The 65,186-nt window shown below is 50.1% G+C and overlaps 1 protein-coding gene across 1 annotated transcript; it reads left to right on the top strand.

Annotated features, from left to right (window-relative positions):
* Positions 1–46,864: 46,864 nt before the first annotated feature.
* On the top strand, positions 46,865–52,211 carry rpl15 (ribosomal protein L15). The gene is made up of 4 exons (XM_072509309.1): positions 46,865–46,974; positions 47,295–47,477; positions 49,499–49,635; positions 51,848–52,211. Exons 2-4 carry the CDS (start codon positions 47,306–47,308, stop codon positions 52,151–52,153), a joined length of 615 nt encoding a protein of 204 aa, XP_072365410.1. The 5' UTR covers positions 46,865–46,974; positions 47,295–47,305; the 3' UTR covers positions 52,154–52,211.
* The last annotated feature ends 12,975 nt before the right edge of the window (positions 52,212–65,186 follow it).

Here is a 65,186-nt window from a genome sequence, read left to right on the forward strand (position 1 = left end):
AAAGTCGGGCGGGGGTGGTGGTCTCGCGTTATACGGTGGTAGAGGTTGAGGTTATGGTGGTACCCGGTATACATTAGTACAATGCTTTGCCTCGTTACATGTCGCAACTATTTACAGTATTTATTTACATTCAAAAGGAAGCAATTAGTCGGTCGGGGGCCCTGGTCGTCCTCTGCGATCGTCGCAGTTTCGGCGATGATGCAGGTGCCGGCTCGGGCATGCGTGGCTCCGGGAGCGTGGCATTGGCTTCTTCGGCAGCTTCATCACCCCTAGATGGGACCAGTGGGAGAACCGATCCACCTGGGAAGGGGGCGGCTGTGGGGTGCGCCGGTGGGAGGGAGAACAAACAAAGAACAAAGAAATGTACAGCACAGGAACAGGCCCTTCGGCCCTCCAAGCCCGTGCCGACCATACTGCCCGACTAAACTACAATCTTCTACACTTCCTGGGTCCGTATCCTTCTATTCCCATCCTATTCATATATTTGTCAAGATGCCCCTTAAATGTCCCTATCGTCCCTGCTTCCACTACCTCCTCTGGTTGTGAGTTCCAGGCACCCACTACCCTCTGCGTAAAAAACTTGCCTCGTACATCTACTCTAAACCTTGCCCCTCTCACCTTAAACCTATGCCCCCTAGTAATTGACCCCTCTACCCTGGGGAAAAGCCTCTGACTATCCACTCTGTCTATGCCCCTCATAATTTTGTATACCTCTATCAGGTCGCCCCTCAACCTCCTTCGTTCCAGTGAGAACAAACCGAGTTTATTCAATCGCTCCTCATAGCTTATGCCCTCCATACCAGGCAACATTCTGGTAAATCTCTTCTGCACCCTCTCTAAAGCCTCCACATCCTTCTGGTAGTGTGGCGACCAGAATTGAACACTATACTCCAAGTGTGGCCTAACTAAGGTTCTATACAGCTGCAACATGACTTGCCAATTCTTATACTCAATGCCCCGGCCAATGAAGGCAAGCATGCCGTATGCCTTCTTGACTACCTTCTCCACCTGTGTTGCCCCTTTCAATGACCTGTGGACCTGTACTCCTAGATCTCTTTGACTTTCAATACTCTTGAGGGTTCTACCATTCACTGTATATTCCCTACCTGCATTAGCCCTTCCAAAATGCATTACCTCACATTTGTCCGGATTAAACTCCATCTGCCATCTCTCCGCCCAAGTCTCCAGACAATCTAAATCCTGCTGTGTCCTCTGACAGTCCTCATCGCTATCCGCAATTCCACCAACCTTTGTGTCGTCTGCAAACTTACTAATCAGACCAGTTACATTTTCCTCCAAATCATTTATATATACTACAAACAGCAAAGGTCCCAACACTGATCCCTGTGGAACACCACTGGTCACAGCCCTCCAATTAGAAAAGCATCCCTCCATTGCTACCCTCTGCCTTCTATGGCCTAGCCAGTTCTGTATCCACCTTGCCAGTTCACCCCTGATCCCGTGTGACTTCACCTTTTGTACTAGTCTACCATGAGGGACCTTGTCAAAGGCCTTACTGAAGTCCATATAGACAACATCTACTGCCCTACCTGCATCAATCATCTTAGTGACCTCCTCGAAAAACTCTATCAAGTTAGTGAGACACGACCTCCCCTTCACAAAACCGTGCTGCCTCTCACTAATACGTCCATTTGCTTCCAAATGGGAGTAGATCCTGTCTCGAAGAATTCTCTCCAGTAATTTCCCTACCACTGAAGTAAGGCTCACCGGCCTGTAGTTCCCGGGATTATCCTTGCTACCCTTCTTAAACAGAGGAACAACATTGGCTATTCTCCAGTCCTCCGGGACATCCCCTGAAGACAGCGAGGATCCAAAGATTTCTGTCAAGGCCTCAGCAATTTCCTCTCCAGCCTCCTTCAGTATTCTGGGGTAGATCCCATCAGGCCCTGGGGACTTATCTACCTTAATATTTTTTAAGACACCCAACACCTCGTCTTTTTGGATCACAATGTGACCCAGGCTATCTACACCCCCTTCTCCAGACTCAACATCTACCAATTCCTTCTCTTTGGTGAATACTGATGCAAAGTATTCATTTAGTACCTCGCCCATTTCCTCTGGCTCCACACATAGATTCCCTTGCCTATCCTTCATTGGGCCAACCCTTTCCCTGGCTACCCTCTTGCTTTTTATGTACGTGTAAAAAGCCTTGGGATTTTCCTTAACCCTATTTGCCAATGACTTTTCATGACCCCTTCTAGCCCTCCTGACTCCTTGCTTAAGTTCCTTCCTACTTTCCTTATATGCCACACAGGCTTCGTCTGTTCCCAGCCTTTTAGCCCTGACAAATGCCTCCTTTTTCTTTTTGACGAGGCCTACAATATCACTCGTCATCCAAGGTTCCCGAAAATTGCCGTATTTATCTTTCTTCCTCACAGGAACATGCCTGTCCTGTATTCCTTTCAACTGACACTTGAAAGCCTCCCACATGTCAGATGTTGATTTGCCCTCAAACATCCGCCCCCAATCTATGTTCTTCAGTTCCCGCCTAATATTGTTATAATTAGCCTTCCCCCAATTTAGCACATTCATCCTCGGACCACTCTTATCCTTGTCCACCAGTCCTTTAAAACTTACTGAATTGTGGTCACTGTTACCGAAATGCTCCCCTACTGAAACATCTACCACCTGGCCGGGCTCATTCCCCAATACCAGGTCCAGTACCGCCCCTTCCCTAGTTGGACTGTTTACATATTGTTTTAAGAAGCCCTCCTGGATGCTCCTTACAAACTCCGCCCCGTCTAAGCCCCTGGCACTAAGTGAGTCCCAGTCAATATTGGGGAAGTTGAAGTCTCCCATCACCACAACCCTGTTGTTTTTACTCTTTTCCAAAAACTGTCTACCTATCTGCTCCTCTATCTCCCGCTGGCTGTTGGGAGGCCTGTAGTATACCCCCAACATTGTGACTGCACCCTTCTTATTCCTGATCTCTACCCATATAGCCTCACTGCCCTCTGAGGTGTCCCCTCGCAGTATAGCTGTGATATTCTCCCGAACAAGTAGCGCAACTCCGCCTCCCCTTTTACATCCCCCTCTATCCCGCCTGAAACATCTAAATCCTGGAACGTTTAGCTGCCAATCCTGCCCTTCCCTCAACCAGGTCTCTGTAATGGCAACAACATCATAGTTCCAAGTAGTAATCCAAGCTCTAAGTTCATCTGCCTTACCCGTAATGCTCCTTGCATTAAAACATATGCACTTCAGGCCACCAGACCCGCTGTGTTCAGCAACTTCTCCCCGTCTGCTCTGCCTCAGAGCCACACTGTCCCTATTCCCTAGTTCTCCCTCAATGCTCTCACCTTCTGACCTATTGCTCCCGCGCCCACCCCCCTGCCATACTAGTTTAAACCCTCCCGTGTGACACCTACGCAGTAGGAGGGTGGGGTTGGTGGTGGGGGTGTGGGTGGGGACCCAGTGGGTGCCAGGTCCCGTAGGGAGACCATATCCTGTCGGCCGTCGGGGTATGCCACGTAGGCGTATTGAGAATTAGCGTGAAGGAGGTGGACCCTCTCGACCAATGGATCCGACTTGTGCGCCCGCACATGTTTGCGGAGCAGGATGGGTCCAGGAGCTGCCAGCCAGGTTGGGAGCGAGGTCCCAGAGGAGGACATCCTAGTGAAGGTGTCTGGTTGGTCGTGGTACATAGCAGATTTCTGAAGCGTGGAGGGTGCGTGAGAAGAAGGCCACGGGTCTGCCCGCTTGGTTGAGGGTGGCCGCCAGAGCTACGTCGGACGCGTCGCTCTCGACTTGGAAGGGAAGGGATTCATCGATTGCGTGCATCATGGCCTTTGCAATGTCCGCTTTGGTGCGGCTGAAGGCCTGGCGGGTCTCTTGGCCGACAGGGGAAAAACCGTGGATTGAATTAGTGGGCGGGCCTTATCCGCATAGTTGGGGACCCACTGGGCATAATATGAAAAATATCCCGGGCAGCGTTTCAGAGCCTTGGAGCAGTGGGGGAGGGGAAACTCCATGAGGGGGCGCATGCGTTCGGGATCTGGGCCTATAACTCCATCATGCACTATGTAGCCGAGGTTGGCTAGACAGTCGGTGCTGAACACGCATTTGTCCTTGTTGTAGGTTAGATTAAGGATTTTTGCGGTATGGAGGAATTTTCGGAGGTTGGTGTCATGGTCCTGCTGGTCATGGCCGCAGATGGTGATGTTATCGAGGTATGGAAACGTGGCCCGCAAACCGTACCGGTCAACCATTCGGTCCATCTCCCGTTGGAAGACCGAGACTCCATTTGTGACACCGAAGGGAACCCTTAGGAAGTGGTAGAGCCGCCCATCTGCTTCGAATGCAGTGTATTTGCGGTCGCTAGGGCGGATGGGGAGCTGGTGGTCGGCGGATTTTAGATCCACCGTGGAAAATACCTTGTATTGTGCAATCTGATTGACCAGATCAGATATGCGGGGGAGAGGGTACGCGTCGAGCTGCATATACCTGTTGATGGTCTGATAAATAATCGATAACCATCCTATGCTTCTCCTCGGTCTTTACAACCTCTACTTGAGCTCTCCAGAGACTGCTAACCTCAATAATACCTTCCTTCAGTAACCGCTGGACATCCGACCCAATGAAGGTCTGGTCCTGGACACTGTACTGTCTGCCCCTGGTGGCGGCGGGCTTGCAATCCGGGGTGAGGTTCGCAAAAAGGGACGGCGGATCGACCTTGGGGGTCGCAAGGCTGCAGACAGTGAGGGGGGTATAGGGCCGCCGAATTTAAAAGTTAAACTCTGGAGGTTACATTGGAAATCTAACCCTAGGAGCGTGGCAGCGCAGAGGTGAAGGAGGACGTAGAGGTGGAAATTTTTTTATTCCCTTCCCTGGACCGTGAGGTTCACTACGCAGAACCCTTTGATCTCTACAGAGTGATCCCCGGAGGCCAGGGAGATTTTTTGTTGAACTTTGTCGATGGGAAGAGAACAGTGCCTTACCGTGTTGGGGTGTATGAAGCTCTCTGTGCTCCCGGAGTCGACCAGGCAGGATGTTTCGTGCCCATTGATGAGCACGGTCGTTGTCGCGGTTGAGAGCGTTCAGGGCCGAGACAGGGGCACCGAGGCAAGTCGCTGCAGAAGTTGGAGGATTTCCTCGGGCGGTGTGTGGTCATCCGAACAGGGGTCCTGAGACTCCAGCCAAGATGGCGGCACCCACTGGTCGCACATGGCTGGGGATGTGCAAGATGGCGGCGCCCATCCATCGCACGTGGTCCCCGGGGAACAAGATGGTGGCGCCCAGGGCCTGCACGTAGCTCTGAAACAGGAAGATGGCGGCACCCACTGGCCGCACGTGGCTCCTGGAGAGGGTTCGGGTGGCGGTCCCCGTTCACCCCCAGAGACCGCGGCGATCACCCGGGCCTGGCATACCGCCACAAAATGGCCCTTTTTGCCTCACCCTTTGCAGGTGGAGGAGCGGGCTGCACAGCGCTGCTGGGGGTGCTTGACTTGCCCGCAGAAATAGCAGCGGGGCCCCCGGGCTTGCCTGGTAGTCACGCAGCACAAACTTGTGGAGGGATGGGGGATGCATCGGAGCCGGCCGCGGGGGGGGGAGGTCCACGCTGCCAAGGGGCCACGGCGCGGTCGGATACGCAAGCACTGGCGTTTCGGGAGGCCACATCCAGAGAGCTAGCAAGGGCCCGTGCTTCCTTGAGGCCTAGTATCTCTTTTTCTAGCAGCCGCTGGCGGATTTGGGAGGACAGCATACCTGCAACGAATGCGACCCGGATCAAAAGTTTTGTGTGGTCGTTGGTTGAAACTTGCGGGCAGTCACAGTTCCTACCTAACACAAGGAGCGCACGGTAGAATTCCTCCAGCGATTCCCCGGGGATTTGTCGCCTCGTCGCTAGCAGATATCGGGCGTAGACCTGGTTTACTGGGCGAATATAGTGTCCTTTCAGCAGGGTCATTGCGGCCTCAAAATTGTCCGCATCCTCGATGAGGGTGTAGATCTCTGGGCTCACCCTCGAGTGGAGAACTTGCAGTTTCTGGTCCTCCGTAGGTTCAGTCGTGGCAGCCTGAGGTACCCTTTGAAGCACGCCAGCCAGTGTTTGAAGGTTGCCGCTGAGTTTGCCGCGTGGGGGCTGAGTTGCAGACACTCCGGCTTGATTCGGAACTCCTTTCTTTAAAATCTAGCCCAATAAATTGATGCTCTATCAATAACTCCAGAAGCGAGATTGGAAGACAATTGAAGGCTGTATTGGACTAGATGTTTCCCCCAGCAGCGCAGGTACAGAATGCAGCTGCTAGGGAGACACAGGCTCTTATACTCTGCCTTACTGGGCGGAACCAGTAGGCAGGCTTCACCAATGATATTGCTGTCTCAGGTACCTCCCACACCAATGGTCTTACAGCATCAACCTGGGGACCGTAATACCTCTAACTGCCACAGGCCCCAATTCCATTTTGGGAGTGGAAAGCCAGAGTGACTTTCACTGGATAATTGGGTGAGGGGTCAAATCATGCTGTGCCATCAGAGTAAGTGAACCCTCTAATCTCTATATTCATCTCACCATGTTCTAAATCTGTCCTGGGGTGTGGGCATCAATACCAAGGTCAGCATCTGGGCTGCCCATCCCTAAAAGGCGTTGAGAAGATGCTGGTGTGCTGCCTCATTGCGCCACTGCTGTCCATGTGGTTTGCTGAAGAGGCAACTATAGGTTTCTGACCCAGCCACACTGAAGACACAGCCATTGTGGTGGGAGGAGCTTGGAGTAGATTGCAACTTGCAGATGCTGCTAATGCCATGCCTTTATTCCCCTTGACCTTCTAGCTGCTAGAGCTCGTGGGTCTGGAGGAGCTGCCGAAGGAGCCCTGGGAACTAACAGCAGTTCATCTTTCACATGGCACACACAGCTACCAATGCATGGGTGGTGGAGGTACTCGATGTTGATGGTGGCGGATGGAGTGCCAATCAAATGGCCGGCTTCGTCCTGGACGGCCTCCAGCTTCCTGAGTGTTGTTGCAACTACACTTCTCCAGGCAAGCGGGCAGTACTCCCTCAAGCTCCTCACATGTGGCTTGTACATGGTCGACTGGAATTTGGGAGTCACATTGTCACGTATATGCCATAAGACAAGCAGCATGAGACCTGCTCCTGCATCAGAATTGTTCACAATCTGTCTTTATGCAGAAGAAGGTAGTGCTTTACAAGCAGAAGAGGGAGAAGGTGGAAGGAATATGCCCACATCTGGCCCCTCACACAATTTGAGCAACAGGCTGCAGAGCTGGCAGGAGAGAATCATGGCTATGCCTGTGCTGAGGACAAGGTTGGCCTCTCCCAGCCTCCAGTGAGGAAGCGTGCTTAATCTCTGCCAATCGAAACCTGTAGTGGAGAGACTAGGATGTCACTCATTCTCTCCTCTCTCCATTCCAGGGGCCAGCAGGAAGAGGGTGAGGCCGGCTCCTGACCTGAACTCAGCCCCAATCCACAGGAGACCTCGGAAGAGGACAACTTCTCGCCTGTAAAGCCGTCATAGAATTTTTCTCCACATGCCCAGAGAGGCACACATTTCGGTGGCTCAAATATCTAGTTAAGGTTTGGGCTTACGTCTTATGGTCACAGACACATGTCCACAGCAGGAGGAAGCAGTGACAGTCAAGGTCCCCGGCACTCAAACGATTGCTGTGGATGTTGGGGAAGTACCTAGACACTGTGGTAAGATAAGAAAAATTAAGAAGTATTAAGTTCACACCAATGACACAGGTCTACAATAATTTATATATTTGTTGCACCTTCACAGATATGTGAATCATCGCACTTCAAGGAGGTCTCCTGAGTTTTTGAAGTTGTTTGTGTTAGTAGTTGTGTGCACCCCCCACCCCCCATCCCCTACCAGGGGGGAACCAAGGCTGGATCTATGTCTCCCTTAATCATGGAAGCATTACTCTTGGCTAAGGCTCATGCGAGCCATGTGCGAGATGTCTCCCACTCACACTATTCCCCTTCCCTCCACTGCCATCTGGAGTCTATAGAGAGACCTTTGCTTTATTCAGAATGATTATCAGGGTTCTCCTACAGTTGTCCAGTTGAGTTGACCGACCACCCACCCAACATCCCTCCTCTCACCCACCAATTTCTCTGCTGGGCATAAAGGGCATTGAAACCCTGACCTGCCTTTGCCTCAGTGTGATGTGTTTCAGCTTCCAAACCATCTCCAACACCACCTTCTGTAACCCAGCATCTCCATCAAACCTTCTGGTGTTACCTTCACCCTTCCATTAGTCACCCTTGAACCCATGACCATCATCCATCAAATGCCATCCCTCCCCGATGAGACAACTGCCACTGTCTCCATACCCACCCTGATCCTGCCCACTCCCAAGGTCTTTGTTCAACTTCTTATCCCCTCCAACACTTCTCCTGACGAGACTTACTCCCACCACACCTATAACCTCACACCTACCACACCCTACTGCACCTTCTCAGTCACAGTGCCCTCTCATCACCAGTATTGCTTAGCCCCCCAGGTTCCAGCATTGATAGCACTGACCCTTCCTCTGAACATGCCCACCCCTTCAAGGTTTCCTGATCTTCCTCCCTCAAGACCTCTTGGTCCCCCCTCCCCATGTCTTCCACTCCCACCCAAACCCCGACAATGTGTACTAACCCCACCACCACTGTACGTTCTTTGACACCCACCATGCGCGGGGCCATGTTGTCTTCTGGTGCTCCTGGCCACAGTTTCTCCGGTAAGTACTCTCTCATCATGTGAACGCCACATTGGTCTAATTGTGAACCAGACAGGCATAGCTTTCTGCTGGGAAGGTGGGGAATATGCTGGAGGTGGGGGGAGGGAACATTTCAGTCTGTTGCTGATTTAAGTAATACTATTCCTATGCACATTTGGTTCCTGATGACCTTCAGTGCAAATGGTGATCCACCATTATCCCACCATAATAGTTAGGACCGCATCTTCCCACTGCAGTGCATCTTGTAAATGGAACACACTGCATCTATTGCATGTCAGCGGTGCGATAAATGAATTTTTAGGATGGTCTTTTGTATATCAGTGAAAAAATAAGATTGACTTCACAAATTATCAGGGAAATGATGAAAGATGAAGGTAATTCCCCAATGGCCATTGGGTAGCATTTTACGACACCATGAGTAGTGGACAGTCAATTCCAGCCCCACGTGCCCTGGAGTCACAACACAAGTGAATTAAAAACTAATTAAAGCAAAAACCCAAATTACAGCCCAATAATTACAGTCACCAGGTTTGTAAATGTAAACACAATTGCTGTTTATTTATCACAAGAATTATAATGAAATATGCAGCAAATACAACAGGTTAACTATAAACTAATACTTAATTCCTACTTTAACCTGCCCTCCACCTGCATTCTTTGATTGGTGTGACATTTGACATTAAATCCATTGATGTGTGCGTGCCTGTGTGCTAAATTAGTAATCTTTGGAGATTGTAAAATTTAAATTACAGGATGCTCCAATGTTTGTTACATTGCTTCCTGTCTAGTAACAAAGGCAGGACCCACTGGAAGTGTTTTCATAGGTTACCGGAACAATTCAAGCATCAGTGAACAACTCTTCTTGAGATGGTCAGTTCAGCAGTATCAGGAGGAGAGGGAAGAAGTGCCATGCAGCCATGGTGCTGCCATTAGCTCTGAGAGGCTGAAAAGAGGGCTCAGGGGATGCCCTGGTAACTGAAGAGAGCTTAGAGGAAGCCTTGGGAGTGATACAGAGTTGGATACAGCCGGACGTCAGTTTCAGGAAGTCAGCCTCCAAAGGTCATGGAGACAGGGACAGTAACAGGTCCCAGTTAAGTTAAAAAATTAGAGAAAAAGCTGTACAGAGCTGATTTTGAGTAAAGAGGCATTTGTATCGCTCTGGCGCAGTGTATTCTGCTTGACATGGCCATAGACCTGAAAGTGTGCTTATAAGCTAGTGTTATCAGTTGAAATGCTCTCTGTTGCATTGGGAAACTGGAGACCACTGGGAAAAACCCTTAACGTACTGTTTACAGGGTTCTTAATAAGCCCAATTGACTGCCTGCCACCTGGGTGTGGGTGTCTGTCTCATTGGGATGAGCTGCCTTGTAAGGTCCTAACCCACCTCCCAGAAATGGCCGCACCGGTATTGCTGGCAGGCAATTGGCATGCTTGCCAGTGCCAATACTTTTGGGCCCTGATCAATCTTAGCAAACCTGATAATCCTGCCTTAATGCCTTATTTTCGCTGTAAGAGTAATTTGCTTGTGATTTCCCTGCATTCAGCCAGCCCTTTCCCATGATGCTCTGCTCTGTTATGAACTCCTTCCATTTGTTTCTCCTTTGTTGTCTTCCTCAGCATTAGACTGTTAATGGCACCTTTAATTACAGAGGAATCCATCTTAAGCTTTCTAACGGATAAATTATCTGTATCCACAGAAAAACACTCTCTGAGCAAGCATCAACTGAAGAGATTTTTCTGGGGGTGATTCTGTGGCCGCAATGCGCCCAGAGCAGATCCTGCTCTGTCGGGAGAATTGCGTGAGAGCCCCGAAACAGGGGGCTGGATTCTCCGAGACATCGCGCCGAAATTGCGAAACGCGATCGGCTGGAGAATCGTCTCCGATGCCAAAATCGGCTTTGACGCCGGTTTCATGCCGATTCCGAATTCTCCCGGCCCCCAAACCCGACGGAATCGCAGCGCCTGCCGCGCGGCACGGCGAATCGCTTCACGACGGCCGATTCTCCAGGGCCTCAGCAATTCAGCGGCCCGCATGGGCCGCATTCCCGACGGCATGGTTCTAACCACCTATATAAATTCGTGAAGCCGGTGTGTTGACGTCCTTGACGTCCACCAGTAGCACGTGTCCTCCCCCACTCCCATGCGGTGCCTGGTGTGCCATCATGTGGCAGATGTGTCGGACAGTCTCCTAGCTGATGCGTAGTCTCCTACTGCATGCCCAGTCCGGGAGTTCCTCAAAGCACATGCGGTGCCGGTACACGTGGGGCCTCATCAGGCGCCTCCTTGGCACCACCACCACCTCCTCCTCCTCCTCCTCCTCGGCCTGTTTGGCGGCAGCCCTCCAGCCTGAGTGGCTGGCACCTGCCCCTCTGCAGGGGATGAGGGGAGAAAATGTTATCATGGCGCATGGACGTGTGCACAACCAGGTGCCATGGGCTACATGGTTGCCCCGGTTGGCACTACGAGCCCCAGCCACGCATGCCCCCGCCCCGTCGGTGCCCCCGCTCATGGCGCCCGTCCCTGCTGCCAGGACCACCATTTCATGGTACTGCCCTCACTGGGGGCTGCCGACCGTGTGTCTCTGGGTGTTCCCCCCGGTGGGTGTCGCCGGGTGAATGGGGTGGCCGGGGAGGGGGCGCGGCACTCACCTATATGGTCGTTAACCCTACGTTCACCCAGCACCCGGGGTGGGTGGCCAACAAGATGGCCGCCGTAAGGGACACAGTGCGTGGGCACCGCCCTGTCATGGCAGGGGCTCCCCGACTGCTCGGCCTGTCCCCCACCTACCCCTCCCCTCCCCCAACCCGGGCAGGGCCCCCCTCAGAAAGCACGGCCGGTGTCCGTTCCGGGAGCCCGCAAGTTGTGGCCCCAGCACTGATCCTTTTGGCACACCACTTATCACATCCTGCCAATCTGAAAAATATCCATTTATGCCGACTCTGTTTCCTGTTAGTTAGCCAATCTTCTATGTATGCCAAATGTTGTCCCCTGCGCGTGGAAACCCAAGTACAATACATCCACTGATTCTCCTTTATAGCACATGTGACTCCTTCAAAGAACTCAAATAAATTGGATAAACACGATTTCCCTTTCACAAAACTATGTTGACTCTTCCTTCCTGATTGCCTTGAATTTCTTTAAGTGCCCTGCTATAACATTGTAATAATGGCTTCAAATATTTTCTCTGTGACAACTGGCCTGTAGTTTCCTGATTTCTGTCTCCTTCCCTTTTTGATAAAAGAGTTACATTTGCTGTTTTCCAACCTAATGGAACCTTCCCCAAATCTAGGGAATTTTGGAAAATTAAAGTAGTCAATCACGGAAGGATACGGAAGGAGGGACGTCACGAAGAAGGGCCCAGAAATATCAGCAAGGCCCAGCATGCCAGTTACCCGGCACTATTTCCAGTTCTAGCCATTTTGGGAAGTGGGTTAGGGGCTTACAACGACAGCCAGCCCAAGAGGCAGGCACAGACACCCAGGTTGCAGGCAGCCAATTAAGCTTATTAAGAGTCTTGTTAACAGTAAGTTAATGGATTTTCCTAGTGGTCTCCACTTACCAAAGCATCGGAGGGCATTTCAACTTCCTGGAGAAGGGCACCCTGGAGCAAGCACTCCAGGCAGGCATACAGACCCACCCTTCCTGCCTGGATCTGGGTGCTGCCAAATTATTCGGAGATTTGGTGATGTATTTATGAAGGGGAACTGTACCATTTTGAGAAGCTTTATTGTTGTTTTCCCACGCTATTTGCCATTGTGTCACTCTTCCTGCTGTGTCCAGAGCATGGCTTTGAGCCTAAATGAGACTCCGTGAGAGGCTCGCAGGCCCATACCCTTTTTTGCAGCACTGAAGCTAATTATAACAAACAAACTCCTACCTCGCTCTCTCCTGTAAATTCAAATTGAGCATGGCACAGTAAACCATTGGACTAACTTGCAAAGAAGAAAGGCAACATCGGGTAGTACTTTCTGAATGATTTTAGATTGTATAATGTGTAGTTAAATGTTGGTAAGATCTTGGGCACGATTCTTCACTCCTACGCCGGTTGGGAGAATCGCCTGGGCTGCCAAAATTTCCGGGGATGCCCTCCTTCACCCAAGCGGCGGGAATGGCCCGGTCGAGTTTCGCGGGCCGCAGGCCGCAGAATCGCCGGAGACACAGAAAATGACGATTCTCCGGCACCCCCGCTATTCTGAGGCCCGGATGGGCCGAGCGGCCAGGCCAAAACGGCGGGTTCCCCCGGCGCCGTCCACACCTGGTCGCTGCAGTCGTGGGCGGTGCGTGAATGCTGGGGGGGCGGCCTGTGGGGGGGGGGGGGGGAGGGGGGATCCTGCACCGGGCTTTACCTCTCTGAAGGAGGACCTCCTTCCTTCCGCGGCCCCGCAAGATCCGTCCCCCATCTTCTTGCGGGGCGGACTTAGAGAGGACGGCAACCACGCATGTGCGAATGACGGCCGTTATGCGGCGCCGGTCGCGTCATTTGTGCGGCGCCGCCTTTACGCGGGCGACAAGACCTGGCGCGTGTAGATGACGCGGCCCCGATCCTGGCCCATTGTCAGGGCCTGAATCGGTCGGGACCGGGGCCGTTCCGCGCCGTCGTGAACCTCGACGGCGTTCACGACGGCGCGGCCACTTCGGCGTGGGAGTGGAGAATCCCGCCCCAAATCTGATGTTATTCAAAAATTACTCCTGTGAATGGGCTCCATATTTTATTTTCAGATCTCTCACTTAAGTTATCCTAGTTCCGGAGCTGTGACTGCCAGTAAGCTGCAATATAAATTATGATGAGAACCTTGATTTAGGGAGAATTCTGAGGCATCCAGCCAAGACATATGTCTGTTCCAATATTTCAGAATGGAGTTTCAAATATTGAAACTAGATGTCTCAGTTACAGCATTTGCAGTAATTCAAAAGCATTATACCCCTGGCTCATTATACAGATCAGTGTCTTTGATGATTGCCATTATTTGAATTTAAATATTTTGTCATATCTCTGCACCTGTACGATTAGCTATAAAACATACAGCGGGGAGTGTTGCCGATGCATGTTCTTTTGTATAGATTGTACCACTGCTTGTCCAGATAAAAAATGCCCATGGCATGGTACTGAAGAATAATGCTGCACTAAAAGGAAAATAGAATTGTAAATTTCAAAATTTCATTCCCTGGTAGACCTCGCTGAGAAAAATATGTCGTCGGTTGACAAGGAATTTATATTGAAAGTTAATGATTGGAAATGGAAATCACTGAAACACTTTCACAGTGATTGAGAGATGCCCTGGGGTAAAGGGAAAACAATACACCCTTAAATAACTTTGAAATACAATCTTACTGGCAGTAGATGAGGCTGAACAAAAGAGCTGTATAAATGAGCTTGGATTACGTTGTTTTAATTGATAGAAAAAACAGGGAGACTATGGTTCAATTCCTGATGTGTGCTTCTGTTTGAAGTGTCTGGAGTACCGTTTCATAAAATTACCACCGATGAATCATCGGGATAATTCAATTTCTAGAAAGGACAGGTAATCCTATATTATCAATTTCCATATGGATATTCAGGGATACTTGGCATTCCAAAGGATAGGCAGGAAGGAAAATGAGATGGGGCAACTCAATTAATAAAGGATAAGATTATACAATAGTTAGAAATGATCGTCCCTGGGTCACTGTCTGTGTGAAGTTTGCACATTCTCCCCATGTCTGCGTTGGTTTCACCCCCACAACCCAAAGATGTGCAGGTTAAGTGGATTGGCCACGCTAAATTGCCCCTTAATTGGAAAAAAAATAATTGGGTACATGTAATAACCTGCACAGGACTGATCCAGCTGGAGATGATTGTTCCCCGTGTTCAATTGGACTGAGTTAACCCAGCACTAGCATAAAAGGCCGACAGGTATAGAGCCAGCTAAAGAGGAATGAGGACCTGGTGAAAGGTAACCGGGCCCTGTGCATGTATGATGCTGTTGCTGAAATAAAGGACTTTTAAGAAGCTCGTTGGACTCCCCTGGCTTTATCACATTGACGACGAGGATGGGATTGGAGCGGTCGGCGTACTGCTTGTTCGGCTGAGATACCTTCCCCAAATTAATTTTTACGTGTGGACTACGGTACAGAGTGTTTTTTTGTTGTGTTTTCTTTCGGAGCCTGTAATGTCATGGAAGGCGAGCACCGGGTCGGATTTTTGCTGCCGGCTTGTGAAGTGTGTCCGCTGGGAGTGATCTGGAGTCTGACGTGTCCGCCAGTACCGGATATGATATCTTCTGAGCGACTTCTGGTGTGGGCTGCGTTGTGTTTCGCCCGTCTCTGTCTGCTGTTGTTTCCTGATGCTAGCAGAGTGGTCCACCAGTATCCTTTTTCGAGTTGCCGCCGCCGTTTTGGAACGTCATTCTGGTCATGAGTGCGGAGTTGTGTTTGGAAGACTGTTTTGCAGCTGCTTGGACTGTGGGATTTGCAACAGTGATGTTTTGCCTGCGAGCTTACAGTTATTGTACGACTGCAGGTTTTATGCCCAGAGACTCTGGTGTTGAGCTGACTGGACATTCCGTATGTGACTTCTGGTCCTGTGGTAGCTTGCACGGAGCCCTTTTGGGGTTTTTTTGTGCTGTGTGTTTATTTGCCTGTGTAGAGGTACTGTAAGAATGTCGGGGCGACAGCTCCCTAGGCATTTTGATAGTTTTTTAATTTTTAGATAGAATTTAGAGTGCCCCTTTTTAAATTAAGGGGCGTTTGGGAGTTGTGGGACGTTGAGGTGGACATTGTCCAAGGTCCCCCCCCCCACCTGTTCCCTCTGTGGCTGGAACGCATGCCATGCCAATTGAGCCTCGAGTTAATGGGTCCGATGCCGTGGTACGCACCATCCCCGTGTTCGGCTGTTGGCAGCTTCGCCCCCTGTGTGACTGGTGAGGATGTCAGGCCGGACGTAATGCTTGGTGGAGTACACGCCTGCCCGTCCTGCTTCCCCATTCGGTGGCGCCTTATTCAAACCAATTTTTTTTTTTTAGGTTTGTTGTCTGGCCACTGTGGGGTTTGCACCCGTTTGGTCCTCTCCTATCCACTCCTCCTAAATGGCCGTCCTTGCGAGGGGTTTCGGACTTTGGGCGGGAAGAGGTGTAATAACCTGCACAGGACTCATCCAGCTGGGAATGATTGTTCCCCGTGTTCAATTGGACTGAGTTAACCCAGCACTAGCATAAAAGGCCGACAGGTATAGAGCCAGCTAAAGAGGAATGAGGACCTTTGAAAGGGAACCGGGCCCTGTGCATGTCTGATACTGTTGCTGAAATAAAGGACTTTTAAGAAGCTCGTTGGATACCTCGCTTTATCACAGTACACTAAATTTTAAAAATAAAAATAAAAGAAATGATCTTGGTTCAGAAAATCAACATATAGGCCTAGATTCTCGCAGAGACAGGCCAACCCCAGAGGCCTTTAAAAATGGCACATGAGACGCGATTGCAGGATTCCCACCCCCTATTCCCGGTGCTGGCAATTTTTGCTGGCAAGGGATAAGAAACAGAAATATAGCAAATAGGAGTAGGAGGAGGCCATTCAGCCCTTTGAGCATGCTCCGCCTTCATTATGTTTATAAAATTATGAGTGGCATGGACAGGTGGTGTCATTCGCTTTTTCCCAGGTGCAAAAGTAAATTACCTTGGGGACATAGGTTTAAGGTGCAAGGGGGAAATTTAGAGGAGATATGCGAGGCAAGTTTTTTACATGGAGTGTGGTGAGTGCCTGGATGATGGGGGTGGCGGTGGAAGCAGATACAATAGCGGTGTTTAAGAGACATCTTGACGAATACGTGATTAGGATGGGAATAGAGGGATACGAATCTTGTGAGTGCAGAAGGTTTTAGTTTACTATTATAATATTAACCCATAATACTTTGCAGTGTGGGAAGGATGCAGGTCAGGATGCCTGCCAGCCCCTACTGCAAGGCCCAAAGTTAGACCTAGTAGGATTTTCACTAGGGCCAGCGGGCTTCAAAGACCTCCATGACACAACGGAGTGAGTATAGGTGTGAGCAACCGTAGAGGCAGGACAGAAAGTTGGGAAATTTCTTGAAAGGTAGTTTTTAGCTTCTTTAGAGTGGCATTGATGGCGATTTAATGTTGAGGGAGGTTAGTAAGGAAGGGGGTAGAAGTAGAACAATAGATTTCCTTAAGTGAAGAAGGAGGTCATTCAACCCATCGACCCTTTAAAAGACCCTTTAAAAGAGCACCTTTTCTAAGCTCACTCCCCTGCCCTATCCGATAACCCAACCTAACCGACACATCTCTGGATTGTGGGAGGAAACGTGAGCACCCAGGGAAAACCCATTCAGATATGGGGAGAACCCGAGTCGCCCGGTGCTGTGAGGCAGCAGTACTAACCACTGTGCCACCATGTGCCCCCCCCCCCTCCCGACTCCCGTAGAGGGATGACTATATAGAAGAGCCAAAGTTTGGGCCAGTATCTACTTTGTTGAGCCATCTGGGGCTCATATCTGCGTATCTAAGTGACAGCAATTGACCTGTTGCCGACACTTAGATCATCGGAATGCTTAAGAAGGCCTCCCACCTCGACTCTCACCTTGGGTCATAGAGGTCATAGAGGTTTACAGCATGGAAACAGGCCCTTCAGCCCAACTTGTCTATGCCGCCCAGTTTTTACCACAAAGCTAATCTCAATTGCTCGCATTTGACCCATAACCCTCTATACCCAGCTTTGCCATATAACTGTCAAAATGCTTTTTAAAAGACAAAATTGTACCCGCCTCTACTACTGCCTCTGGCAGCTCGTTCCTGACACTGAACACCCTCTGTATGAGAAAATTGTCCCTCTGGACCCTTTTCTATCTCTTCCCTCTCACCTTAAACCTATGCCCTCTAGTCTTGGGCTCCCCTACCTTTGGGAAAAGATGTTGACTATCTACCTTATCTATGCCCCTCATTATTTTATAGACCTCTATAAGATCACCCCTAAGCCTCCTACGCTCCAGGGCAAAAAGTCCCAGTCTATTCAGCCTCTCCTTATAACTCAAACCATCAAGTCCCGGTAGCATCCTAGTAAATCCTTTCTGCACTTTTTCTAGTTTAATAATATCCTTTCTATAATAGGGTGACCAGAACTGTACACAGTATTCCAAGTGTGGCCTTACTAATGTCTTGTACAACTTCAACAAGAATTCCCAGCTCCTGTATTCAATATTCTGACCAATAAAACCATCCTGTCCACCTGTGACTCCACTTTCAAGGAGCTATGAACCTGTTCCCCTAGATCTCTTTGTTCTATAACTCTCCCCAACACTCTACCATTAACTGAGTAGGTCCTGCCCCGATTCAATCTACCAAAATGCATCACCTCTCATTTATCCAAATTAAACTCCATCTGCCATTCATCGGCCCACTGGCCCAATTGATCAAGATCTTGTTGCAATCCTCTATAACCTTCTTCACTGTCCATTATGCCCCCAATCTTGGTGTCATCTGAAAACGTACAAACCATGACTCCTAAATTCTCATCCAAATCATTCTTATAAATAACAGATAACAGTGGACCCGGCACTGATCCCTGAGGCACACCGCTGGTCACAGGCCTCCAGTTTGAAAATCAACCTTCTACAACCACCCTTGTCTTCTGTTGTCAGGCCAATTTTTTCTTCATCAACAGACCCGACTCTGGCACAAGGTAGGGCCTTCCACTGGTAAAATCCCAGCAGCCTGGCAATGGAATAAGGATCGCAACGGCTCTCCTGCTATGAATGTTAGCATTCAACCCTTGGCTTTGACTGAAACTTTGACTGGCCTCTCTGACAAGTTTAACTTTCTACCACCTGTTCTGGCCAACCTACTCTGGTGGGGGTGCAATCCCATCACTGTATCACACCTTGGCCCCGCCACCTTATACCTTTGGTACTTTCCTCTCCTCCCAGCACCTCAGCTTGTTCCACTCCTCTCACCACCCCTTTAAAATCATGTTCTATCCATCCACACCTTGCAGTTCCTCCAGCAATCTTTGCACTGGCCAATTCCTCATTATTGGTGAATTTGAATTTCACGTGAGTTCTCCTTACCGTCTCTCCTTTAAATTCACTGGCATCGCACCCATTCTAAATCTCTTTCCCCCTCCCCCATATAAATCCTTCTATTAATTTTCATAGACAGCCCGCAAACTTGCCATCTCTATTCCCCTGCTCTCAACCACAAACAAGGTCATCTCAAACCACTTCTTTGTATCCATCACCCAAACATTACCTGCTAATTTCCCAGTTGTTTCTCCCTGGATAAAACATTCCCTCAAGCGACTCATAACAACACTTTCAAACTACCAAACCTTTGGCTCTTCATTTGTCACAATACCTCTGCAATTGTCAAGCTTCCCACCCACACCCCCACCTCCAACTTTGATGCCCTGGTTAGGAAAGAAAATATTTGCACTCTTCTACTGCTGTAACGGGCACCTGGTCAGCTCTCAACAGTGGCTTGGAGACTGGACCAGGTGCCATGTTGTTTTTAGGTTTTTATGCAGTGCGGAAAGATCGATTCGTTCCATGAGTGATATAAGAAACAGAGCTTGCTGATTTTATAAACAAACTTCATTAAAACAAAAGAAAAGAAACAATAGGCGGGATATGATGGAAAAGTTTCTCAGTCTGGTAACCAGCGTGAACTGCCACGAGCTTCCCGATGCTCGGCCTGGCCTGTCACCGCGCTAATTGGTCGACTTAACGAGGCCCCACAGCTTCACGCCACAAATGATGGACCCGCTGGCCGATCTGCCAGGGCCGCTGCCATCAAGGGTGAGCAGCACTTAAACCACTCCTGCACGGCAAACGCACACAGCTATGCCACCGAGGACACCAGCCTCAGGATGCTGACCTGGCCAGATTGTTGGATATGGTGAAGTGCAGCCAGGATGCCCTGGTCCCCTAAGGGGCTCGGAGGGTCAGCCAGTGACATCTGGGAGGAAGTGGCAGCGGCCATCAGCTCGGGAAGCATCACCAGGAGGACCAGCACCCAGTGCCGAAAGAAGATCAACGACCTCCACTGGATCGCACGGGTGGGTTGGCATCGGCCCCGCCCACCAACCCCAACAAAAGCATGCACCTGGCACCGTCCCCGCCCAGCATCGTACCGTGCCCAGCCCACCCATGTCCAGCAGTGCCACTCACTCCACCACCCCATACTCCCCATCCCCCCTGCATTCCCCCCTGCTCCCCCCTCCATCCACGATGAACGAAGCATGCGGCTCACAATGCCCCATCTGTGCACCCGCAGGAAACTTTGGCCTACACCACATGGAAGAGGGCCCAGACAGGCAGTGGGGTGCTGGACATCAGAGTCCTCACATCCTACAAGGAATGGGCCATGGAGGTCGCGGAGGTGGCCGAGGACAATTCGGTCACCGGCGTAGAGGATGGCATACGATGCAGAGATGAGGATCCACCGGCCCCCACACAGATGACCTGTCACACATCAGTTGTTAAAGCTATACAGCCTTACCCATCCCTCCCACTGACCACATGTCCAATCGCCCGCAGGATCTCCATCCGAAGGTGCCGGCCCTGGCCTATCAGGGATGGTTTCCCCCCCCCCTCCCACCCCCAGCTCGCATGAGAACACCTCGGAGGGAAGTTCCGAGGAGACCACTGTATTCACGGCACAGCTGTCATCCTCACCCTTCCCCAGTGCAGAGACAAACACCTCGATTGGTGACAGTAGTGCCCAGGCTTCTAGGGCACATTCTGGTGAGCACCACACAGTTGCTGATGCACATCAGGTGGAGGCAGGAACGCCCAGGCGAGACAACAGTCGAAGGTCTGATGGATCCCAGGACCCAGCTGAGTCCCAATCAGATGCTGAGCCTCTGGACCAAGTTTACCCGGAGCTAATGCAGTCGATAGGGTACAGCCGTGAGATTCAGAGAGGGATGTCAGAGACACTCCAGCAGGTGCATAGGTGATTGGAGGAGTCCCAGAGGTTACGGGCACAGGAGATAGCGCCAGCAAGGCATGGCACAAAGACCAACACTAGGGTGGCGACCGCACTGGAGAGCCTGGTGCACAATATCAGCAGCATGAGTGGAGGTATTAAAAGCGTAGCTCAGTCAATGACGGCCATGGCTGAGCACCTCAACAGCATGTCTCACTCACTGGGGGGCGTGTCCCAGTCCCAGCTGGACCTGTATGGGGCACTGCGGAGCATGACCCAGTCTCTGGTGGGCATTGCCAGGGCACACCAGAGCCTGCCATGAGGGCTGGCAGAGCCAGATGATTAAGAGACAGTCTGGAATCCAGCTGCCCCCCTGTCCCGAGGTGATCCCCAGGGTGCTATGGGCACGGACCAGGAGGAGGGGGCGTTATGTGCCAAAGCAGAGCCACCTTACAGAGTGGCAACGGCGACCACAAACTCCCCTGGGTTCCACCCCCTGACAATGTGCATCTTGGTGTCAGCACCTGGAACAGAGTGGCACAGCAGGGCACGTGCTGACAGCAAGTGGGCCAGGCCCTCGCACCCCAGTGTCCCCAGAGGACCCCCAGGGACATCAAAGGCCATGGGACACGGTAAGCAGCAGGCTGCCTCCACCTCTGATATGCATCCTGGGGTCACACCTAGATACAACAGTAGAACAGAAAGGCGAAGCAGGTTGAGGATCACTGAGAGAACACTGGGGGCGTGATGGCGGGGAGGGGGAAAAGGGGGAAGGTGGGATGAGCGCGGGGGAAGTGGTGGGGGTAAGGATTAGGAGGGGTGGGGTAGGTGGGGCGACACCATCGGGGGCTAGGGGAAGTTGGGGACACGTATGTACAGCATTAAAAAAACGTTGCACTCGAGAAATATGTCACCTCTGGCACTTTCGTCCACGATGCGGTCCGACCACCAATTCCCTGCCACAGTCCTCCTGGCATGGTGGTCCTGGGTGTCCCTGCCCCCCACCCCCAACCAGGCACACCTCGTGCAGATGAAGGGTATGAGCGAGCACTCAACAGACAGGCAGGAGTCAAGGCTATTGGCTACATTGAGGAGCACCAACACTTAGCTCTCAGCGGGTTACCATCACCCCCTGCCTTCGACAGTGACATGCTGGCAGTGCTGACCCACTTCCATCACACTGGAGTGATGTTACACAGACCCTGGAGGGTGGAACAGGGTGGTGGGCAGGTGAATGAGTGTTGTGGGGGGGGGGGGGGGGGAGGGGCGATAGGGAGGGAGAGGGGGTGCTGTGACGGATGGGGCCACGTCCTACGCAAAGCGGGTGAGGATGAGGGCCGGAAAACCGGCGCCATTGGCAGATGGGCAGAGCGGCCGTCGTAAAAAAGCCGAGTCCCACCGGCGCCGTCCACACCTGCTCTCAGCCGGCAGGAACTCGGCACGGATGGGTCGGGGGGGGCGGCCTGTGGAGGGGGGGAGGGAAGGGTCCAACCCCGGGGGGGGGGGGGCCTCCGATGGGGCCTGGCTCACGATCGGGGCCCACCGATTGGCGGGCCGGCCTCTCTGGCTGGCGGCCTCCTTTCTTCCGCGCCGGCCCCTGTGGTCCTGCCCATGTTGCGCGGGGCCAGCGCGTTGAAGGATGCCACTGCGCATGCGCGGATCCCGTGGCGCCCATTTGATGCCGGGATCAGCAGCTGCCCCCTGTAGGGGTCAGAATTGCTGATTCTGAGGCCGTGTTGATGCCGTCGAGAAACGCGATTGCGTTCCCGCCCCCTTTATATCACACTTTTGTCCAGGCATGAAATGTACTTCACATAATGCTTGAAGATTTTTTTTTGATGAGCAGCCATCCATTTTCTTCTCCCTATGAGGTCCTCAGCAAATTTTTAAAAACCGATATCCCCTGCTATTTAGTCTTTCTGCAGCACTCCACATGTACTATTACACCATTAAATTGTACTGGCACTCAGATGTTTCCCTTAATTACAAATGCAAAAAAGCAATTTTTTCAAACCTCCACATTCCAGATGCATACGACGGTGGAGGTGTGTTGTGTTATGTAATTTGGAATAACACAAGCTGCCACTTGATGCAGTTTTGAGTAAAAGATGCTCCAGACTTTGAATTGAGTTCAATGTGTTTTATTGAACTATTAGCACAGTTCTCAATGAGTTCGTCCCTCTGCTAATCTAAATGTAGTAACTCAGTCTAACTGAACCAGCCTTGCTCTAAACCACGTGCTGGGGTGTGATGCTGAGGATACACCCTGTCTCACTCTGTAGATGTTGGTCTGTGGAAAGAGGCGGGGTGTGAGTGCCTCATCCCTTTTATAGTGAGATACCACTCCTGAGTGTCCTGCCTGCTCATTGGTCTTATTCTATGTGTTCATTAGCTGCATGTTTGCATATCATGACATCTCCCCTTCTTTTTTCATGTTTTGTTGGCGTATGTGAATGTATTTACATGTGAATGAGTGTCTAACGTGACTGACGGAGGACAACAGAACAGAGCAAACAAAACAAACGTTCACAAGTCCAGTCTCTGAGGCTTGCGCCTGATCCTGGTCGACCACCGGAGAGGTGGTGGAGGGGACGACGGTGCCTTGACAGGCAGGATGGAAGCCTGACTGGTGGCCTTGTGGTGCGAGGTATCAGGAGGCGGCAATTCAACATATGGAAATGGAGGAGAAAGTGGTTGCGGGCAGACAACTTTGCGCAGTGCCCGTCGATACCTTTGCACGATGGAGCCATCAGCCATACGTACAACATAAGAGCGGGGCGCGGCCTGTCGAACAACGACAGCCGGGGCAGACCACCCACCATCCGGTATCTTGATCCTGACAGTGTCTGCCGGGGATAGCACGGCCAGATTGGTGGCATGGGCATCATAGCCCTGCTTTTGTCGGTCTCTGAGCTGGTGCAGCTTCTGCAACACTGGGAGGTGATCCAGGTTGGGCTGGTGTATGGCTGGAAGTGTCGCCCACAGGTCCCTGTTCATTAGGAGTTGAGCCGGTGACATGCCAGTGGACAATGGAGTCGCCCTGTACGCGAGCAGTGCAAGGTGCATGTCGGAAGCAGAGTCCACGGCCTTGCAGATGAGCTGTTTCACAATGTGCACCCCTTTCTCGACTTTTCCATTGGACTGCAGATTGTGCAGACTGGAGGTGACATGCTGGAAATTGTATGACCTGGCAAACTTGGACCATTCTTGACTGCTAAAGCACGGGCTATTGTCGCTCATGACTGTGATTGGGATGCCATGCCTTGAGAAGGTCTCCTTACAGGCTTTGATGAAGGTCCGAGAGGTGAGGTCCGGGAGCTTCAGCACCTCGGGGTAATTCGAGAAATAGTCGATGATCAATACGTAGTCGCGACCATTCGCATGAAAGAGGTCGATGCCAACCTTGGCCCACGGAGAGGTCACTATGTCATGCTGTTGGAGCATCTCCTTGCTCTGCGCTCGCTGGAACCGCTGACAGGTAGCACAGTTCAGGACCATGTTCGTGATGTCCTGGCTGATGCTGGGCCAGTAGACAGCTTGCCGGGCTCTGCGTCTGCACTTCTCGATGCCCAGGTGTCCCTCATGAATCTGGCACAGCACCAAGCCCTGGAGACTGAGCGGAATGACAATCCTGTCCAGCTTGAGGAGGATACCATCAATCACTGTCAGGTCATCCTTCACATTGTAAAATTGTGGGCACTGCCCTTTCTGCCAGCCATTGGTGAGGTTGTGGATGACGCGCTGCAAGAGAGGGTCTATTTTTATTAAAGGTTTTCATAAAATATCAATAACAAAATGAAAAAGAAACCCAACAGGGTTAAGTACAAAACACAGTCCAGAAAAACAACCCTCCATACCCCCCTCCCGCCCTGTACATAAATAATAAATTAACATTAACACCCCGACTTAATACAACAAGTATATACAACCCCTCAGACCCTCCAGTGTAAATAACAAAAACAAAAAAAATAAAGTGACCCCCCCCACACCCTCCGAGTTTCTGCTGCCATTGACCAATGTCTACCGCACTGCCAGGAAGTCTAAGAACGGTTGCCACCGCCTAAAGAACCCTTGTATCGACCCTCTCAAGGCGAATTTCATCCTCTCCAACTTAATAAACCCCGCCATATCATTGATCCAGGATTCCACGCTTGGGGGCCTCGCATCCTTCCACTGAAGAAGAATCCTTCAACGGGCTACCAGGACGCAAAGGCCAGAATTCCGGCCTCTTCCACCTCCTGGCTCCTCTGCCACCCCAAATATTGCGAGCCCCCAGCCCGGCTTGACCCTGGATCCTACCACCCTCGACACAGTCCTCGCTCTGCCCTTCCAAAATTCCTACAGCGCTGGGCACGCCCAGAACATATGGGTGTGGTTTGCTGGGCTCCCTGAGCACCTAACACACCTGTCCTCACCCCCAAAAAACTGACTCATCCTTGTCCCGGTCATGTGTGCCCTGTGCAGCACCTTAAACTGTAGGAGGCTGAGCCTCGCGCACGATGAGGAAGAGTTCACCCTCCCCAGGGCGTCTGCCCACGTCCCTTCCTCAATTTCCTCTCCCAACTCCTCCTCCACTTACCTTTTACCTCCACCATCGAGGCCTCCTCCTCCTCCTGCATCACCTGGTAAGTTTCCGAGATCTTCCCCACTCCCACCCACAGCCCTGAGAGCACCCTGTCCTGTACTGTGTGTGGCCGTAGCCGCGGGAATTCCGCCACCTGCTGCCTGGCAAATGCCCTGACCTGTAAGTACCTGAAGGTGTTCCCCGGGGGGAGCCCGTACTTCTCCTCCATCTCACCCAGGCTCACGAACTTCCCATCCACAAACAGGTCCCCCAACTTTCGTATCCTTGCCCTGTGCCACCCCGCAAACCCTCCACCTGTTCTTCCTGGGGCGAACCGGTGGTTCCCCCGTAATGGGGTCCCCGCCAAGGCCCCCACTTCCCCCCTGTGCCGCCTCCACTGCCCCCAAATTTTGAGGGCCGCCACCACCACCGGGCTCGTGGTATACCTCCTTGGAGGGAGCGGCAGCGGCGCCGTTGCCAGCGCCCCCAGACTCGTACCCACACAAGATGCCTTCTCCAGCCTCTTCCATGCGGCCCCCTCCACCTCCATCACCCACTTGCGCACCATCGTCGCATTGGCGGCCCAGTAGTACCCACAAAGGTTGGGCAGCGCCAGCCCCCCCCTATCTCTACTCCGCTCCACGAACCCCCTTCTCACCTTCGGAGTCCCTCGCGCCCGCACAAACCCCATTATACTCCTGTTAACCCGCCTGAAAAAAGCCTTCGGGATAAACACCTTGGGAGCACCGTCATTTTGATTGACTGCACCCTACCCGCCAAGGACAGCGGCAACACGTCCCACCTCCTGAACTCCTCCTCCATTTGCTCCACCAGCCTTGTGTAATTAAGCCTATGCAGGGCCCCCCAGCTCCTTGCCACCTGAACTCCCAGATACCTGAAGCTCCTCTCCGCCTTTTTTAATGGGAGATCGCCAATCCCCCTCTCCTGGTTCCCTGGATGAACTACGAACAGCTCGCTCTTCCCCATGTTGAGCTTGTACCCCGAAAAGTCCCCGAATTCCCTAAGAATCCTCTTACCTCCGGCATTCCTCCCACCGGGTCCGCCACATACAGCAGCAGGTCGTCCGCATAAAGTGACACCCTATGCTCCTCCACACCACGCACCAACCCCCTCCAGTTCCTTGACTCCCTCAGTGCCATAGCCAGCGGTTCAATCGCCAGTGCGAAGAGCAGGGGGGACAGGGGACACCCCTGTCTCGTCCCTCGGTGCAACCAAAAGTACTCGGACCTCCTCCTGTTTGTGGCCACACTCGCCATCGGGACCTCATACAACAGCCTAACCCACCTGACAAACCCCTCCCCAAACCCGAACCTCTTCAGTACCTCCCACAGGTACCTCCACTCTACTCTATCGAAGGCCTTCTCAGCGTCCATCGCCACCACTATCTCCCCTCCCCCTCCCTCGCCAGCATCATGATAACGTTCAAAAGCTTCAGGATCAAGGAGATCAGTGCCCGGGACATCGTCGGGGGCAAGGCCCCCCCCCCCCTCCCTTGCCTCATTGAAGGTCCTAACTAACAGCGGGCCCAACAGGTCCATATATTTTTTATAGAATTCGACCTGGAAACCGTCCGGCCCCGGTGCCTTCCCCACCTGCATGCTTCCTATCCCTTTGATCAGCTCCTCCAGCCCAATCGGGGCCCCCAATCCTGCCACTATCCCTCTTCCACCTTTGGAAACCTCAATTGGTCCAGGAAGCGGCCCATCCCTCCCTCCTCCCGTGGGGGCTCGGTTCGGTACAATTTCTCATAGAAGTCCCTGAAGACCCCATTGATGCCAGCTCCACTCTGCACCACACTCCCTCTCCTGTCCTTAACTCCCCCGATCTCCCTAGCTGCGTCCCGCTTCCGAAGCTGATGCGCCAGCATCCAGCTTGCTTTTTCCCCATACTCGTAAATCGCCCCCTGGGCCTTCCTCCACTGCACCTCCGCCTTCCTGGTGGTCACCAGGTCGAATTCGGCCTGGAGGTTACGCCTCTTCCTCAATAATCCTTCCTCGGGCTCCTCCGCATACCTCCTGTCTACCCTCACCATCTCCCCCACCAGTCTCTCCCTCTCCCCCCGCTCCCTCCGCTCCTTGTGGGCCCTAATGGAGATCAGCTCTCCCCTCACCACCGCCTTCAGTGCCTCCCATACCATCCCCACTCAGACCTCCCCGATGTCGTTGGTCTCCAGGTACCTCTCTATACTTCCTCGGACCCGCTCGCTCACCTCCTCGTCCGCCAACAGCCCCACCTCCAAGCGCCACAGCGGGCGCTGGTCCCTCTCCTCTCCCATCTCCAAATCCACCCAATGCGGGGCGTGGTCTGAAATGGCTATTGCCGAATACTCAGTATCCTCTACTCTCGCTATCAACGCCCTACTCCAAATGAAAAAGTCGATTCGGGAATAAGCCTTATGGACATGTGAGAAGAATGAAAATTCCCTAGCCCCTGGCCTTGCAAATCTCCAAGGGTCCACCCATCCCATCTGGTCCATTAACCCCCTCAGCACTCTAGCTGCCGTCGGCTTCCTACCCTTCCTAGACCTAGAGCGATCTAGTGCCGGGTCCAGCACCGTGTTAAAGTCTCCCCCCATTATCAGGCCCCCCACTTCCAAATCTGGGATCCGACCCAACATACGCCGCATAAAACCCGCATCGTCCCAGTTCGGGGCATACACATTGACCAGTACCACCCTCTCTCCCTGCAACTTACCACTTACCATTATGTACCCGCCGCCATTATCTGCCACAATGCTCGACACCTCAAACGACACCATCTTTCCCACCAAGATCGCCACCCCTCGATTTTTGGCATCCAGCCCCGTGTGAAACACCTGACCTACCCACCCTTTCCTCAATCTTACCTGGTCTGTCGCCTTCAGGTGTGTTTCCTGAAGCATAACCACATCCGCCTTGAGCCCCTTCAGGTGCGGGCCCGCTTAACCGTCCCATTCAGTACCTTTACATTCCAGGTTATCAGCCGGATTAGGCGGCTACCCGCCCCCCTCCCCCGCCGACTAGGCATGACCCCCCTCCTCGGCCAGCCACGCGCCCGCACCCCACACCCGGCCCGTTCCATTGTGTGGTACACCCTCCTCTCCCATCCCCATCCATAGGCTCTCCCCCTCCCCCTTCTGTTCTAAGCGCGGGAAACAACCCTCGCTACCCCGCCCCAGCCCCGCCCCCTCCAGTCTTCTTTCGGGAAAAAGCCTGCGCTTTCCACCTACCAGGCCTCGCCACCTCTGACGCAGCTCCTTTTACAGGCCCGGTCCCCTCACCCCTGACTCGGGCCTCCCCCTCCCCTGCGGGGCCCCATCTCACCTCCAAGAGCCCGCCCCGACCAACCCAACCAAAACAGTGCCCAAACCGCTCCAGCCACCCTCACCGACCCAAAAGAGAAAAAACACAAAGAAAAAGAGACCCGGAGCAATACAAAGGCCCCCCTTCGAAACAAAAATAAACATAGCATATCAACCGTAGTCCCCAATGGCCCGCCACGACCCTCAATGTGTGTCCAACTTCTCGGCCTGAACAAAGGCCCACGCCTCCTCCGGAGACCCAAAATAATGGTGCCAGTCCTTGTAGGTAACCCACAATCGCGCCAGCTGCAACATGCCAAACTTCACCCCCTTCCTGTGCAGTACCGCTTTCGCTCGATTGTACCCGGCCCTCCTCTTCGCCACCTCCACACTCCAGTCCTGATATATCTGAACCTCCGCGTTCTCCCACCTGCTGCTCCTCTCCTTGGCTCACCTGAGCACACACTCCCGATCGACGAACCGATGGAACATCACCAGCACCGTCCGCGGAGGCTCGTTAGCCTTGGGCCTCCTCGCCAGCACTCTATGGGCCCCTTCCAGCTCCAGGGGCCCCTGGAAGGACCCCGCTCCCATCAGTGAGTTCAACATGGTGACCACATAGGCCCCCACGTCCGGCCCCTCCAGCCCCTCCGGGAGGCCCAGAATCCGCAGATTCTTCCGCCTCGACCGATTCTCTATCTCCTCGAACCGCTCCTGCCATTTCTTGTGGAGCGCCTCGTGCACCTCCACCTTTACCGCCAGGCCTAAGATCTCGTCCTCATTGTCAGAGGTCTTATGTCGAGCCTCGCAGATCGCCACTCCCTGGGCCGTCTGTGTCTCCAGCAGCTTATCAATAGACGCCTTCATCGGCTCTAGCAGGTCCGTTTTAATCTCTCTAAAGCAGCGCTGGATACCCTCCTGCTGCTCTTCAGCTCACTGCATCCACATTGCCTGGTCTCCGCCCGCCGCCATTTTGTTCTTCTTCCCTCGCACCTTCTTCGGGTCTACCACCACCTTTTTAGTCGCCCCGCTCCTGGCAAAAGCCATATACTATCGGAGAATTGTTGTAATCTCCTTCCCACACCGGGAAACATCAAAAAGGTGCCGTTGGGGGCCCTGAAAAGAGCCCAAAAGTCCGTTTTTGCGGGAGCCGCCGAATGTGCGACTTAGCTCCGCATAGCCGCAACCGGAAGTCAGAACTACCTTCTCAGCTGTCGCCGGGAGAGTGCTGGCACACAGCTGCACCTGCGATTTGATGTGCTGGATGATCTCCAGCGGCTCACTGGGCGAGGTGACGGAGCGGGACAATGTATCAGCGATGATGAGCTCCTTGCCAGGTGTGTACACCAAGGTGAAGTCATACCTCCGAAGCTTAAGCAGGATTCTCTGCAACCGAGGCATCATGTCTGATGTGTTGGGTGCTCTGGATCCATGGAACACATACAGGCCACCAACACTTAAAATAGTGCAACACTATTTTATTAAGTTAGAAACTGTTGAACATACTTTCACTGTGGGTTAACACGATGTTACATTAAACTAAAGGCCTATACCTGTCCTAACCAGTCTATGTACATGGTGGAGATCTGTGCTGTAAGCTGGAAGCTCTGTCCTTCTCAGAGGCTGCATCCCGAATGAGCGAGAACTCTGATGCCCCCTGTCTTTATAGTGAGTGTGCTCTAAATGGTGATTGACTGCGGTGTTGTGTGTGTTGATGGTCTTGCTGTGTGTCCATCAGTGTGTGTGTATCTGCACCATGATATACTGATGTATATTATGACATCCCCCCTTTTATAAAAGAATGTATGTGTGTGGCAATTAATAATGTGTGGTGAGAATGTTCCGAACTATGTGTGGGGTGCGAAGACATATTTACAGGACTACGTACATGAGAACTAAGCTATTTACATGGGAAGGTGCCCTGTGCAGAGAAGCAGTGTGCAACAAGAATAACAAGATCAACACTATATACAACCCAGGGAAACGATCAAACAAAGCAACAAAACAATTCAGAGAGTCTATAAGTCCGCAAAGTTCATAAATTAAGTCTCTGAGGTGGGCGACGAATTCTGGTTGACCGCCTCAATGGTGGGTCGAGAGCCGCCGGTTCAGGAGCGGGCTGGACTGCATCAGAGTCAGGGGGAGGCAGAGTGACCGGGAGCTCTGCATAGTGCGTGGCAGGGTCAGCAGGAGGGCGAGGCGACACTGGAGGATCACGTGGCGAGCATGGAACGAGACGAAGGGCGCGTCGATTGCGGCGCAGAATAGAGCCATCCGGTAGATGAACCAGGAACGAGCGGGGGGCCACCTGCCGAAGTACAACAGCAGTCGCAGACCAGCCCCATACGGAAGATGGACGCGAACGTTGTCATCTGGAGTCAGAGCAGGGAGATCAGCTGCACGGGAGTCATGAGCCGCCTTGTGCTGTGCACGAGACAGCTGCATCCGGCGAAGGACCGGAACGTGGTCGAGGTCTGGGACATGGATGGACGGCACCGTCGTCCGCAGAGTACGATCCATGAGTAATTGGGCTGGCGACAGGCCAGTGGACAGTGGAGCGGAGCGATAGGCCAGCAAGGCAAGGTAGAAATCGGACCCAGCATCGGCAGCCTTGCATAGGAGCCGTTTGACTATATGTACTCCCTTCTCCGCTTTGCCGTTGGATTGGGGGTACAGGGGACTGGATGTCACATGGGCAAAATTGTACCGCCTGGCAAAGTTGGACCATTCCTGGATGGTGAAGCAGGGGCCATTGACCGACATAACCGTGAGCGGGATGCCGTGTCGAGCAAAGGTTTCTTTACATGCACGAATGACTGCAGACGAGGTGATGTCGTGCAACCGTATCATCTCTGGGTAATTCAGGACATAGTCTCTACCAAGCGCGTGGAACAGGTCGATGCCCACCTTGGTCCATGGTGATGTGACCAACTCATGGGGCTGCAGGGTCTCACATGGTTGGGCCGGCTGGAAGTGCTGACAAGTGGGGCAGTTGAGCACTGTGTTGGCTATGTCCTCATTAATGCAGGGCCGGTACACTGCCTCTCGGGCCCATCGGCAGCACTTTTCCACGCCAAGGTGGCCCTCGTGTAGTTGTTCCAGGACAAGCTGGCGCATGCTATGCGGGATGACAATGCGGTACAGTTTTAGAAGAACCCCGTCTACTACCGCCAGATCATCTCTGACATTATAGAACTGAGGGCATTGGCCCATGAGCCCCCCGTCCATTAGGTGGCGCATGACACGCTGTAGCAAAGGGTCAGCTGCCGTCTCGCGGCGAATTTGGATGAGGTGTTCATCCGTGGCAGGTAGATTGGTGGCCGCAAATGCCACATAGGCGTCAACCTGGCATACAAATCCCGCTGTGTCATATGGAGTGTTGACTGCCCTGGAGAGAGCGTCAGCAATGATGAGGTCTTTGCCTGGGGTGTATACCAGCTGGAAGTCATATCGCCGGAGCTTGAGAAGAATATGCTGGAGGCGAGGTGTCATGTCGTTCAGGTCTTTCTGTATTATATTGACCAGCGGGCGATGGTCGGTCTCGACGGTGAATTGAGGAAGTCCGTAGACATAATCGTGAAACTTAACCACACCGGTCAGAAGGCCCAGGCACTCTTTTTCTATCTGCGCGTAGCGCTGCTCCGTGGGGGTCATCGCACGTGACGCATATGCAACGGGGGCCCATGATGAGGCCTCATCACGTTGAAGGAGCACTGCTCCAATGCCGGATTGGCTGGCATCGGTCGAAATTTTGGCCTCCTTTGCTGGATCAAAGAAAGCTAAGACCGAGGCCGTGGTCAGTTTTGTTTTGAGTTCTCTCCATTCGTGCTCGTGGGCAAGGAGCGATTGGAAGTCTGTCGTCTTCCTGACCAGGTTCCTGAGAGCCGTGGTATGAGAGGTGTGGTTAGGGATAAATTTCCCTAAAAAATTGACCATGCCCAGAAATCGGAGGACCGCCTTCTTGTCCTCTGGCGTTTTCATGGCTGTGATGGTAGCTACCTTGTCCACATCCGGCCGTACACCCAAAACTCGTGCTGGATTCTTCGTGGTCCTCACAAACTGGCGACGAGGGTTAAAGTGAATAGCTATCTACACTGCTGAAGCCACCTCCTGGATTTTTGTTGGATACAGGTTGGAAGCTGTTTTCTATTACACCATGTCTCTATTCGGACGTTTGGATGTTTTTGATACTGCGCTGGAAAGCTGGAACCAGTACACACAACGGATGCGTTACTATTTCCGGGCAAACAATATCACCGAAAACGAGCGCCAGGTGATCATATTGCTCACTGCCTGCGGCCCACATACGTTTGGGGTGATTAGGAGCCTTACATACCCAGCTGCACCGGACACCAAAATGTTTGATGAACTTGTGAATTTAGTGGGGCAACATTTTAACCCAACCCCGTCCACGATAGTCCAACGTTACCGGTTTAATACCGCTGAGAGGACCCCAGGAGAATCCCTTGCAGACTTTCTATCCAGGCTACGCAGGATTGCGGAGTACTGTGACTATGGTGAGACCTTGTCAGAAATGTTACGCGACCGTTCAGTTTGCGGTATTAACAATGTGGCCACCCAGAGAAAGTTGTTAGCTGAGCCAACATTGACTTTTCAACGGGCCATTCAAATAGTATTGTCCCGAGAGAGCGCAGAACGAGGAATGCAGGAGCTACAGGGAATGGAGGTGCATGCCTTGGGGCGCAACCCCTTCTGTCCGAAAACGTCCCCCCGCACCTTGGGCGAGGCAACGTCTGGATCGACGCCAGTGGCCGTCAGACATTCCTCCCTGAAGGGAGCCTTCTCCAGAACCAATGGATGAGGAGCCATGTCCGTGTCAGACTTGTAGGCGCCGACCCCGTCGTGGACGCCGGTCCTGGGGGCGCCAGAGGCGCCGTCGTTCCGACCGAAACTGGGACCAGCCCAGGGGCCGTACCTTCCATGTGGACGAACCTGCGCCGACTACTCCTGAGGACGTGGAGACGGAGGACGACTGCCTGCAGCTGCATTGTGTGGCAGCTCCCCGTGTGTCCCCCATTAAGGTGACAGTATGGGTCAATGGTCACCCGCTTGAGATGGAGTTGGACACTGACGCAGCGGTTTCCGTGATCGCCCAGAGGACATTCGACCGCATCAAGCAGGGTATACAGACCCTTATATTAACCGACACACAGGCCAGGTTGGCCACCTACACGGGGGAACCATTGGACATTGCAGGAACTACGATGACCCCTGTTGTTCATGGACGGTAGGAGGGGCATTTCCCACTTATCGTGGTGCGCGGCCATGGGCCCAGCCTGTTGAGTCGGGACTGGTTGCACCATTTGCGGTTGCAGTGGCAGCACATCCTCCAAACAGTATCTGGAGGGTTGACTGAGGTGCTAGGACAATACCCAGATGTATTCCAGCCCGATTTGGGGAAAATAAAAGGGGCCGTAGCCTGTATCCAAGTCGAACCAGGAGCCACGCGCGCTATTTCCGGGCGCGCCCGGTGCCTTACGCCTTGCTCGAGAAGGTAGAAGGGGAGCTCACTCATTTGGAGACTTTGGGTATTATCAGGCCCGTCCGTTTCGCTGACTGGGCAGCACCAATTGTACCTGTAATGAAGCCGGATGCCACAGTTCGCTTGTGCGGCGACTATAAACTTACAGTGATTACGGCTTCCCGACTCGACCGATATCCAATGCCTCGCATAGACGACTCTATGCGAAGCTTGCAGGCGGACTCTCGTTCACAAAATTAGATATGAGTCACGCCTACCTACAGTTGGAGCTGGACCCTGCCTCCCGACCATATGTAACAATTAATACATACCGGGGCCTGTATGAATATACACGTTTGCCCTTTGGAGTATCCTCTGCCTGCGCTATTTTTCAACGCGTTATGAAGGGCATTTTGAGAGGTTTACCACGTGTCGCTGTCTACTTAGATGACGTTTTGATCACAGGGACGTCGGAGCAGGAACATTTGGAAAATCTGGAGACTGTCCTTAGACCCTTTTCGGAGGCTGGAGTCCGTTTACGTCGCACAAAGTGCGTCTTTCAAGCGAAGGAAGTAGTCTGCCTGGGTGGATTCTTCGTGGTCCTCACAAAACTTTGGAAATCACTCCTTAGTTCTGGAGGTCCTGCAGCTGCTGCTTGAGGCGGTCCTTAAGGGGTGCTGGGACCCTGCGAGGTGCGTGCACCACAGGCGTGGCATTCAGTTTTAATAAAATCTTGTAGGTGTACGGGAGGGTGCCCATGCCCTCGAAGACGTTGTGGTACTGGTTGATAATGGCGTCGAGCTGCGCCCTGAAGTCAGTGTCCTGAAAGGCGGACACGTCAGCAGGAGAGAGAGTGAACTCTCTGAACTAGGTTCAACAGCTTGCATGCCTGCGCACCAAGCAGGGAGGCTTTCGAGGAGCCCACGATTTCAAAGGGAAGGATGGCTTTGCGTGAACTGTGCGTCACTTCAAGTTGGCACGAGCCGCTGGCAGCAATGGCATTGCCATTATAATCTAATAGCTGGCAGGCTGATGGGAGGATGGCTGGTTTGACAGGAAGGTTTTGGAGGTCAGACCGCGCAATGAGATTGGCGGAGGCACCAGTGTCCAGGCGGAATCGTATTTGGGACCGGTTGACCGTCAGGGTGGCACATCACTCATCGTCTGGATCGATGCTGTATACCGATAGAGGCTGGATTCTTTGCTTCGGGGACACCCTGTTTTTTGTAACGCTACCAACTTGAAAAGGAGCCTTCGGGTCCTCGGTGTCAATATTGGGGAGTAGGTCCGCATCGGATTCGGTGACCGTGGGTTGAATAGCCCGGACATTCCTGCGAGGCTGGCTGGAACGATATGAATTGGCAGGCTGAGCTGATCTGCATAAAGTAGCACAGTGGCCAAGTTTGCCACATCTCAGGCATCGTTGGGATTTGGCAGGGCATTGCCGCTTTAAGTGGGCGGAGCCACAGTTGCCGCACGTTGTAGCGTCAGTATGTTCGCTGCGCCACCGCGCATGCGCGGTGCGGTCATACGTGGTGCACTCCTGCGCAGTGCGTTCGTCGACGTCGACATCCCCTCGTTCGGTGTGCACAAGCGCGGGAGTCCGTGAAAAGCGTGCAAAATGGCCGCCCTCATCCAGGCTGAGGCCCTGGAGTTGCTCGATTGCTTGGACCCGTTCAGCCTCATGGGGACCTTGCCGTGCCGTTTCAGCCGCTTGGATATGGGAATACCAACTAGTGGCGTGTTCATGTAGCACGCAGGTCTCGATGGCGGTCGCTAGGGTGTGCTGCTTTACCTTGAGGAGCTGCTGGCGTAGGGGGTCCGACTGAACACCGAAAACGATCAGGTCGCGTTTCATGGAGTCGGAGGTAGGCCCGTAATTACAGGACTGCGCAAGGATGCGGAGGTGGGTGAGAAAGGACTGGAAAGTTTCATCCTTACCCTGCAAACGCTGTTGGAATACATAGCGCTTGAAACTTTCATTCACCTCTATGTTGCAGTGAGTGTCAAACTTGAGGAGGACCATCTTGAATTTTGATTTATCTTCATCATCAGCAAAGGTGAGAGAATTGAAAATGTGGATGGCATGTTCCCCGGCCGTGGATAGGAAGAGAGCGATCTTCCTGGTGTCTGAGGCAGCTTCCCGGTCTGTGGCTTCAAGGTCGAGCTGGAAGCGTTGTTTGAATATCTTCCAGTTGGCCCCTAGGTTACGGGTGATGCGGAGCGGCTGCGGCGGGCAGACGCTGTCCATTTTGCAGGATGACTGTATGCTGGTGGAAGGCAGACCACTTGCAGGTAGGTCTAAGAAGTTCTAATATCCCTCAACTCCTGGTATCATGATGTGTTGGGTGCTCTGGATCCATGGAACACATACAGGCCACCAACACTTAAAATAGTGCAACGCTATTTTATTAAGTTAGAAACTGTTGAACATACTTTCACTGTGGGTTAACACGATGTTAGATTAAACTAAAGACCTATGCCTGTCCTAACCAGTCTATGCACTCAGCACATGGTGAAGATCTGTACTGTAAGCTGTAAGCTCTGTCCTACTAGCTAGCTGCATCCCGAATGAGCAGGAACTCTGATGCCCCCTGTCTTTATAGTGAGTGTGCTCTAACTGGTGATTGGCTGCGGTGTTGTGTGTGTTGATTGGTCTTGCTGTGTGTCCATCAGTGTGTGTGTGTCTGCACCATGATATACTGGTGTATATTATGACAATGTCATTCAGGTCCTTGTGGATGATGTGGACCAGAAGCCTATGATCTGTCTCGACAGTGAATGTCGGCAGGCCGTAGACATAATCATGAAATTTGAGGATGCTGGTGAGAAGACCCAAGCACTCCTTCTCAATCTGTGCATATCTGGTTTCAGTGGGTGTTATCGCCCTTGATGCGTAGGCTACTGGTGCCCAGGATGATGTGTCATCTCGTTGAAGCAACACCGCACCGATGCCATCCTGACTCGCATCTGTGGATATCTTTGTCTCCCGGTTCGGGTCGAAGAATGCCAGGACTGGTGCAGTGGTGAGCTTGGCTTTCAGCTCCAGCCACTCTGTCTGGTGTGCCGCCTTCCATTCAAAGGCAGTTGACTTTTTCACCAGGTTGCGTAGGGCCGTGGTGTGTGTGGCCATGTTTGGAATGAACTTGCCCAGAAAATTGACCATACCCAAGAAGTGCAGCACCGCCTTTTTGTCCTCACGGACTTTCATCGCCTCGATGGCCTTGATTTTGTCTGTGTCCGAGCGCACACCATGCTGTGAGATCTGGTCGCCTAGGAACTTGAGCATCGATGTGCCAAAACAACATGTAGACGTGTTTAACTTTGGGCCGTTGGCATGTACACGGCAGAATATCTTCTGGAGACGGGACACATGGGGCGCGATTCTCCCAAAGGGAGACAATGTCCCGACGGCAGAGTGAAAACTGGAGTGTTTCACTCCGGCGTCGGAGTCCGCTCCCAGCCCCTTATTCTCCCACCCCCGGGGGGCGAGGAGTGGGCTCGCGTCTTTTACACGCGCTGAGCCTTGGCGCCGCGTAAATGACGAGGCCGCCCCGCAAGAAGATGGCGGATGGATCTTGCGCGGTGGTGGAGGAAAGGAGGTTCCCCTTTAGAGAGGCCAGCCCGCCGATCGGTGGGCCCCGATCACGGGCCAGACCCCATCAGGAACCCCCCCCCCCCCGGTGAAGGAACCCCCCTCCCCCCACAGGCCGCTCCCCCAGCGTTCCCGCATAGTTCCCGCTTCTCGCGGCGCTGGTTTGGGGGGGTGGGAGAATCGCGTGCGGGTGTGGGGGCGGCGTGGCGCGACTCGTGCGGCCCCCCGGTGATTCTCCCACCCGGTGTGTGTGGGGCGGGGGGGGGGGAGAATACCGCCCATGTTCTTCAGGGGTCGTGGACCATATGATGATGTCATCCACGTACACACGAACCTCTACTGGGAATAGCGATTTTTAGCCTGCTCATGCACGGTGCATGTTTCAATCGGGACTGGCAGTGTCATATGCTTGATCTTCAGTAACTGCTCTCTCAGAGGATCAGAGTGAATTCTCTGATCATGGAGTCAGTGATATCACCAAAGTTGGAGGATAGTTAAATATGAGTTGAAGGATTCGTCTTTACCTTGCAATCTCTGCTTGAATATGTAGCGCTCGAAGATTTTGTTGGTGTCCACCTCACAGTGACTGTCAAACTTGTCCAGGATGGTCTGAAATTTTGTCTTGTCCTGGTCTTCGGCGAAGTGAAAGGATTTGAATATTTCCAAGGCGTGATCACCCGCTGTGGTGAGGAAAAGAGCTATTTTCCGTGCTTCAGGTGCACCATTGAGGTCTGATGCTTCGACGTAAAGCTGAAATTTTTGCTTGAATGTCCGCCAGTTGGCACTGCGATTGCTGGAGGTCCTGAGCTGGTGAGGAGCCTGAATCTTTGCCATTGTGCCGGTATCCATTTGCAGGTCGTCACGGATCTTGCTGTGTTGAACTAACTAGATTGAACAGACTCCTGGTATCATGTTGTGTTATGTAATTTGGAATAACACAAGCTGCCACTTGATGCAGTTTTGAGTAAAAGATGCTCCAGGCTTTGAATTGAGTTCAATGTGTTTTATTGAACTATTAGCACAGTTCTCAATGAGTTCGACTCTCTGCTAATCTAAATGTAGTAACTCAGTCTAACTGAACCAGCCTTGCTCTAAGCCAAGTGCTGGGGTGTGATGCTGAGGATACACCCTGTCTCACTCTGTAGGTGTTGGTCTGTGGAAAGAGGCGGGATGTGAGTGCCTCATCCCTTTTATAGTGAGAATCCACACCTGAGTATCCTGACTGCTCATTGGTCATGTCCTATTCTATGTGTTCATTAGCTGCATGTTGGCATATCATGACAGAGGTGTGTCAAGACTATAAGAAATGCAGATTTGTGGGCCCAGACTACACAATGTAAGTGTAAGTGGTGAAACAGTGTAAGTGTGTGAGATTAGATAGTACAACGTGCGAGACTCGGCAGTGCATTGATGTATGATTAGAAAAAGCAGATGCGTGCAGATATACATATCTCAAATGTGCAGGGGTATGGGTCTTTAAATAACGTGTGTATTTCTAGGTGGATATGAATTTTATCCCATGAGAGGTCTTCTAGAAGCGAATCAGGGGCGGGATTCTCCGACCGTGCGCCGGGTTGGAGAATCGCTGGCGGGCCGCACGAATCATGCCACGCCACCCCGACGCCGGCATGGTTGGCGCGGTGCCAGTCGCGGGCCACTCTACGCGGCCCGCCCGCCAATTCTCCGGCCCAAGCAGCCGTAAGAAAAGAGCCATGTCCGCCGGCGCCTTTGTAACTTGCTATACGCCGGCGGGACCTCGGTGCTGAAGGGTTGGGTGGCGGCCTGTGGGGGGGGGAGGGGGTGTCCGACCCCGGGGGCCGGCCTCTGTGGTTGGGGGCCTCCTTTCCTACCCGCCGGCCACTGTAGTCCTGCGCCATGTTGCGTCGGGGCCAGCGCGTTGAAGGAGGGCACTGCGCATGTTGCCGCCGGCGCCACTGCGCATGTCCTCATTGGCGCCGGCGCAACTGCGCATCGGGGGATCCCGCAGCACACAGTTCGCGCCTGGATCGGCAGCTGGAGCGGCGCAAACTGCTCCAGCGCCGTGCTGGCCCCCTGTAGGGGCCAGAATTAGTTCTGGGAGCGGCCCGTTCACGCCCTCGTAAAACACAACGCCGTTTACGATGGTGTGGAGACTCTGCCGCGGGATTGGCGAATCCCGCCCCAGTTACTTGTGTGAGACGCTCTGTTCCAGCGTTGAATTAAGCATTGCTCCATTTTTTTTTAAGTGTTGGGTTGATAACTCCCCAGTCATCTGATAAAACTTCATTTTGTTGCTTTCGTAACATGGGTCTGTGGCTGATAAATACGAATAAAAATCATTTTTGGCAATTGTAAGAATGTTTTCAGTTATTTACCTAATACTAGTTATGCAAATTAGAACAGTGGTCTCAAGAATATACTGATATTTGTAATGAATTGCCACCAGATTTTGAAAACCATTGCATTAGGGAACTTACAAAATTTATCTGGGGTTGGTTGGAAAGAATGCCAGCTAGCCCCAAAAGCACAGAAGCACAGCCGTACAGGTGCACTTTCCAAAAGGAGAGTGTCACTGACTAATAAGAATGATGGTGCGAATGGCCATCTTCTGTGCTCCATCATTCTGTCATGCTTGTATCAACCATCCAATTAGTCCCGCTGAAAGGGGAAAGTAAGGGTTAACAATAACGTATAAGTAAAATTCTATCAGAAGGACTCAAGATGCAGTTGCAAGACCATGTGGGAACTGAGCGGGGTGGGGGAGTTTTCTGCCAAAGTTACAAGATGCTGTTTTGTCGATTGTAAGTCTATGTTGAAGGTCATAGCTACAGTGTAAACATGACGGCATAATCACTATATATGTGTCTGACTATTAATTGGGTAACTATATTAAAGTATCAAATCATCTTAATTTGTGATTGATAAATGCAAATTAACTATTATCATTATAACATGTGATGCCATCAAATACTATGTGTTGTAAGGATGATACTTTTCTCGTAAGGTTCTGTAGTTTATGTGGTAAACCACTGTTGCACCTGTATTAGGTGATGTAAGGTAGGACCTGTACTACAGGGTCGCCGGTCGCCCCTGCCTGCTGGCTCCGCCCAGTAGGCGGAGTATAAATATGCGTGTCCTCCATGCAGCAGCCATTTCGTCAGCTGCTGTGGGAGGCCACACATCTTAGAGCAATAAAGCCTCAGTTGTATCCAACACCAGTCTTTGTTCAATTGATCGTGCCTCAGTTTATTCAGAGAGTTTCTCCCTCCCAAAATGGTCACAGGAAGTCAACCTGGAATTCACATGGTGGACTGATGGAAAACCCCTATGAGGAATCAGTGCAATGATGATCAGCTGGGTAGCCTTGCTAGACTATATGAGCAGAACACTGAGGCTTATGAGGGGGAAAAGCCAACTTGGTGAATTCCTTGGGGAGAGAAGAATTTGCTGACGTGGACTCGAGGAAACCCTGATTTGGCCTGTATGAGAACTTGTACTGGTAATCTAATTGTTGCTGTTATATACTGTGTTGAGTTTTCCCTTGGAAACTGATTTACTGTTGAAGTTTAAATAGGGATATATTGAGCGTGATCTAACTGAATTTGTTCTGTGAGGCTGTCACCAATATTGAATGTTAATTAAGCTACATGTGGCAAATGACTGTCCTGCTGGCTGATTCACTGGCATTGTGCTCTGCAGCTCCCCACCAGTAAGGGACAGCAGCACTTAAACTGATCCTGCAGAGCAAACCCTAAACAGCACACAGCCATGCCACTGTGCAGCCCAGCTCCATGATTTGGGGATACTGACATGGCCAGACTGATGGACTGGGCTATCCTGTTTCTGGTGAATGGGTCGGAGGTCAGCCAGTGCCTTCTGGGAGGCAGGGGCTGCAGCTGTCAGTTTGGTGAGTGTCACCAGAAGCACTGGCACCCAGTGCCGTAAGAAGCTCATGGTGAGGCATGTGCCACCACCAAGTCAGATGGGGCACTTTGGCCCCAAGCCCACCAGAGGATGTCTGCTAGGGGCATCAAAGGTCATGGGATGCAGTAAGCACCAGGTTGCCCCCACTGCTGCTGGGTATCCTGGGGGCACCTAGATGTAACAGTAAAGCATGAGGGCTAAGCAGATTGAGGTTCACTGAGTGGGTACTGGAGGAAGGGTGATGCCATGGGGACTAGGGACGGCCGGTGTCACTACTGTACATCATTTTAAAAAATTACATGTGGGTGGCATGGTGCTGCAGTGGTTAGCACTGCTGCCTACAGCACCGAGGACCTGTGTTCGATCCTGGCCCCACGTCACTGTCTGTGTGGAGTTTGCACTTCGCGCTGTATCTGCTTGGGTCGCACCGCCACAACCCAAAGATGTGCAGTGTAGGTGGATTGGCCACGCTAAATAGTATAATTATTAATTGCCCCTTCATTGGAAAAAAATAATTGGGTACTCCAAATTTTTTTTAAAACCCTTGTCTGCTTCATGGTTTGTCTACCCATGGGAATGCACTTGGGAGCTATGACGTGCTTGTCAATTCCCCATTAGCGGTGACCTTCAGCTGTGTGGTGAAGGCTGCCATGGTCAGCAGGGGTAAGTGACAATCACAATATTACCACAGACAGGGCTCTCACGGGTATTCAGTGGGATGGACAGGCAACAGCTGGTGCTGCCCGTGTTATGGATCTACATGATCTGGGGGGTGGCATGGCAGACCTGTGGGTGCTGTGCCCCCCTCTGGAAGCTCCTCCACCCATCCAGAGCAATGAGGTAGAGGCCTTGGTATCCCCAAGCTGACTACTTGACTTCCAAGATGGCTACTTACCACTTCTAATCCCCACAGCAGCCATTGCACTAGCTTCACATTTTTAAAATGGTGTGCTAAATGGTGCCTGTTTCACTGCTCACTGGGGAGGTGGTTAGATCACTGGAGGCCGTTCGATAAGGGGTGCTTTCTGTTAATGGGTTTGGGTCACTGTCTGTGCGGAGTCTGCACATTCTCCTCGGGTCTGCATGGGTTCCCTCCGCTCCAGTTTCCTCCCACAAGTCCCGAAAGACGTGATTATGTGTAAATTGGACATTCTGAATTCTCCCCCCGTGTACCCAAACAAGCACTGGATTGTGGTGACTAGGGGATTTTCACAGTAACTTCAGTGCAGTGTTAATGTAAGCCTACTTGAGACACTAATAAAGATTATTATTATGTGAACATCTATCAAAGCTCCTCTTAACTGTCTCTGCAAAGCAAGACAAACCAGTTTCTTGAGTCTCTCCATGGTCCTGAGTGCTGTATTGGCACATCTGTTCTGCATCCTTCGTAAAGTGTTGTAGACACTACTTGAAAATTGTGGTGAAACCAGTGTTGTATTGTGCTGCCACAGCATTACGTGTTGTATAGTCCTCCACGCTGCCAGCTCTGTTGTAAGTCAATTAAAGCCATAGTTAATTCATTCTGCGTTCTCCGTGATGACATATCAATTTAATTGACTTACATTAAATTAAAGAGCTGTTTAACATGGATCCGGGCCTCAAACCGGACCTCCTGCAGATAGACCCCCAATCACCCGACGCCGATGTCATCTTCGCACACGGGCTACGCTGTCTAGAATCTTTCATCAATTCTGCCGCCGTCGCCGTCACCGAGGAGCACAAGTAGACCGACTGCGGGCACTCCACAATGACCTCTGTCACCCAGGGGTCACCCGGCTTTTCCATTATATCGAGGCCCGCAACCTGCCTTACTTCATCGAGGAGGTCAGGACCATGACCAGGGACTGCCAGGTCTGCGCGGAGAGCAAAGCACACTTCTAACGGCCAGACAGAGCACGCCTGGTAAAGGCCTTGCGCCCCTTTGAACGCCTCAGCATTGATGTCAAAGGGTCCCTCCCCTCCACTGACCGTAACGTGTACTTCCTCAACATCCTTGACGAGTACTCAGGTTTCCCTTTCGCCATCCCATGCCCAGACATGACCTCTGCCACAGTCATCAAGGCCCTGAGCAGTGTCTTCACCTTGTTCGGTTTCCCCGCTTCCATCCATAGTGATCGGGGTTCCTCCTTCATGAGTGATGAGCTGCGTCAGTTCCTGCTTACCAAGGGCTTCGCCTCAAGCAGGACTACCAGCTACAATCCCTGGGGGAACTGACGGGTGGAGAGGGAGAACGCGATGGTCTGGAAGGCTGTCCTTCTTGCCCTATGGTCTAGAGGTCTTCCAGTCTCCCGCTGGCAGGAGGTCCTTCCCAATGCGCTCCAATCCATCCGGTCGCTTCTCTGCACCGCTACTAATGTGACCTCCCACGAGAGGATGTTTGCCTTCCCCAGAAGGTCCACCTCTGGGGTCTCGCTCCCGACCTGGCTGACGGTTCCAGGGCCCATCCTCCTCCGACGACATGTGAGGACTCATAAGTCAGATCCTCTGGTAGAGAGGGTCCTTCTCCTCCATGCGAATCCCCAGTACACCTACGTGGCTCACCAAGATGGGCGGGAGGACACAGTCTCCCTTTGGAATTTGGCACCCGCAGGTTCCCCAGCGACTGTCACCGGTGCTCTCGACTCTATTCTGCCCCTCTCCACTACTACTTGACCCGACCCTATACCCCCTTTCCCCCGTTGCTGCCCACCCGCCTGAGAACACAGAAGCTGTCTTTCTCCCGGACACGCAGGCCTCAACGCTTAGCTGACTATGATACCCACACCACAGCCGGACCTGAGGCGGTCACGGCAGACAATCAAAGCCCCCGTCGGACTCAATCTCTGACGCAACTTGTTCACTTCACCCCCGCCAGACTTTTTTTTTTAAACCGGGGGTGAAACCACTGTGTTGTATCGTGCTGCCACAAAAATGAAATGAAATAATCACTTACTGTCACAAGTAGGCTTCAAATGAAGTTACTGTGAAAAGCCCCTAGTCGCCACATCCTGGCGCCTGTTCGGGGAGGCTGGTACGGGAATTGAACCGTGCTGCTGGCCTCCATTGGTCTGCTTTAAAAGCCAGCTCTTTAGTCTGTGTTACCCAGCCCCTAACTGAAATCAAACCCGAGTTTTATAAAGATTTCACTTCACTCCCTTGCTTTGTGTTTTGTCTAATAATAAAACCAAAGAATGCATATGTCTTGTCCAATTGTCCTGTCACCTTCAAAAATTTATGGAGACCCATCCCAGATCTTTGTTCTTGTCCCTCTGTTTAAAATTGTACTTTAGTTTCTATTACTTCACACTCTATTACATTTCATCTGCTATGCCTTCCAATTTTACCAGACTTTGTCCTCCTGAAGCCTATTATCATCCTCCATGTTTGGATTCGTATCAATTCAAAATAATCACTATTGCATTTCCACGTTACCACAAAAACATCTATCTCCTTTTTAATGTAGAAAAATGTCTCAAGACACTTTATTGGAGTATTATGAAACTAAATTTGACACTGTCACATAAGGCAATATTCCAGCAGATAATAATAATATTCATTGTCGCAACACTGCAATGAAGTTACTGTGAAAAGCCCCTATCACCAAATTCTGGTGCCTGTTGGGTACACGAGGGAGAATTCAGAATGTCCAAATTGCTTAACAGCATGTCTTTCGGGATGTACTGTTATATTTATGTACGTCAGTATATATATAGGTACCGTGATATAAAGGGATAGTGAGGGAACATGGTGTTTTAGAAGATCAGCCATGATCTAGTTGAATAGTGGAGCAGGCTCGAGGGCCCACCATGGCTGCCTCCTTCGTTCCTATGAGAGGTCTGGTACAAGATGAGATACTCAAATAATAGAAAATGCTGGCCATACCCAGTAAGTCTGGCAGCATCTGTATAGAGGGGCAGTTTTACTGGCTCCCATGTGGTGGGAACAGAGATGGGAGGGGTCAGTAAAATAGCAGGGAGTTTCATCAGGATGGCTCCCTGACCCAACCCCTCCACTGGAGAAATCTAGCAGTGGCAGACAGCTGATTTGCATAATTAAAGGACCTATTGAGGACCATTCTAGGGGGCTGCAGACATTCTGCCAATGAGGCAGCGCCACTGGTAATCCAGGGAAGCCATTGGAGTACGAGGCTTCATGCCCCAAAGATGGCCCAGGGGCAGGAAAGGCAGGTTCCGTGGCTTCAACCAATCCTCGGAAGGGTTTGCCATACGATCGGCAGTGCCTTCTCCTTGGCCATCCTGGATTTTAATTTGTACTTGCCTCTCTGGTTCATTGTCCAAGGTACCCTACCCCCTTGATACCTGATCTGCCTCAGCAGCTTCCAGGTCTCGCTGGTGGCATTGCATGAAGCTTCAGAGCAGCCAGCTCTAATTAGGCTGGCAACATCTGGAAGCTGCCTGATCCCCACCATCCCTTAATTGCAGGTAAATTAACTTGCCGGTCCTGCAAAATGTGGGCTCTGGCCTGGCATTTTGCCCCGCAGTCGAACTTAAGTTCAACCCTTCAGATCTGTGACCTTTCCTCAAGTGTCCAGTATGTTTTGCTTTAGTGTTACTGAGATGCTCAATACAAGCCAGGAGCAGGGAAAACAATTGGTTTAAAGCTCATCAAAAAGCAGAACACTGTGGATGCTGGAAATCTTAATAATAAAAACAGAAAATGCTGGCCACTCAGCAAGTTATAGGATCTGTGGGAGTGAAACATAGTTTAAAGTTTAGACCAGGCATTGTCAAACTCGGGGGTGCGACCCACGGGTGAGTCACGGGAGGGTCGCGGAGCCATCCGTCGCAACTCTCCCGATTGCGCAAATCTGCGCGCAACAGCCGGCTGTTAATAACGCCGGCTGCAAGGGCCTTCAAAATGGCCACGAACATGTAAAAAAAATGCGGCCGCACTGCACATACGTGCCTGATTATCGGTGCGCATGCACAGTGCGGCCGCTTTTTTTTTTTATCGGCTGTAGCTTTTTGTTTTACAAGTTCGGGGTTGTTTTATTCATTTATTTTATTCTTTTTATTTTTATTTTTTTACCATTTCGGGGTTTATTTGATAAAATTTTACAGGAAAAAAAATGCAGAACTTTGGACAGATGGAGACTCCGTACTTTCCGACACCGGAAGGCTTCACCTTCATCCAACAGGTTACATTGGAGGAGCATGCATGAGGGCAAAGGGACCCAAAATATTTCCTCCATTTTTGTCAGCAGCAAACAAGGTACGAGAAAATGGTGGGTCGCGCGGGTCGAAGGTCGGTCGGGTTGGATCCCGAAGGTTGGCCGGTTGGTGAAAATGGGTCCCCGGAAAAAAAGTTTGAAGGACACTGTTTTAGACCTTTCACCAGAAGCACTTGCTTGGGATGCAGCAATTTTGAATGCCTGCATGTGGTGTCTCTCCTCTGGCTGAGTCTGCACAGCTCCCCCTGCAGGCTGCCCCGCTGCCGGAAGTGACGCGCGCGGCCTGTTAAATCGTGCGGGGGGCAGCGTTCTTTCTTTTCCGGCCGCCGCCATCAGCAGGTGAGAGCGAGAGCCAGGGCGTGGGGGGCGAGCCTCCATCCGCCGCCATCCCGCGGCCAACTCGCCCATCCGGACCGGCCGCCGCCATGTTCACCAGCAGGGCTGCACCGCGGACCGGGCTGCTCTTACACTGGAGCCGAATGTGTCCGCGGAGCCCCGGCAAACGGGCGATTCCCCGGGCCTGCTCCATAGGGGATCCGCCGGTGCAATCGGTCGGTGGGGGGTGGAGGGGAAGCCTTTACCGGCCGCGCTGGGAGCCGGAGTCGCTGCTTTGCCGCCTATGTTGTGTAACGTGGTCTCTCTCTCTCTCTGACTCCCAGACTGACCGAGGATGGGAGCCTACAAGTACATGCAGGAGTTATGGAGAAAGAAGCAGTCGGACGTGATGCGATTCTTGTTGCGGGTCCGCTGCTGGCAGTACCGCCAACTCTCGGCTTTGCACCGAGCTCCCCGGCCTACCAGACCCGACAAGGCTCGCAGACTGGGCTACAAGGCCAAACAAGGTACGGCTGCCTCCTCATATCCAGGACCTGCAGCCCAGATGATCTGCAAGTCCGAGAGATTGGGCACGAGTGGAGGCATCACACTGTTTGAAAACTGAATACCTACCTGGTGGCCTCCAATCGATCAGTGTTGCTTTCAGAGCGTCAGGTTACTGTGGGGATGAGTTTGGACCACATGTTCTGTCAGTTAAACTTCAATGGGTCGGAGGGTAACCAGTCACATTGATCTTATGATATAAAGTGAATGTTGCGTATCATATCTATTGCACAATGTTTTTTGTGATTTCGAACTAAATTGGCAACAGATCACTTGACAAGTTGTATACCTGTAGGGACAGTGGCAGCATGGATATGAAGTTGGGGGAACAAAAAGAAACAATAGTTTGACTTTTTCCAGACGGGAGGGCAGTATATAGTGGGGTTCCCTAGAGATGAGTGTTAAGACCACTTTTTAAAATCCATGTTAATTATGTAGACTTGCATGTACAAGGCACAATTTCAACATTTGTGGCTCACTCTAAAATTGGAAGTATTGTGAACTGTGAGCAGGATAGTGATAATTTCAGTAGGATGTAGTGGAATATAATCTTTATTGTCAGAAGTAGGCTTACATTCACACTGCAATTAAGTTACTGTGAAAAGCCCCTAGTCGCCACACTCCGGCGCCTGTTTGGGTACACCGGGAGAAATCAGAATGTCCAATTCACCTAACAGCACGTCTTTTGGGACTTGAGGGAGGAAACCGGAACACCCAGAGGAGACTCGTGCAGATTCCGCACAGTGACCCAACCCGGGTCCCTGGCGCTGCAGAAGCAACCGTGCTAACTACTGTGCCACCCTTGTTTGCAGGTGATACAAAGACGTAGAGGGGACAGGTAGTGTTGAGGAAGCGGGGAAGTTGCAGAAGGACTTGAACTGGCTAGGAGAGTGGACAAAGAAGTGGCAGATGGAATACAGTGTGGAAAAATGTGAGGTTATGCACTTTGGAACGAGGCATAGAATATTTTCTAAATGGGGAGATGCTCAGGAAATCCGAAGTAGAAAGGGACTTGGGAGTCCTTGTTCAAGGCTAACATGCAGGTTCAGTCGGCAGTTTGCATTATTAGCATTCATGTCGAGAGGGCTAGAATACAAGAGCTGGGATGTACTTCTGAGGCTGTATAAGGCTCTGGTCAGACCCCATTAGGGGTATTGTCAGCAGTTTTGGGGCCCCGTATCTAAGGAAGGATGTGCTGGCCTTGGAAAGGGTCCAGAGGAGGTTCACAAGAATGATCCCTGGAATGAAGAGCTTGTTGTATGATGATCGGTTAAGGACTCTGGGTCTATAGCCGTTGGAGTTTAGAAGGATGTGGGGGATCTTATTGAAACGTACTTGATACTGCAAGGCCTGGATAGAGTGGTGGACGTGGAGAGGATGTTTCCACCAGTAGGGAAAACGAGAACCAGAGGGCACAGGCTCAAGGGCCTATCCTTTAAAACAGAGATGAGGAGGAACTTGGGTGGTGAATATGTGGAATGCTTTGCTGCAGAAGGCTGTGGGGGCCAAATCACTGAGTGCCTTTAAGACAGAGATAGATAGGTTCTTGATTAAGAAGGGGACCAGAGGTTATGGGGAGAAGGCAGGAGAATGGAGATGAGAAAAATATTGGCCATGATTGAATGGCGGAGCAGACTCAATGGGCCGAGTGGCTTAATTCTGCTCCTTTGTCTTATGGTCTTGAGGTGATTGCAAAACATCAAAGACACGAGGAAAAGCTTTTTTGAGCAGCAAGTGATTATAATTTGGAATGCACTGTCTGCAGAAGATGCAGATTTTAGTATTTGATGAGAAAATTTGTGGGGGGGGCGGGTACCAGTTGGATTGTTTTTGCGGAGTGTCTGTAGTCTTGATGATAGACCAGTTGGCCTCCTGTGATATAATAATTTTATGGTAAGGGTTAGCTGTGTGTTAATGTTGATTGTTCTTGTCGGTGTGCTTAATTCATTGTGCAAAACATATCTGCTGATTTCTTGGGTTACAGGTTATGTGATATATCGTGTGCGAGTGCGTCGTGGTGGCCGCAAACGTCCTGTTCCCAAGGGTGCAACTTACGGTAAACCAGTGCATCATGGTGTCAATCAGCTGAAGTTTGCACGAAGCCTTCAATCTGTTGCTGAGGTATGGTCTTTAACTGCTAATCTTTTGTGTAAAGCTTTTTTTATCTGGACAACTGATCACTGGCCAGACCCACTACTATTGAACTGATGCTGCCGCATCATTTTGTGCAGAAAGGGGACCAAGACACCAGATTTTTACCATGGCAGGGACTATGTTGATGTCTTTTTAAATAAATGCAGTTCCTGCAGGGTTAAAATGAACATGGCACCTAGATAATTAATTTAAAATTAGATGGAAAGGTTTTTGCACAGTTGGTACTTGAGTACCACTTTGAATTGAGATATCAAGTGAAACCACTGATCCCAGACTTGTGCCAACACTTGGTCCCATTCAGTGGATGGCAGAATATGCGCACTGGAGTGGAAGGGTTAGACATGGCTTAGTTAGCAGCTCTGCTGTCCATTCTATGGAGGACCAGATAAGACGAGAGACTGGTTCGACACATTTCCTATTTGAAAGCCAATTAAGGCTAGAGGGTAGTGCAAGTTGCATTCAACGATGAGGCCGAGTCCACAGTTGGTGTGGCTTGTTTTTCTTGATGGCATAGAATGTACAGTGCAGAAGGAGGCCATTTAGCCCATCGTGTCTGACCTGGCCCTTGGAAAGAGCACCCCACTTAAGCCCACGCCTCCACCGTAACCCCACCTAACCTTTTTTTGGATACTTAAGGGCAATTTAGCGTGGTTAACCCACCTAACATGCACATCTTTGGACTGTGGGGGGGAAACCCACGCAGACACTGGGAGAACACCCAGACAGTGACCCAAGCCGGGAATCGAACCTGGGACCCTGGAGCTGTGAAGCAACAGTGCTAACCACTGTTACTGTGTCGCCTGTAACTGAAATTACTTGGAATTGCAGTGAGATTTGATTGTAAATATTGCTATTTGCAGTTCTTCACATCAAAATGTTAACTATTATTGTGTGGTCTTGCCTCTTAAGATGTGAATCAGTCCACCTATTGAGAATGAACTTGATATTCATTTCTGTGCACCTGCTGGTACTGGTACTGCATTATAAAAAATAAAAAAAATACCAGTAGAGGCACACAGTCATGCAGGATGCACTGAGACCATTGTTGCTGAATTGGAGTGGACGTCTAAGGGAAAGTCGAGATGTAACACTCATTCTGGGATGTGCTTACTTTGAGTGTGAGCGCACCTTGAATACTGATGGACACAGTCACCTATTTCAAAGAAAGTGAAGTTATTGCACAGCAATGTGCCAGTCGGTCAACACTATGCAGAAAATACTGAATTCATAATGCGCCATTTTCCTCAGCGTTGCACAGGGAGAAAATTAATAGCCTGCCATCTGAAACCTACGCGTTCAAATAAAGCTATTCCAACTTTTTGGAGCAATTGGTCAGATTTCCAATTCAACCAATGCGGGTGGAAAACAGAAACCAATTTGTCCCAATGCTGGGTTTGTACTGTGAATTCATCATATTCCTCTTTTATTTTATAAAAAATATATACCTTCCTTGCAAAATCAAGAAAACCCAATGCTACTGTGATGTTACCAAATATTATGCCTTCAGTATTCACTTCATGCATTGACTGACTAATATTGTTGTGCAATGATATTGGTTTTTTTCTGGTAACTTCTCCTTCAGGAGAAGTTGGCCTATCTTTCAGAAATTACATGCCCAGAGTCAAATCTGTAATAACCGCACTCAAACAAAAAAATAAGCACACTAGATTTTGAATTCCCCTTTAGATGCTCTCTCCAGTTCAGCGGCACTGATTTTCTGATGAGTGTACTCTGCCTTGGGCATGGGAGAATGTAAAAAAAATTGCCCCCTGACCTCTGGGACTAAGTCTGGCAAAGTCATCTATCACTTAATGGGCAGCTGTATTTTAAAGAAATCTACGTGACAGGGTTCACAGGGCTAATCAGAATTGCTGACAGTAAACTGTTTTGGAAAGTAATATTTAGACATTACTCTCGCAAATTATATGGTATGCAATTGTCAATTCTTTCTGGGCTGTGTTTAAAGCTGGTGTCAGTCAGAAGTTAATGCACAGAGTAGTGCAAATTACTGCTAGATTGTGATGTATTCAAATGCTTTTCTCTTGGATCTCCCTGAATAGCCCAATTGGCCTAACAGTTCAGAGCTTATTGAATATTCAAATATCACGTTATTTGGTGTATTATTACTTTAGTTCAACCCCTGAGTTTAGTTTGTTGACTATTCTTTTGTTCCTTTTAGGAGCGAGCTGGTCGTCATTGTGGAGGACTGAGAGTACTCGCCTCATACTGGGTGGGTGAAGATGCCACCTACAAGTTCTTCGAGGTTGTTCTCGTTGACCCATTCCACAAAGCTATCCGCCGCAACCCAGACACCCAATGGATCACAAAACCTGTGCACAAGCACAGGGAGATGCGTGGCCTAACATCTGCTGGCAAGAAGAGCCGCGGTTTGGGCAAGGGTCACAAATTCCATCTTACTATTGGGGGCTCTCGTCGTGCTTCATGGAGAAGACGCAATACACTGCAGCTCCGTCGCTACCGTTAATGTGTAGTATCTGTATATTTTACATTGGTAAATAAATTGTTTTGAGGATTTTCCTGCACCAGCGGTAAACGCCTCATTTGATGGTGATGAACTGCTATTGAGAATGGCTTGGTTAGAGATAAGTGCCTGCAGTGGTTGGCAAAAGACAATTACGGTTTTTCTTTCTTTGACTTGGTAGTTTCAATGATTTTAGTTTAACAGACGAGCACTGTAGTCTCACTAAGCTAGAAAAAGTCATACGTTGTCGGAAACCCAAGTTAAATGGAGCCCCATGGTCTAAAATTCCCCGATACAAAGTTCGAGGACCATGTAATCTTTCCTTGCAAAGTTTCCATTGCATTTTTAACTTTGAACATGATGTCCGTGTGCCGTTTGCACATTCTTCCCGTGCTTGTGTGGATGTCACCCCCACAACCCAAAGATGTGCAGGGAAAAAATGAATTGGGTACTCTTTTTATATAAAAAAAAAATAAATTTTAAACTTTGAACATGACAGTAATGAAACCCTCTGACTGAAGTGAAGCAATTACTTTCGTACAGCTCATACCTGTGGTTGTTAGAAGGATAGATGTCATTAACCTCCAGTGTTTGACCTGATTCATCTTCCTTAGTAAACGCTTCTGGTCCTCTAGTCCTAATCTGGGTCCTTTGCCTCCGAATGTCACTGGCACTTATGTAGTGTTTTCAATATTTAAGTGGCAAGTTATGTTTTTCCGAAATCTATTAAAAGTAAAAGATTTGAGAATGGCAAGAGGCCAGTTTGGGGGAAGGGGGGGATCGGTGAACTTGAGGCATGGTAAAGTCCTGCATTGCTAAGGTGAGTACATGAGGGGACAGCATGGTGATGCAGTGGTTAGGATTGCTGCCTTGCGTCGCCAAGGTCCCAAGTTTGATCCCGGCTCTGGGTCAATGTCGGTGTGCACATTCTCCCCGTGTTTGTATGGGTTTCGCCACCACAACACAAGATGTGCAGGGTAGGTGGATTGGCCATGCTAAATTGTCCCTTAATTGGAAAAAATGAATTGGGTACTCTAAATTTATTTAAAAGAGGAAAACAAATTTGGGGCCTATGCGCCGGAACCCCCTCGGTCGTCGGTACCCCACAACCCTGGTCGCCTTGCAGAAATGCCCTCTGCCTTTTTGGATTAACAGTTTAGTTTTCCCCAAAATAAATGGCTGCCACCTTCAGACGAACCCTAACACTGATCCCCTCAGGGCAAACTGGATTTTCTCACGCCTGAGAAACCCAGCCATGTCGCTAATCTATACCCACACTAATAAGATCCATCTTTGGGCTACCAAGGAAAATGCCAGCCTCTCGCCCCCTGGACTCCCGGATCTTCTGACACTCCAAAGATCACCACCCTCGTTTTTAGCGCCGTGGACATGACATCGGCGAATCTCCTAAGCTTCAGACATGCCCAAAACATGTGGACATGATTTGTGGGCCCTCCTGCACACCACACACCTATCCTCTACCCCAAAAAACCTGCTCATCTGGGCCACCGTCATGTGTGCCCGGTGAACCACCTTGAATTGATTCAGGCTGAGCCTGGCACATGATGAGGACTTGTTCACTACTCAGAGCATCCTCCCACAGACCTGCCTGGAGCTCCTTACCAAGCTCATCGTGCCATTGCCTCCCTTATCTGGGTTCCCTCCCACTCCATGAGTTCTTTAGAAAATTCCAAGACCTTCCCATCCCCCACTCCCATTTTTGAAATGACATCCTGTGCCCTGTGGTGGTAGAAGTGGAAGGATCGAAACCTGCCTTCACACAAAGTCCCTCAACCTGCTGATAGCGAAACCCATTCTCACCCGGCAAGTCCTCCAAATAAGGAGAGCTCCCATTAACCATCTCCCAGTCTCAATACCAGCCCTCTGACACTTCCGAAAACCCCATCTGACCTCCCCGGGACAAACTGGTGATTTGGAGCTCTCACTGGCGCTCCTGTATGCTTCTGCCAAACTCTCAGATCCGCTACTGCCACTGCACCCGTGGAGTACCGAGATGCCATTGGTCTCTAGTGCTCCTAAACTTGTGCCCCACCCCCACTTCCTGATCATAGCTATATTTGCCGCCCAATAGTGATTCCTAAAGTTCGATAGGGCCAACCCCGCTACTCGGCTCCAGTCCAACGGCACTTTACTTACTCATAGGTTTTACCCGCCCATACCATCCCAGGGATCACTGCACTTAAAGATAACCCACTTAAAGAAGGTCTTTGGTATAAAAATAAGGAGACACTGTTTTCTCTCGGGAGAACCGCCATCTTTACAGCCTGAACCCTCCCCGCCAGTGACAACCATGTCCCACCTCCGAAAGTCCTTCATTTGCTCAACTAACCGGATCAATTTAATTAATGTAGCTGCTCCCATCCCCGTGCCACCTGGATTCCCCAGTATAAAAACTCCCACCACTTTGAACGGCAATTCCTCCTGCCTCCTCTCCTGGATCACAAAAACCTCACTTTTTCACGTTCAATTTATACTCCGAGAACCGGCCAAATTCCCTGAAGATCCACATAATCTCTCCCATCCCCCCCCCTAACAGGTCAGAAATATAAAGGAGTAGGTTGTCTGTTTCCCCCAGCCCCGGACTAGCCTCTTGTAATCCTTTGACGCTCAGCACCAGTGGGGAGAGAGCATCCCTGCCACGTCCCCCGGCTCAGTCTGAAATATTCCGAACTCACCTGGTTCGTCCGCATACTCCACCGGCGTCTGATACAGCAACAGGACCAAGTCTACAAAATCCTGCCCAAACTCAAACCACCCCAGGACAAGTACATCCACTCCACTTGGCCGAAGGCCTTCTCCACGTCCATAGCGACCACCACCTTCCCTCCCCGTGGAGGACATCATGATGACATTGAAGAGCCTTCTAACGTTGGCTGTTAACTGCCTGCCTTTGACAAATCCTGTCTGGTCCTCCCCTATCACCCCTGGACACAATTCTCCATTCTCGAAGCCACAATCTTGGCCGGCAATTTGGAGTCAACATTTAGTAGGGAGATTGGCCTGTATGACCCACATTGTTCTGGGTCCTCCCGCTTCAGGATCAATGAGATTGAAGCCTGTGACATTGTTGGGGGAAGAAAGCCCCGCTCCCTAGCCTCATTAAATGCCCTCACCAGCTGCAGACCCAGCACCCCAGAAAACTTATAAAATTCCACTGGGTATCCGTCCGGTTCTGGGGCCATGCCCAACATGCATGGCCTCCAATTCCTCTACTACTGCCACAATCCCGATCGGGGCCTCCAGCCCCTCCACCAACCCTTCCTCCACCTTCGGAAACTCCAAACCAGATGATGAAATGATTGTCCTTGGATGTCAACCAACGTTTCCTCTAACCTCTGTTTGCTGTGTACAGCTGGCTTGTACTGCATTGAAGAATGACATGCATTTTAAAGGGAACATTGCTTGTCCATAGCCTGTTTGTTCCCTGTGTGGAAGATTTCTGATTGCTGCACGGTTGTGCATCCACACAGCACGAAGGAACATTGTCAATCCCTCCACCATTGCAGGCTGACTTTCAAAACTTCCACAAGAAGAATCAGCACTTGGAAGAATGTCTGTTCCTCTTGACCAGGGCCCCATCAAGAAGTAGATACTTTTCTGATAGACAGCAAACAGTAGTTGGATAAGAATGAATGGGAAAATAAATGAATATTTCTTTTGAAGATATGAAGGCACATATAACCTTAGTTGAGTTTCGAGAAAAAAATGGCCTAAATCTGCATTAAATGTGGCCAGACAGAATACCGGAAATGGAAGGGTTAAATCTAGATTAACCCTGAATCTTTATACAAACAAAACATTCTGTACCAGAACAGGAGACAAGTTTTTAGGAACATGGGCCAGGAAATGGCTTGCTAAGGGGTCATAAATCTGATTCTGTTTGGACTTGAGTGGCCCTTTGTTAATAGAGCTGACGTCACGGAGTAAAGGAGTGACCTGGTATATTTTGGGTGTCACTTTTGCATTGAGTTAATAATAGAATTTGCAGTGTAGAAGGAAGCCATTCAGCCCGTCAAGTCTGCACCGGCTCTTGGAAAGAGCACCCTACCCAAGGTCAACACCCCCCACCCTATCCCCATAACCCAGCAACCCCACCCAACACTAAGGGCAATTTTGGACACGAAGGGCAATTTATCATGGCCAATCCACCTAACCTGCACATCTTTGGACTGTGGGAGGAAACCGGAGCACCCGGAGGAAACCCACGCACACACAGGGAGAATGTGCAGACTCCACACAGACAGTGACCCAAGCGGGAATCGAACTTGGGGCCCTGGAGCTGTGAAGCAATTGTGCTACCACAATGCTACCGTGCTGCCCTTGGTCATCAAGGTTAAAGGTCATCAAGGGTATCAATAAGACTTTGTGAGATGGTGAAATATTCTAACACTTATAACGCAGATCGATCATTAACATTTGAGTGTTTTTTTAAAATTAAGGGCATATATATGCTTTTAGTCACTAAGATTCAGTCTCTGTCCCAGTCTGAGTTCTCAGTCTTGTTTTCAGAACTTAGTTCTAATTATTTTAGTAGTACTTTGTCAAATTAATGTAGAAAAGTGTATCTGTAACATCAAAAGTGCATCTTTGACAGAGAAAAAGGAGCTACAAATTTATGATTGGACAGCTATACCTGCCAGATACAAATATTTCCATGAGATTAAATGAGCGGAAGTGTAAGCCAGCTAGTCCAGTTGCCAATGTGGAAGGTAAATCTAGCCAAAAGCAGATTATTGAGGAGCAATGCATAACAACTCTACAAAGATGAATGACTCCGATGTTTCAGTGGGCTTGCTTATCCTCAGGGAGGAAAGAAAGAAACCAATTCATCCATGTCAGCTCAAAAGGATTAGGTTGCACAGGTTCTGGAAATATTGTTAACTATAAGTATGTCATGTCAACTGTACTGCACCTGACAATGGTTCATTGTCTGCTGATTCTTCATCCTGAGCCGCTTTCTTGACAGTTTTGGTCAGTGGTAGTTTGGCATTGCCTTTTACCAGGCGCAAGGCAAGGAGGCAGCTCCCAAATCTGCCTCAGCTGGAACAGGAATTGAACACAGCATGTCCATAAGACCATAAGACATAGGAGCGGAAGTAAGGCCGTTCAGCCCATTGAGTCCACTCCACCATTCAATCATGGCTGATTTCAACTCCATTTACCCGCTCTCTCTCCATAGCCCTTAATTCCTCGAGAAATCAAGAATTTATCAACTTCTGTCTTAAAGGCACTCAACGTCCCGGCCTCCACCGCCCTCTGTGGCAATGAATTCCACAGACCCACCACTCTCTGGCTGAAGAAATTTCTCCTCATCTCTGTTCTAAAGTGACTCCCTTTTATTCTAAGGCTGTGCCCCCGGGTCCTAGTCTCCCCTGCTAATGGAAACAACTTCCCTACGTCCACCCTATCTAAGCCATTCATTATCTTGTAAGTTTCTATTAGATCTCCCCTCAACCTCCTAAACTCCAATGAATATAATCCCAGGATCCTCAGACGTTCATCGTATGTTAGGCCTACCATTCCTGGGATCATCCATGTGAATCTCCGCTGGACCCGCTCCAGTGCCAGTATGTCATTCCTGAGGTGTGGGGCCCAAAATTGCTCACAGTATTCTAAATGGGGCCTAAATAATGCTTTATAAAGCTTCAGAAGTACATCCCTGTGTTTATATTCCAAGCCTCTTGAGATGAATGACAACATTGCATTTGCTTTCTTAATTAAGGACTCAACCTGCAAGTTTACCTTTAGAGAATCCTGGACTAGGACTCCCAAGTCCCTTTGCACTTCAGCATTATGAATTTTGTCACCGTTTAGAAAATAGTCCATGCCTCTATTCTTTTTTCCAAAGTGCAAGACCTCGCACTTGCCCACGTTGAATTTCATCAGCCATTTCTTGGACCACTCTCCTGAACTGTCTAAATCTTTCTGCAGCCTCCCCACCTCCTCCATACTACCTGCCCCTCCACCTATCTTTGTATCATCGGCAAACTTAGTCAGAATGCCACCAGTCCCGTCATCTAGATCGTTAATATATAAAGAGAACAGCTGTGGCCCCAACACTGAACCCTGCGGGACACCACTCGTCACCGGTTGTCATTCCGAAAAAGAACCTTTTATCCCAACTCTCTGCCTTCTGCCTGACAGCCAATCGTCAATCCATGTTAGTACCTTGCCTCAAATACCATGGGCCTTTATTTTACTCAGCAGTCTCCCGTGAGGCACCTTATCAAAGGCCTTTTGGAAGTCAAGATAGATAACATCCATTGGCTCTCTTTGGTCTAACCTCTTTGTTATCTCTTCAAAGAACTCTAACAGGTTGGTCAGGCACAACCTCCCCTTACTAAATCCATGCTGACTTGTCCTAATCCGACCCTGCACTTCCAAGAATTTAGAAATCTCATCCTTAACAATGGATTCTAGAATCTTGCCAACAACCGAGGTTAGGCTAATTGGCCTATAATTTTCCATCTTTTTCCTTGTTCCCTTCTTGAATAGGGGGGTTACAACAGGGATTTTCCAATCCTCTGGGACTTTCCCTGACTCCAGTGACTTTTGAAAGGTCATAACTAACGCCTCCACTATTTCTTCAGCTATCTCCTTTAGAACTCTAGGATGTAGCCCATCTGGGCCCGGAGATTTATCAATTTTTAGACGTCTTCGTTTCTCTAGCACTTTCTCCTTTGTGATGGCTACCATATTCAACTCTGCCCCCTGACTCTCCTGAATTGTTGGGATATTACTCATGTCTTCTACTGTGAAGACTGACACAAAGTACTTACTTAGTTCCTCAGCTATTTCCTTGTCTCCCATCACTAGATTACCAGCGTCATTTTGGAGCGGCCCAATGTCAACTTTTGCCTCCCGTTTGTTTTTAATGTATGTAAAGAAACTTTTACTATCATTCCTAATGTTACTGGCTAGCCTACCTTCATAATTGATCCTCTCTTTCCTTATTTCTCTCTTTGTTATCCTCTGTTTGTTTTTGTAGCCTTCCCAATCTTCTGACTTCCCACTACTCTTTGCCACATTTCTCTTTTGCTTTGATGCATTCCCTAACTCCCTTTGTCAACCTCTGTACTGTGTCCTCAATTACTCCCAGAAACTCCTGCCATTGCTGTTCTACTGTCCTTCCCACTAGGCTCTGCTCCCAGTCGATTTTCGTCAGTTCCTCCCTCATGCCCCTGTAGTTAGCTTTATTTAACTGTAACACCTTTACATCTGATTCTACCTTCTTTCTTTCAAATTGGAGATTGAATTCTACCATATTATGATTACTGCCTCCTAAGTGTTCCCTTACTTTAAGATCTTTAATCAAGTCTGGCTCATTACATAACACTAAGTCCAGAATGGCCTGTTCCCTCGTGGGCTCCATCACAAGCTGTTCCAAAAAGCCCTCCTGTAAACATTCAATGAATTCCCTTTCCTTGGGTCCACTGGCAGCATTATTTACCCAGTCCACCTGCATATTGAAGTCCCCCATGATCACTGTGACCTTGCCTTTCTGACATGCACTTTCTATTTCGCTTTCACTTTCTATTGTCTGCATTATTCTGATTAAGACTTTAGTGATCTAAGCTAACTGGCTCCACAACTACAAGCATATGGAAACAAAAATTCATTTGTGCAGACGTGCAGGCTTGAATTGGGTGTAAGGATTCAATGTCACACTTGATTTTGAACTTTAGGCCACAGTTAGGTTACTAATAATAATCTTTATTATTGTCACAAGTAGGCTTACATTAACACTGCAATGAAGTTACTGTGAAAATCCCCTAGTCGTCACACTCCAGGGCCTGTTCGGGTACACAGAGGGAGAATTCAAAATGTCCAATTCGCCTAATAGCATGTCTTTTGGATTTGTGGGAGGAAACTGGAGCACACAGAGGAAACCCCGCAGACACGTCGACAATGTACAGACTCCGCACAGACAGTGACCCAAGCGGGAATTGAACCTGGGACCCTGATGCTGTAAAGCAACAGTGCTATCCACTGTGTGTGACATTATACAGATGTACAGCATATGAAGAGTTAATGCTATGTTATGTTAAGCCTAGCCACTAGAGGGACAGTACCATAAATTGCACAGGCTCTTGGGCTCGGGGAGAAGATTAGGTTTGGAGCTGAAGAAGACAAGATTCATAGTGTATTGCAGAGATAGTTAAGATATAATAGTTATAGTTGTAGGTCAAGATAGTGTTTGTGAGTGTAGTTTAATTCTTACATGTATGTTTGCTATTCAGAATCAGTGTCAAACTCAAATTTAGTAGTGTTAACAAAATTAGTTTAGTTCTTCAAAAGAACTTTGTGTGTCTTTGTGATCACTACGCCTTCTATCCTGGAAACCCCTCACAAAGATCACTACATGGTACCAGCTTATATATTCCCGAAAAGCACGCAGTAAGAAAGAAAAAATAAAATAAATCAACACATCGCTACACATCTCAAAATCTGCAAGTACAAAAGAAAAACCGAGACCAACATGGATGCTGTGCAAAAACCAGATAACTTCAAGATGTCCGGTAAACTAAGTTTGAATTGGAAAAACTTCAAGCAGCAGTTTGAAGTCTTTCTCTCTCCGCGTGCCCGCTCATCCCAACCCCACAGCTCGCCTCCCACCACTCTCCTCAGCCCTAGCAGAAGCACCCCGGCCAGCGGCATGGATCCTGGCCGGGTGTGGCAGCACTGGAAACTGTCCGCAGCTAGCATGCAGTGCTGGAGAATGAGGATGTCCCAGCGGATTTAAGGACATAATCATTGTAGCCATGTAAAATGGCTGCGTTCCGATTAATCTGGCCGAAACCCAGTTTAAAACAGCTAACCCGAAAGACTGCTGGGAAAAGCAGCCAAAAAGACACAAGCAGGCAGCTGCAGACAGGTTTGCAGCTTCAGTTCGGGGAACGTAGCCCAGATCGATACTCAGGGCTATCAACAGCCCATCAACCCAGGTATCCGCAGTTTCATTCAGGACTGTTTACACCTATTCTACTCAGACATCCACAGCTAAATCAGCTATCCCCGGGAACAATTGCAACATATTAGCAATTGAATACCGGGCCAGACCTGTCGGCGCCTGCAGTGGCCGAAACAAAGACAGGTGAGCGACCACCCCCCGATCGAGGAATCGCCTCACCATTGGACACATCGACCCCAAAGACTGGGGACAGAATCCAATCACTTGGGACTCAGGGTCAAGGGCCGCCCCAGGAGGCGGGAAGCCCCTGGGCCCTATAAAAGTGAAGGTCCAAGTTCAGATCTCTCTATCTCCTCTTCGCCTGCTCGAGACCTTCGCAAGACCAGCCACCGGCAAGTGTAAGTTTGAATCCAACGATCGCTATCCGGTAGAGACACCTAGCCACCGACCTGTAGCAGCCTTTTGAATCCCGCGGGCCAGATTTCATTGGACAAGCCATTCGTTTCCCTGACCTGGTGGGCTCTTCCTAAGTTAAGTATTGGCCAGTAGTGATAGGTTTATTATATAAATAGTAGTATTAGGGTATTAATATTGCTTGTTGTATATAATAAATGACCGTTGTTTTAATCCTTACTAAGCGGTGTGCTGTGTTATTAATCATAACCTGAACTTGAACCACGTGGCGGTATCATAAAGATACCTGGCGACTCATGAGCAAATGTGACCTAAACAGAGCAAATAGACTAAAGCTAGAAAGAGCAACATCATGGTAGCACAGTGGTTAGCACCGTTGCTTCACAGCGCCAGGGTCCCAGGTTCGATTCCCGGCTTGGGTCACTGTCTGTGTGGAGTCTGCCCGTTCTCCCCGTGTCTGCGTGGGTTTCCTCCGGGTGCTCCGGTTTCCTCCCACAAGTCCCGTAAGTCATGTTATTTGGACATTCTGAATTCTCCCTCAGGGTACCCGAACAGGCGCCGGAATGTGGGGACTAAGGGCTTTTCACAGTAACTTCATTGCAGTGTTAATGTATGTCTACTTGTGACAGTAAAGGTTATTTAAATATTTTAAATTTAACCCGCAGGGAATTTTTAAAAATTTATCCTGCAGGGAAATTACAGCGAGATGCAAACATTATAGAGTAGTTTTAATTTGGGGAATTTAACTACCCAAATGTAAGCTGGGACAATAGTAATGTAAAGGGCAGAGAGGAGAAAAGATACCTGGATTGTGTTCAGGAAAAGTTTTTCCAGCAGTATGTGTCTAGCCCAACACTTTTGGATGTGGTTCTTAGAAATTAAGTAGACAAAGTATCTGTGGGGGAACATTTAGGAGCCAGCGATCATTGTGTTGTAAGGTTTAGGATGATGATATAAAAGGGAAATATACAATCCAGGGTAAAAATGATTAACTGGTCGAGAGCCATCTTCAATGGGGCAAGAATGGAGCTGGGCAGGTTGGACTGTAAAAATTGAATCAAACAATGGGCTACCGTAGAATCAGAAAAAGTCCAGACACAGTCAAGGTATATTCCCTTAAAAGGGAAAAGGAGGGCAAACAAATCCAAAGTTTCCTGGATGAAAAAGGAGACAGAAATTAAGATAAGGAAGAAAAGGTTTGCTTATGCCAGTTGTCAGGTGGAAAATACAATTGAGAACCAAGGGGACAGGTGAAAAAGCACATTAGAGAAGCGAAGAGGGGTTATGAAGAAAGACTGGCAGTCGACATAAAGGGGAATCCCAAAGTCTTCTCAAGGCATATAAATAGTATAAGTGCGGTAAATGAGTAGGGCCGATTACGAACCTAAAGGAAGTTAGACATGGAGGCGGAGGTCATGGCTGAGGCATTAGATGAATACTTTGCATCCACCTTTACGAAGGAGATAGATGCTAACTGGGACATGGCAACAGAGGAGGAAACTCTGTCACAAACAGAGTCGAAATTGATAAAGAGGACATGTTGACTGTCTGTACTGAAAGTTGACAGTGCACCAGGACCGCATGAGATGCATGAAGGGTTTGCATGTTTTCCCCGTGTCTACGTGGGTTTCCCTGCTTGGATTTCCTCTGGGAATTCCAGTTTTCTTCACAGTCCAAAGATGTGCAGGCTAAGTGGATCCAAAGACCTAAAGGTTAGGTGGGAGTTAGGGGGATTGGGGGGGGGGGGGGGGGGGGGGGGGGGAGGCCTAACACCAGGTAGGGCTTTCGTTCAGAGTGTCAGAGCAGACTCAATGGGCCGAATAGCCTCCTTCTACATGTAGGGATTCTATGATCCAAGGATATTGAAGGACGTGAGAACGAAAATTGCAGGAGCACTAACCATAATCTTCCAGTCTTCTCTCGACTCAGGGGAGGTGCCCGAGTACCGGAGAATAACAAATGTTGTGCCTTTATTCAAAAAGGTTTGTCAGAATAGCCGCAGAAATTACAGGCCAGTCAGTTTAACATCAGTCGTGGACATGCTTTGCGAAACAATTATTCGGGATGGAATAAGTCACGTGTAAAAATATTGGTTGATTAGGAAGAGCCAGCATGGATTTCTAAAGGGGACATTGCGTTTAGCTAGCTTGCTGGAGCTTTATGAGGAGGTAACTGAAAGAGTTGATGAGGGTAATGCTGTTGACATGGACATGGACCTTCAGAAGGCATTTGATACAATGCCACACAACAGACTTGTGAAAAAAGTTATAGCTCATTGAATTAAAAGGATATTAGCAATGTGGATGCAAAATTGGCTGTATAATAGGAGCAGAGAGTAATCAATTGCCAATGGATATTTTTCGGGCTGGAGGAAGGTTTGTAGTGGTGTTTTCCAGGGTTCGGTATTGGGATTCTTGCTTTTCCTGATATATGTTAATGATCTAGATCCGTGATGTGCAACCTAGGCTAATAAATGGGCTGCATGAGTGGCCCTCCATCATGTCCGTGAGCTGCATGAGTGAAATTAGACATTTTCTTTAACCACAACCCCACGAATAAGATGAAATACATTTAATACATGCCAAATATTTCATAACCAGCTACAGAAGATGCTTAAATAAACATTCATATATTAATAGAACTGTTATCAATTTCGAACGGCAAAAACAAATGTAATATTTGCACTAGCATTATTAATGTGGGCAGCACAGTAGCACAGTAGCGCAGTGGTTAGCACAGTTGCTTCACAGCTCCAGGGTCCCAGGTTCGATTTCCGGCTTGGGTCACTGTCTGTGCAGAGTCTGCATGTTCTCCCCATGTCTGCGTGGATTTCCTCCGGGTGCTCTTCTCGAATAGAATCATAGAAGTTTACAGCATGGAAACAGGCCCTTCGGCCCAACCAGTCCATGCCGCCCAGTTTTTACCATTAAGCTAGTCCCAGTTGCCCGCACTTGGCCCATAACCCTCTATTCCCATCTTACCCATGTAACTATCTAAATGCTTTTTTTTTTGTCCAAGGTCCAAAGATGTGCAGGTTAGGTGGATTGCTAAATTGCCCTTCGTGTCCAAAAAGATTAGATGGGGTTACTGGGTTACGGGGATAGGGTGGAGGCGTGGGCTTAAGTAGGGTGCTCGTTCCAAGAGCCGGTGCAGACTCGATGGACCAAATGGCCTCCTTCTGCACTGTAACGTCTATGAAATTCTATGATATATATATATGTGACTTCTGGTTGGATCTGTCCTCCACAAATTTTCTTAGATTAGGTCTCAGTGCTGTGCAGAAGCTTCGCAATTCAGCACCGATGTTTCCATCCATTAGTCTGTGGCGCTTCTTGCAATTGATGTTTCCCATAGCAGAAAAAGACTGCTCTCATGTTGATCCAAATATTGGCATCAACTTTGCAATGCAATGCCAAAGAACTGGACTGGGATGATTCAACCAAAATTCTTGCATACCTTTCCTCTTCAGCTGATTAATTTCATCTTCATCCAGGGCAAGAATATGAAGTAATTCCTCTACTAACCTCCTTTTATCAACCCCAAGCCTTTGACATACTATGCTGCATTTGCTCAGATCAAATTCAAATGGATTGAAAGCAATGAGAGGTAGGGATTCAGATCACTCAGGGAAGAAAAGCAATTCTCAAATCATTCTGCCAGTGTACATAGTGCTTTGTATGTGCACTGATG

The sequence above is a fragment of the Scyliorhinus torazame genome, chromosome 6 (genome assembly GCF_047496885.1).
Source record: "Scyliorhinus torazame isolate Kashiwa2021f chromosome 6, sScyTor2.1, whole genome shotgun sequence".
Taxonomy (NCBI): Eukaryota; Metazoa; Chordata; class Chondrichthyes; order Carcharhiniformes; family Scyliorhinidae; genus Scyliorhinus; species Scyliorhinus torazame.

Bases quoted from the DNA above. Each gene is read 5' to 3' on its own strand.
- rpl15 (XM_072509309.1), top strand. From the start codon at position 47,306: ATGGGAGCCTACAAGTACATGCAGGAGTTATGGAGAAAGAAGCAGTCG. The intron at 47,478-49,498 runs GTACGGCTGCCT...CTTGGGTTACAG, and splicing joins GGGCTACAAGGCCAAACAAG to GTTATGTGATATATCGTGTG. The intron at 49,636-51,847 runs GTATGGTCTTTA...TGTTCCTTTTAG, and splicing joins GCCTTCAATCTGTTGCTGAG to GAGCGAGCTGGTCGTCATTG.